The following is a 72,089-nucleotide window of genomic DNA, read 5'->3' as shown; positions in this document are numbered from 1 at the left end:
ATTAGCAACCTGTTCTAAATTACCATCTCCCTCCATCATCCTTTATCCCTTTATTCTGCATTATTGCATCATTGCATTGATTACTACCTAACATTACACTTTGCATTCTTTGTTTCTCATCTGACTCCTGTTGACAAATGTAGATTCCTTAAGACCAAGGACCTTGTCATCTATCTTAATCAATATCCTCAGTGCCTAGAATGATAACTGATATCATTCTAGAATGACAGGGACTAATAAAAATCTTTCAAAGAGTGAGAGAGTAATGGATTGGTCTCTATCAGGTTGCATTCTTCTTTGATCCAAACTTAATTGGCTTAGCCAACCTATCCATAACAGAAGTGATACACTAATTGGAAAATATTCTCTCTCTTGATCTTACTTATTTAAAAAATCAGTCATTATAGTATAAAGGCTTTCTGATATCAACAACTATAATTCTATTGCTCTAGTTTTCTTCTTCTTAATTGATCTTGTGCCACTTTATGCAATGCGGGGGCATCTGATAATGTACTGTGCTAGCATCTCACACAAGAGATATTATGGGCCTGATTTGAATAATACTGTGTAGCTTCCCCTAACTTAAAGGGACAAAAAAGTTATTATTTTGCTCTGGGAGATTATCTACTATTTTTCAAAAAAAATGGTTTCTGGGGGTGCCTGGGTGGCTCAGTCGGTTAAGTGTCTGACTTCAGCTCAGGTCATGATTTCATGGTTCATACCTTTGAGCCCCATGTTGGGCTCTGTGCTGACAGCTCAGAGCCCAGAGTCTGCTTCAGATTCTGTGTGTCTTTCTCTGACCCTCCCCCACTCTCTCTCTCTCTCTCTCTCTCTCTCTCCCTCAGAAATACATAAGCATTAAAAAAATTAAAAATTAAAAAAATGATTTCTGGTCATGCATTTCAAATTCATGCACTGAGCAGTTGAGTTAAATTTAGTCTGGTACCTTGCAACAAAATTCAAACTAACCATAGCGTTGCTATTGGTTTCTATTGTTTTATAACTACTACATGTAAAAGTTGACCCTGTCAGGTAAGTGTGGTGATAGACATTAAAACACCAGAGAGCTTGAAAACACACACACACACACACACACACACACACACACACACACACACACAAATACACAAGCTTTAATTCCAGGGATTTTAATTAGTGTGCAGGTAAACTTAAGAGTGGACCTTTTAGGGGCGCCTGGGTGGCGCAGTCGGTTAAGCGTCCAACTTCAGCCAGGTCACGATCTCGCGGTCCGTGAGTTCGAGCCCCGCGTCGGGCTCTGGGCTGATGGCTCAGAGCCTGGAGCCTGTTTCCGATTCTGTGTCTCCCTCTCTCTCTGCCCCTCCCCCGTTCATGCTCTGTCTCTCTCTGTCCCAAAAATAAATAAACGTTGAAAAAAAAATTTGAAAAAAAAAAAAGAGTGGACCTTTTAAAGCTCCATCTGTTGATTCCAAAGGGTAGCCAATGTTGTGGACCAGTAGTCTAGTTTAGGGAAATGTTAGGACTATGTATAAGCAAGTGAAATTGGGGAAGATATGGGTCAGGACAGACTACAACTCAGAAGATAAGTTGAAATGAAGAGACGAAGGTTTCAGGAAAGACCAGGCAGTCAAACAGTTGTCTACGTGGACCATACTGGCACAATAGTCCATCATAGAACACTTGGAGTCATAATAGTCTAAGACTCTGACAAACTGGCACAGGGCTGACTGTGGGCTTCTAAGCTTCAAGCCCTAAACACACTTACTTTGCATCTCTGATTGCTAAAATGTCCCATACCTCATTACCACCTTAGTTTCTGTGAAGATGTTGGCATCCTCCTCCTGCTTTGAAAGGCTTTCTGTGGCTTTTGACATGGAGTTTCCCAAAATGTTCATGACTTCAGGAACCCTATATTCACCCCCAGGGGTGCTTCATCTTGTATGCCTGCTTGTACTTTAGGTTCCTCCATCTCTACAGTTGGGGTACAAGAGGGATTCAGACTCAAGTTCCTGGAATCTGGGTCTGTTCTAATCTCAGCCCTAAACTGTCTTGACTGTAACGAATTAATTTTAAGCTACCAGTAGAAAACCATCATGCATTTCAAATCTATGAACTTTTTTTGCTCTTGTTTTATTTTAAATCTCATTTAACTATAGTAGCAGCTGTGTTCCCTCTTGCTCCTGTACATGCTCTCTCTCTCTCGCTCTCTCTCTCTCTCTCTCCTTTACTCTCTATGTATATAAAACCCTATATGTGAATTTTATGTAAGGAATATATTGCCTTGGAAAGTAATCTCAAAAACAACAACAAAAAAGGAAGAATATTAAAGTGTATATGGCAGAATAAAATATTAGAAGCTCTATATCAATCATCATACCAGATAAAATGAACACATAATGGGGATTTGTGGTATAATAGAAATACATCTAATCTTAATCCCCAGGTCCTGGGACAACGCTTCAGAAACTCTTGGAATTTTCTAATAATAGGAGTTTCTCTGTTAGGTTAATGAGGTGATTTATGGTTTACGCCTGAGGGTGCCTATCTGTCTTCAGGAGTGAGGCTGATCCTTAGAAGGATCAGCCATGTGATTAGAGAGTTGGAACTTTAGGTCAGCATGACCTCTAGGGAAGGAAGGGGATAGCTGGAGACGGAGTTCAAGCCCCTGACCAATAGTTTAATAATTATGTCTAGGTAGTGAAATCCCAATACAAACTTTAGAGGAAGCTTCAGATGAGCTTCCTGGTTTGTGGACATATCAGTGAACTGGGAAGTGGTCCCAACATCACCATTATAAAGTATTAAAATATTTCTTTCCAAAAATAAAGACTGTATTTGAATATAATAGTGATTGAATCTAAAGTTCTTGGCCATGAACGGAAGACTAAATGTTTGTGCAAATACTTGTATTTACAGGCAAATTTTCTATTGGAATGCTAGTTTCTGACACCAATTTTTTATACTGAATGGGTGTCTTGAAATAGAATTTAATTCATTTGTTTATTCTTTCTCGATTCAAGAGTAAACTAATTTGTTGCCTACATTTAAGGAAATAGCAGAACTAAATTCTTTGAATTTTTATGAATTATTTATCTTTTCTAACACTTGAGACCATTGAAACACTATTTGTTTTAAATGTTTTGAAGTTTTTATGTTTTCTCTTTTAACTAGTCAAAAAGAATGAATTTTGCAATCAGATTTTTCACTTTTATTGTCAAGTTTTAGTGTAACATTTTATAATAGATTATTCTGTACTGTTCTTTTTTAAAAAAAAATTTTAACGTTTATTCATTTCTGAGAGACAGAGCATGAACAGGGGAGGGACAGAGAGAAAGGGAAACACAAAATCAGAAGCAGGCTCTAGGCTCTGAGCTGTCACCACAGAGCCCAACGCAGGGCTCGAACCTGCAAACTGCGAGATCATGACCTGAGCCAAAGTTGGATGCTTAACCGACTGAGCCACCCAGGCACCCCTCTGTACTGTTCTTTAATATAAAATATATAAAATAATGGAAAATTTGAAGAATTGAATACATTGAGGATGAGCCTTCATTCTCCTATTTATTATCTTCCTCTTAAATATTCTTTTTACCCTGGTTCCTGCATAGAAGTTTGCCATAGATGGAAAAATAAGGCAAAGTCAGAGGTTTAAAAAGATAGGTTTTGACTCTGGGAATGAGAAGGCAAAATTAACAATAACCATTTCAAATGAAATGATTATCAGCTAGATATTTTTAAAAAGCAAGAAAACAGCCCATTTTCAAAATTAAGCACACATAAAAACTTAAGATAATGAAGAAAAAACATATACATATATGTATATATTTGTATGCCAGAGTGCATGTGTGTGTGTGTATGAGAGAGACAGAGGAGTAAATGAAAACATTTGTCAATGAGTTTGAGCTAATTATTAGAAATATTTTGAAATAGTCTTTTTTCCAAATTACAGAATTTTTTTTTGAAATAATGAGAGGCAACACACACTGTAGTTTTGAAGTGTGAATTTTGAGGGGCGCCTGTGTGGCTCAGTTGGTTAAGCATCTGACTTCAGCTCAGGTCATGATCTCATGGTTCATGGGTTCAAGCCCTACATCAGGCTCTGTGTGGACAGCTCAGAGCCTGGAGCCTGCTTCAGATTCTGGGCTTCCCTGTCTCTCTGCCTCACCCCCACTCGTTCTCTCTCTTTCTCTCTCTCTCTCTCTCTCAAAAATAAATAAGCACAAAAATTAAAGTGTGAATTTTGAAATCAAACATTTTGAGCATCTCAGCTTTTATAAATCTGGGCAAGTTACATTTCCCACTTAACCCATCTGTAAAAAATGGATATATTTTAGTAACTGGGTGAAGATTTCTGGTAATGTAAAACACCTAGTTCATCAGCACCTGTAAATGATAACTAATTTGGCTTGAAGGCCTTCAGACCTCAAAGTTTGGGCATATAAAGGAGGATGTGAAAGAAATATTTAGGAAAGGAAACTAGATTTTTACAAAGGTTGCTATGGACTATCTATTGAATAGCATGTATTCCCAAGCATGAAAACAAAGGATGGAGCTTGTTTAAAATGACTTTTTAGCCGTTCATCTCTTTTCCCTGAACTCTGAGCCTCTCTGAGCCTACACCACATAGGCCGTGCTTTTCCAGGATAACACAACCAGACGTTAAAAATGTGCTCTGGTACATAATCACCATGAATAAGAGGAAGTTCTTTTCTATTTCTGATTTTGCAGGGGAAATCTTGTCAAAATGAAGCAGGGAAGTAGGAGGAAAACTCCACTGTCTAACCCACCATTTCTTTGTACATTTCAATCATGCAATTAAAAAACACTTGAAACCATTTAATTGGGTCTGTAGTAGAAGCATGAAATAGTCTCTACCTCTTTCTCGGGTTCCAAGAGGTTATCATCTGTTTGCCATTGAATGGAGTCTCAGGGATTTGGGGCTTCTGAAGTAGATGTATCATGCTGAGTTGCATTTGAATGCTAGAAACAGTACCTTCTGATTTTCCTAAACTGTCCAACAGTATAACAAAGTCATTGAAAATATCTTTAAAGATAGTCACTACTCACTCATTGCAGGGCAAATGTATGAAGGAGTATAAAGTATAAAGATGCTACTCATTTATTTATTAAAATAATCAATTATTTCTTGAAATTATTTTTCAAGACAATCAAAATGTTTGGCTGTTATTCACAAAGTCATTTTTTATTGTAGTCTGACTCTTTGTAGAACACCTCAAAATTAAAGTATTTCATAAGTTTTTCCCAGTCCTAGAAAGAGTGTTAGTGTAGAAAAGCTTATGTGATTTAGTTTTCATGGCATTTGCCAAATTAAGTGAATCTAAATGTAAAAGTCAGTTAATATTAACTATTCTAAGAAGCAAGCTGAACAAATCTGAGTTTAGACCTCCTCTTAATTATTTCGCAGTTTATCCTCTTGGCTGTGTTCGATTAGAAACCCAGTAAGCTTTGGCAGCACAAAAAGTAAACCCCCTGCCCTTGACTCAAAACTTCTTAAACTATGCTAACAATACAGTCGGGGTTTATGGACAGTCTTCTCGGAAATATAAAGTTTATCTTCTAGGCTGGGATTAACAACATGGCACCTGCACTTAACTTTCTGAAGGTTCATAGTCACTTTCTGTCTCTAGTGAATGGAAGGTGCTTTCACTTTGCAAAGCAACAGCCTGAAAAATGCTGGTAATCCAAGTTTACCGTGTAGTTTAACTTTCAAAGGGTGTAAGAGCTTTTGATGACAATTTTATTTAACTTCATTTTCCCCAAGAAGTATGTTTGTTTTAAAAATCTGAGCTGGGTCTTCTGATTTCCCTATCTATCTATCTATCTATCTATCTATCTATCTATCTATCTATTTGACACCATAGTCTGTGTTTGCATGAGTCCAGTAAAAATCCTCTATTTTGAAATTAGAACTAATTGAAATTCCTCTGGATTTTTGCCTTTAAGACAGATCTGAGGTCTGGCTGGATGGCAGAATATACTGGAAGTGCTGAGCTAAAACTGACAAAAATATCTTGCTGTAACTGTTACACACCTGACCACCTCACTTCTGGTTTCTTTTTTTTTTTTTTCAATGATACAATTTTCTGACTTTGTGTAAACATATTACTCACAATAAAGTGCAAAGACATAAATCATGAGTACAAAATGAGGCAGGAGAGGCCAGGAGTACATTAATCACTTGTGGGGCACTGTGATCTAGCAAAAAGTGCTTGAGGATTGATTATATCTTGGCTCTGTTGTGTATCAGCCCAAGGCTGTAGGCCAGAGACTTGAATGCTTCTCTGGTCTCTTCTGCCAACCTGTGGATAAGAATACAAAACTCCCTGAGATTAAATGTGATTATAACAACGTTAGCTGTGAAGTATTAAGATGTTATTGTTTGACTAGGCATTGTTTTAAATCTTTTTTTTTTAATGTTTCTTTATTTTTGAAAGAGAGGGACAGAGTTGTGAACCGAGAGCCAGAGCAGAGAGAGTCAGAGACACAGAATCTGAAGCATGCTCTGTGCTGTCAGCCCAGAGCCCAATGCAGGGGCTCGAACTCACAAACCCTGAGATCATGAGTCAGACGCTTAACTGACTGAGCCACCGGGCACCCTGGAACTGTTTTAAACCTTTACATCAATTAAATTTCACAACATCCATGTGAGGTGGGTACTATTATTACCCTCAATCTATAGATAGGGCATTTGAGGCACACAGACCTTAAGACACCACACCAGTGCTCCTCCACAAATAAGGAACATACTGGAAACTCCACTTCTGGAGGAGTTTCCTTATCTCACCAGGTTTCACCCAGAAAACCAGAAATGATAAGATAGAAGCCCAGGCCAGGCCCACTGCCTCCACCACGGTTCATCACGTGATGATAAGAACACTTTTGAATAAAAGTGTCCATACTGTTTCCAGTTTCTGATTCTGAGTAATTTTGGACTGTGCCTCAAACCCAAGCCCAAACTGACACCCGAAACACAGAAACTTCTTCAAAGAAATTATACATGGTTTTAAAGAAGCAAAAATTGTGAAAAAGCACAAAAACCACAAAAATGTATTGTTGAAAGGAGTAAAAGTGGTGAAAAGTTACAAAAATTCCAAAAATGCATTGTTTCTTGCATGTGAAAGATGCAGTACAATAGTTCAACATCATCGTAAATGTAGAAGCTTTCTGTCAGCATTGAAGGTCAACACTGCCGGTCCTGCAAGGAAACTCAGCCTGAACGCATCAGAGAAGAAACTGCAAGTTCTTCAAACCTAAATCATGATATGCCTGGTTCCAAAGGTAAGAACTCAGCACTAACATTCAGAATTCCTATAACTGGATACAACACCCACTTCAAAGAATGTGAGAAAAACAAACAAATGCTTCTCTCAACTAAAAATGTAGCTTAGTCAGAGTGAATCTCAAAAGACTCCAAAGGTATGTTTCAGACACATTTCATCTTCTCTGTAAAGGATAGGCTATGAAAATAAGAAACGTGTAATGTAATTTCTAAAACTAAAGCTAGGGAAACAGTTTTTAGGGGCACCTGGGTGGCTCAGTCGGTTGAGTGTCCGACTTCGGCTCAGGTCATGATCTCACAACTCATGAGTTCGAGCCCCACATCAGGCTCTGTGCTGACAGCTCAAAGCCTGGAGCCTGCTTCAGATTCTGTGTCTCCCTCTTTCCCTGCCCCGCCCCCACTCGTGCTCTGTCTCTCTCTGTCTCTGAAAAATAAACATTAAAAAAGAAGAAAAACAGTTTTTTAAAAAACTTTATTCTTTCAACACACGGAAACTTGATCTAAGAGCAAACTTCCCTTGGCACCTTTCAGTGTTTACAGAGAACGAATAACTAAAAACTGCCTACCTCACAGGGTGCTTGTGAAGATCAAAACTATATGAGATCATTGTAAGCAGTAAAGATATATGTGAACATTGAAAAACAAAACCAAAAACTTAGGCAGTCTATCAGCATCTCACTCCTAGCTGTGGCTAAGGTTGCCTCTCAAAAATGTACATAAATGCACCTGCACCAAAATCAACATGAAATGCTTGTTTTCTTTCTTGTCTTACTCCAGAATGCTTATGTTTGTTGCCATAATTAGTGCTGGGACCTTGGAGAATTGATGGAGGGTCACTGTGGTTCCCGTTGTGCTGAATGCAGCTCAATTCTCACTCAACTCAACTTTCTATCTAAGGGGTCTCTCTGTGGCCCTGGTATAAAGAGTCATGCAAGAAAGGAATTTCATCAACTACTTCCCATTAAATTGCTAAATGAGACCACTTTAGGAAAATTTACATTTTAAGATGACAGAGGAATAGGAAAATGGTAGACCTAAGGGAAATAATTATGAATGCAATTTCAATGTCCCCTTGAATTCTTTGCGAGGAAGTGAAGAGCTTCTAAACACAAGCGTCTTAACTAATCATCCATCCACCAGAGGAGAGCCACGAGATAGCTGGGTAAGGTATGTGAGTGGATCATTTCATCAACTGTGTGGTCATTGGGTCTTCAGGCCATTGTATTTACTTTCTCAACTGAAGAAACAATTTGGTCCTATATGGAAAATGAAGTAAAACACAGGCACAGACCTATATAATTTTTTCAATGACGTGTTGTTTTTCTCCTCCATAATACAAATTTCTCAAGTCACAAGTAGTAGGAAACACTTCCTTCTCTGAAACCTTGACAGTTTTGAAGGCTATGATCCTTTTTATGAAGACCAGAAGCCTGAGAACTTATGTTATGGGTTAGAGTCGTAGCATTTCTGGGATTACTTCTATCACTGAGATAGGTACAGAGGATATGTGATTAAAGACACCATACCCCACTCTGATGATGATTGTAAAGGCTAAGCTATGAACCATCATGAAACTTTATTTTTGTTTTAGCATCTTCTTATTTTTTTCCCCAGCCAAACGTCTTTTTTTCCTCAGGTCCTATTATTTTATTTTAAAAGTTTTTAACAGCTTTATTGAGGTATAATTGATATACAATGAACTGTACGCGTTTCATGTGTACAGTTTGAACTTCTGTAAATACCTATGCTACCATCACCACAATCAGGGGGCAAACCTCCCAACACTCTCAAAGTTTCCCTGTCTTCTTTTATTTTTGTTTTTGTTTTGATAAGGACACTTAGCATGTGTTCTTGAATAAACTATTAACCCTCATAGCTTAACTTTGTCACTTTCTACTGTGCTCAGTATACCCTCCGTGTAGTGTGGCTTTCACACATGCTGTGCCCAGCTGCCACTAGGACCCTTCTGCTGGCAAAGCTGTGCACGTTTTCCAACCTTAAATTGCCATAGTTAAATCCCACTTAGGATTTAACCTACATACTTTGACAGCATTTGGTGCTGATGCTTTCTCTGAGGCGTCTTCCGATATGGCTCTTACGGAGGTTTGACAACCATCATTTTCATGTCTATTATTTATTTATTTATTTATTTATTTATTTATTTATTTATTTTTATTATTATTGTTATCTGCTATTGTTTATTTTAATTCTACATACAGTTTAAACCCCATACAACATTATTATCATTTTATACTGTCATATTGATTTTTTTTTCAATATATGAAATTTATTGTCAAATTGGTTTCCATACAACACCCAGTGCTCATCCCAAAAGGTGCCCTCCTCAGTACCCATCACCCACCCTCCCCTCCCTCCCACCCCCCATCAACCCTCGGTTTGTTCTCAGTTTTTAACAGTCTCTTATGCTTTGGCTCTCTCCCACTCTAACCTCTTTTTTTTTTTTTTTTTCCTTCCCCTCCTCCATGGGTTTCTGTTAAGTTTCTCAAGATCCACATAAGAGTGAAACCATATGGTATCTGTCTTTCTCTGTATGGCTTATTTCACTTAGCATCACACTCTCCAGTTCCATCCACGTTGCTGCAAAAGGCCATATTTCATTCTTTCTCATTGCCACGTAGTATTCCGTTGTGCATATAAACCACAATTTCTTTATCCATTCATCAGTTGATGGACATTTAGGCTCTTTCCACAATTTGGCTATTGTTGAGAGTGCTGCTATAAACATTGGGGTACAAGTGCCCCTATGCATCAGTACTCCTGTATCCCTTGGGTAAATTCCTAGCAGTGCTATTGCTGGGTCATAGGGTAGGTCTATTTTTAATTTTCTGAGGAACCTCCACACTGCTTTCCAGAGCGGCTGCACCAGTTTGCATTCCCACCAACAGTGCAAGAGGGTTCCCGTTTCTCCACATCCTGGCCAGCATCTATAGTCTCCTGATTTGTTCATTTTGGCCACTCTGACAGGCGTGAGGTGATACCTGAGTGTGGTTTTTATTTGTATTTCCCTGATAAGGAGCGACGTTGAACATCTTTTCATGTGCCTGTTGGCCATCCGGATGTCTTCTTTAGAGAAGTGTCTATTCATGTTTTCTGCCCATTTCTTCACTGGGTTATTTGTTTTTTGGGTGTGGAGTTTGGTGAGCTCTTTATAGATTTTGGATATTAGCCCTTTGTCCGATATGTCATTTGCAAATATCTTTTCCCATTCCGTTGGTTGCCTTTTAGTTTTGTTGGTTGTTTCCTTTGCTGTGCAGAAGCTTTTTATCTTCATAAGGTCCCAGTAATTCACTTTTGCTTTTAATTCCCTTGCCTTTGGGGATGTGTCGAGTAAGAGATTGCTACGGCTGAGGTCAGAGAGGTCTTTTCCTGCTTTCTCCTCTAAGGTTTTGATGGTTTCCTGTCTCATATTCAGGTCCTTTATCCATTTTGAATTTATTTTTGTGAATGGTGTGAGAAAGTGGTCTAGTTTCAACCTTCTGCATGTTGCTGTCCAGTTCTCCCAGCACCATTTGTTAAAGAGACTGTCTTTTTTCCATTGGATGTTCTTTCCTGCTTTGTCAAAGATGAGTTGGCCATACGTTTGTGGGTCTAGTTCTGGGGTTTCTATTCTATTCCACTGGTCTATGTGTCTGTTTTTGTGCCAATACCATGCTGTCTTGATGATTACAGCTTTGTAGTAGAGGCAAAAGTCTGGGATTGTGATGCCTCCTGCTTTGGTCTTCTTCTTCAAAATTCCTTTGGCTATTCGGGGCCTTTTGTGGTTCCATATGAATTTTAGGATTGCTTGTTCTAGTTTCGAGAAGAATACTGGTGCAATTTTGATTGGGATTGCATTGAATGTGTAGATAGCTTTGGGTAGTATTGACATTTTGACAATATTTATTCTTCCAATCCATGAGCAGGGAATGTCTTTCCATTTCTTTATATCTTCTTCAACTACCTTCATAAGCTTTCTATAGTTTTCAGCATACAGATCTTTTACATCTTTGTTAGATTTATTGCTAGTCATGTCTATTTTTAAGGCCCCCTGTCCTGTCCTGACACTTAGTATGTCCCATAAATCTGCCTTAGCATAATTTTCTCCTCACTTTTCTTGATCATATGTGGAGGTATGGAATACTTTTTATTTGTTCCTAAACTTTTAATTACTACTAATATTAGTTTTCAATTGATTTGAGGTTTATGGATCCCTTTAAAAATCTGAGGAGGGTTAGCTTTTCCTGCAACAAAAAAGCACATTGACACTCAATTTTGAACTCAAAAACAGAAGGCTCAGAGAGTTTTTGAAATCCAAAACCACAAACATAAAAGCTCTTGATGTATATCCCTTCCTCTATCAGTGGACACTTAAGTCGCTTCCATAACTTGGTTGTTGTAAATAAACATAAGGGTATTATGCTAAGTGAAACAAGTCAGCCAGAGAAAGAAAAATACCATATGATTTCACTTATATGTGGAACCTGAAAAACAAATGAACAAAAATAAATGAACAAAAAACTGAAACCAAATTATAAATATCAAGAACCAACTGGTGGTTGTTAAGGGTGGGGAGGGGGTGCAAAATAGATGAAGGGGATTAAGAAAAAGCTCTAGTAATAAAATAAAGAAGTCACGAAGATGAAAAGTACAGCTTAGGGAATATAGTCAATAATATCATAATAATGTTGTATGGTGACTTAGGGTAACTACACTTAGGGTGAACATTGCATAATGTATAGCATTATCAAATCACTATGTTGTGCATCTGAAACTAATATAGTGTATATCAATTGTACCTCAATAAAATGAGTAAATAAATAGAAATGAATGAATCACTCAATCAATCATCAGTGGTGTATTCTTCAACTTTTTTATAAGCTGCTTTAGGAGTTACAAAACAACTCAAAGGAAAAGTAATAAATAAACAAAACCCCTTGATCTATACATTGATGATAAAAAATATATGTTTATAGCTAGGTTCAGATCTCTTTTCTGAGCTTTAATATAGTCATTTATAGCTAAATTCCCCTATAAGCACTGCTTTAGCTATATATCCCACAAATGTTGATAAATTGTCTACTCATTTTCCATTCATCTCAAAATATATTCTAACATTTTAAAGTTTTCACTGGCATCTCCTCTTTGATTCATTGGTTATTAGGAAGGTATTGTTTCATTTCCACATATTTGTGAATTTCTCAGATTTATTTCTTCTTGATTTCTAATTAAACTGCATTACACTTAGTGAAAAACATACTTTATGTGACTTCAGTGTCTTTAGAATTATTGGACCTTGTTTATGGTCTAACAGATGTTCTCTACTGGGAGAATGTCTCACTTGCACTAGTTTGAGAAAAATCTGTAATCTTCTGTTGTTGGGTGGAGTTTTTTACGGATGTCCGTCAGGTCTAGTGAGTTTATAGTTTTTTCACGTCTTGCATTTTCTTTTGATCTTTTTCCTAATTGTGTTACCCATTACTGAAATTGATTTTAGCATCTCCAACTATTTTGCTTTCCAGTTCTGTAAGTTTTTAATTCATGTATATATTCATAAATACTCACATTTATGTCTTCCTAATGGATTGGTATTTTATCATTATGAAATATCCTTTTTAATCTCTAGCTATACTTTGTGTTTCAATGTTTATATTACCTGATATTAGTACAGCCACTTCAGCTTTATTTTGGTTACTGTTCGCATAGTACATATTTTTCTAGCCTTTTACTTTCAATCTATTTGTGTCTTTGAATCTAAAGTGTGTCTCTTGTAGACAGCATACTGTTGGATTTTTTTGTTTAAATCTGCCAATGTCTGCCTTTGGATTGCAGTTTTTAACCCCTTTACATTAATATAATTACTAATAAAGCATTATTTATGTCTGCCATTTCGCTATTTGTTTTCTACATGTCTATATCATTCCTGAGCTTTAAATCTTATATTTTATGACCCATGTGTCAGATTCACGTATAGATCCCATAGAAAACATAAACATATCCAAAACTGAATGGTTGTTGACTTCCATTAGATTCTTTCTTCTGTGGTTTCTATCTCAAGGAAGGCTGACATTACCCATTGAGTTATATGAAAACCTAATTGCCATTGGCTATATTTCCATCTTCACTCACCTCATCCAATGATTCACAAATACCTAGAAATACTACCTCCTCAATGACTGTCTTGAATTCATGTATTTTATTGATCAGTTCGGGCTTCCATAGAAGCTAAGTGGTGTTCCTGCCTCCTGTCTTCTCTCTCTACAGTCCAGTCTCTGTTCTGTAGCTAGATTGACATTTCTAAAAAGCAAATATGATCATGTTAGCTTACAAACCTCACTGGTTCCCCACTGCTCTGACCTTTACTGTCCCTGGTGTGCTTTTCAAGACTCTGTCTGACTTAGTCCTCTTTTACTTCACAGTTGCCATCACTCACACCCTAAACACCTGGTCCTGACAGGCCAAACTTATTTCCATCAGCTGAACATAGCCTGCTCTCACCTATGGCTTTCTGTTAGAAACACATTTCTTTCCATTTTCTTCTTCATCTAGCTAGTTCCTACCAATGTTTAAGGTCTCTCCGTAATACAATGTCCTGAAAAAAAGAAAATTTCCCTGGTGCCACTATTTGAATTACTCTTCTAATATTTATTTCAAGAGAATCCTGTACTGTTCTCATCATGTCACTAACATCAATATTTTTAAATTCTATTTCTTCTAGTCCCCAAATAATCTCAAGTTCCATGAAGGCAGGGACTTCTGAAATTTTGATGGTTTAAGTTTTTATTTAAATTCCAAATAGTTTGGGGCGCCTGGGTGGCACAGTCGGTTAAGCGTCCAACTTCAGCCAGGTCGCGATCTCGCGGTCCGTGAGTTCGAGCCCCGTGTCAGGCTCTGGGCTGATTGCTCAGAGCCTGGAGCCTGTTTCCGACTCTGTGTCTCCGTCTCTCTCTGCCCCTCCCCCATTCATGCTCTGTCTCTCTCTGTCCCAAAAATAAATAAACGTTGAAAAAAAATTTAAAAAAAAAATTCCAAATAGTTAACATGAATTGTAATATTAGTTTGAGGTGTACAATATAGTGATTCAACACTTTTATCCATCACTGTATGCTCATCACAAGTGCCTCCTTAATCCTCACTACCTATTTAACCCATCCCCCTGCCCATCTCCCCCACCCCAAACCATCAGTTTGTTCTCTATAGTTGAGAATCTGTTTCTTGGTTTGCCTCTCTCTCTATTTACCCCCTTTGCTAATTTGTTTTGTTTGTTAAATTCTACATATGAGTGAAATCATATGGTATTTGCCTTTCTCTGACTGACTGATTTTGCTTAGCCTAATAGTCTCTAGCTCCATCCATGTCTTTACAAAAGGCAAAATTTTTATTCTTTTTTATGGCTGAGTAATATTCCATTGTATATATGTATACCACATCTTCTTTGGTGGGTTGTTTCCATACTGTGGCTACTGTAGATTAAGCTGCTATAAACATCAGGGTGCACATATCCCTTTGAATTAGTATTTTGGTAGTCTTTGGGTGAATACCTAATAGTGCAATTACCAGATCATAAGGTAGTTCTATATTTTTAATTTTGTGAAGAACCTCCGTACTGTTTTCCAGAGTGTCTCTGCCAGTTTGCATTTCTCTCAACAGTGCAAGAGTGTTCCCCTTTCTCCACATCCCCACCAACACTTGTTGTTTCTTATGTTGTGGATTTTAGCCATTCTGAAAGGTGTGAGGTGATATCTCATTGTAGTTTTGACTCATATTTCCCTGATGATGGGTGATGTTGAGCATCTTTTCATGTGTCTGTTAGTCATCTGGATGTCTCCTTTGGAAAAATGTCTATTCATGTCTTCTACCCATTTTTTTTTTTTAATTTTTTTTTTCAACGTTTATTTATTTTTGGGACAGAGAGAGACAGAGCATGAACGGGGGAGGGGCAGAGAGAGACGGAGACACAGAGTCGGAAACAGGCTCCAGGCTCTGAGCAATCAGCCCAGAGCCTGACGCGGGGCTCAAACTCACGGACCGCGAGATCGTGACCTGGCTGAAGTCGGACGCTTAACCGACTGCGCCACCCAGGCGCCCCAACCCATTTTTAATTGGATTATTCATTTGGGGGGTGTTAAGTTTCATGAGTTCTTTATCTATTTTGGATACTAGCCCTTTATATATAGGTATATGTAATTTGCAAGTATCTTCTCCTATTCTGTAGGTTGCCTTTTAGTTTTATTGATTGTTTCCTTTGCTGTGCAGAGGAGTTTTATTTTGAGGAAGTCCCAGTAGTTTATTTTTGCTTTTGTTTCTCTTACTTCAGGAGATTTATCTAGAAAGAAATTACTATGGCCACTGTCAGGGAAGTTACTGCTTGTCTTCTCCAGGATTTATATGGTTTCAGGTCTCACATGAGGTCTTTAATCCATTTTGTGTTTATTTTTGTGTATGGTGTAAGAAACAGGTCCAGTTTCATTATTTTGTGTGTTGCTGTCCTGTTTTCCCTACATGATTTGTTGAAGAGACTCTTTTTCCCATTGGATATTCTTCCCTGATTTGTCAAAGATTAATTGGCCATATAGTTGTGGGTTTGTTTCTGGATTTTCTATTCTGTTCTATTAATCTATGTGCCTATTTTTGTGCCAGTACTATACTGTTTTGACCACTACAGCTTTGCAATATAACTTGAAGTCCAGAACTGTGATGCCTCCAGCTTTGCTTTTCTTCTTCAAGGTTGCTTTGACTACTCAAGGTCTCTTGTGGTTCCATACAAATTTTATGATTATATGTTCTAGCTCTGTGAAAAATGCTGTTGGTATTTTGATAGGGATTGCTTTAATTATGTGGGTTGTTTTGGGTAGCACAAACATTTTAACAATATTTATTACTCCAATCCATGAACATGGAATGTCTTTACATTTCTTTGTGTCATCTTCAATTTCTTACATCAATGCTTTACAGTTTTCGGAATACAGGACTTTCACCTCTTTGGTTATGTTTATTTCTGGGTATCTTATTGTTTTTGGTGCAATTGTAAATGAGATAGACCCCTTACTTTCTCTTTCTGCTTCATTATTTTTTTTTTTTTTTTTATTTATTTTGGGACAGAGAGAGACAGAGCATGAACGGGGGAGGGGCAGAGAGAGAGGGAGACACAGAATCGGAAACAGGCTCCAGGCTCCGAGCCATCAGCCCAGAGCCTGACGCGGGGCTCGAACTCACGGACCGCGAGATCGTGACCTGGCTGAAGTCGGACGCTTAACCGACTGCGCCACCCAGGCGCCCCTCTTTCTGCTTCATTATTGATGCATAGAAATGCAACCGATTTCTGTACATTGATTTTGTATCCTGAGAATTTACTGAATTCGTTTATCAGTTCTAACAGTTTTTTTTGGTGGAGTCTTTTGGGTTTTCTATATAGCATATCATGTCATCTGCAAATATTAAAACTTTTGCTCTTCCCTGGTGCTTTGGATGCCTTTTATTTGCTTTTGTTGTCTGATTGCTGTGGCTAGGGCTTCTGGTATTATGTTAAATAAAAGTGGTGAGACATCTCTGTCTTGTTCCTGACCTTAGGGGAAAATCTTTCAGTTTTTCCCCATTAAGGATAATATTAGCTGTGAGTTTTTTCTAGATGGTCTTTATTATGATGAGGTATGTTTCTTTTAAACCTACTTTTTTGGGGTTTCTCTCATGAATGGATGTTTGTTGAAAGCTTTTCCTGCATCTATTGAAATGATCATATGGTTCTTATCCTTTCTTTTATTGATGTGGTTTATCACATTTTTTGATTTGCAGATATTGAACCACACTTGCAACCCAGCAATAAATCCCATGTGATCATGGGGAATGGTTTTTTTTTAATGTATTCTTGGATTTGGGTTGCTAGTATTTTACTGAGAATTTTTGCATCCATATTCATCAGGGATATCAGCCTGTAGTGTTTTTGTTTTTTGTTTTTTTGTTTTGTTTTGTTGTTTTTTTCAGTGGAGTCTTTATCTGCTTTTGGTATCAGGATAATACTGGCCTCATAGAATGAATTTTGAAATTTTCTTTCCTTTTCAATTTTTTGGGATAGTTTGAGAAGAATAGCTATTAGCTCTTCTTAAACGTTTGATAGAATTCACCTGTGAAGCCGTCTGGCTCTGGAGTTTTGTTTGTTGGAGTTTTTTAATTACTGATTCAATTTCTTTCCCAGTTATCAGTCTGTTCAAGTTTTCTATTTCTTCCTGTTTCAGTTTTAGTAGTTTATTTATTTATTTCTAATGTTTATTTTTGAGAGAGAGAGAGAGCACAAGCAGGGGAGGGGCAGAGAGAGAGGGGGGCAGAGGATCTGAAGAGGGCTCTGCGCTGCCAGTAGAGAGCCCCAAGCAGGGTTCAAATTCACGAACCGTGAGATCATGACCTGAGCCAAACTCTGATGCTTAACCGACTGGGCCACCCAGGTGCCCCTGTATCATTTCTAAATATAATCACAGTATTCCAAAAAATCACGTCAGACACCTAGAGCACCATAAAAGGCACTAGGGGAAACTTCACAGAGATCATTTTTGTATGAGGTACATATCACAATACATATATCCTGTAATTGTTGTTCTAGTGACATAAAATTACAATATACATATAAGCAGTATAAAGTTTCCAATATACGGTGTGATATAAAGCCTATCAAGCACCTTTCCTCTGAGGTGGGAGACCATTATTCATATCTAATATGGATCATTCTCCTTAAATGCATTATACTGCACTTGTCCACAGTGAAATACATGTAACCCTCAGAAACAAAGCCTCCACAGACCTGACCTCACATGTTCACTTTTGGATATATTTTAAATTATTTGTAGTTAGAATTTGAAGAATAAAATTTCAGTCCTCTAAATCGATCTTTCTGAAAGTGTTTTCTGAGGACTACCTGAAAAATCACTTGGGAGATTTGTTTAAAATTCATGCTAATAGAAAAAAATTAAATTGATGGGCCATGTATAAAAACTATAGCAGCATGGGCTACCAGTGATCATTGTTCTGTAATATTAGCTGAGAGGATAAACTTTTGACAGTATATGTCTAATATGAAACTACTCCTTAAATATAGCTCTGTGAGATGTAGTAGGCTTTATCTTTGAAATAGTTTCACCTATAATAATTTACTACAATTATTTTTCATTAATTTCATATATGTCACCTTTTTTGAAACAACATAGCAAAATGCACTGTGACATAAAAAAGTTAAAAACGAAAGAATATAGACATACTTTGTTTCAGCAAATACTTAATATTTGGCCAAAAATAATCATTTGAGACACATCATTGTCTTCTGAGATTTGTTTATTAGAAGCGTATATTTTTCATTTAGAATATAATTTGTGAAATTCAGTTAAGCAACATAACATGTAAAAGTGCATTGTCACCTATAAATTGAAGTTAAAAGCCTTTTTGTCTTATTTTCCAGAGAAAAACACATCATACTAATTTGTTTATTTATTTGTAATTTTATTATTATTTTTTAAATTCCATTATAGTTGACATTCAGATTTATATTCATTTCAGGTGTACAATATAGTGAATCAACAATACTAATTTGGTTTAATAAAAATAAATAGCATATTTAACATACTGTATATTTTATGTATGTGCCTCTATTAGTGATATATGTGAATATGTTTACATACAGGCATGTTATAGCATTAAATGATGCAAACCAATTTTTAAATGGTATAATGATGTACATTTATAGTTCTGTCTGTTTAGTTTTCAAGGTTTTAGACTTTTTTTTTAGCTCACTGAATTTGAAATTTTACTGTTTCTGCTATAGCTTAGAAGGATATAAAATACCTTGGGGAGAAACTGCAAAAGAAAATATTACTCCCTGTAAAATGTGAATACCTGTGTGGCTTCTTAGGTATAGGAAATACATTTATTGTGGGTTAGTCTTTTCCCAAAGGGAGGTGGACTATGGAAATAACTGGCAGTAACAATGGATGACTATTTAATTGTTTTACGGTAGTTCTGAAAAGTGGCTGCCTTCTCCTTTTAAAATCGGAGGACACACTATAAAAAGGCTAGTTCCCTTGGCAAAGGTCCTCTCATTTCATTTACTCCTTTCCTCTGTTGAATACTTAAAATGAATAAAATAGCAAGTCTGGGAATAGACTTTCTATATGTCTGCTTCCTCTTTTGGAACAATGCAGAGACTAGATTTTCCATAGTGTAAGAGCTAGGACATTCAAGTCTGTCAGGAAGACTATGACTTTCTTATTGTTGCAGAAAATTATAATAATAAAAGTTATTTATCAAATACTCACAATGTGTCACACCCTGTTTCCTGTACATTACATGTAAAATGCTGCTTAATTTTCATAATGAACCTGAAGGATAGGTTCCTATTATTAACCTCAAATGAGGAAAATAAGACTCAGAGAGATTGTATCACTGACATCAAGCCTTTGAGCTAATAAATCATAGTTCAAGTACTCAACTTACATTTGTCTGACTCTAATACCTGTTATGTAAAATTATTACCAAATATCTTCTTTCAAAATTTTGCAGCATTAAATTCTACATCAGTGATTTTATGTCTGTCAAGGTAGAATAGTGGCTCTTAGATAATTCCCGATATTTTGAAGGTTACAATATATTCTAAATATACCAGACTGAAAATAGATTATCCAGCTGTTGTGTAAAGAGTTGTGGTCTGTGGAACTGAGTAATTTAGATTCTAACCCTGTCACAACCGTGTGTGTGTGTGTGTGTGTGTGTGTGTGTGTGTGCTTGAAAAGTGCAAAGGAGGGGCGCCTGGGTGGCGCAGTCGGTTAAGCGTCCGACTTCAGCCAGGTCACGATCTTGCGGTCCGTGAGTTCGAGCCCCGCGTCAGGCTCTGGGCTGATGGCTCAGAGCCTGGAGCCTGTTTCCGATTCTGTGTGTGTGTCTCTCTCTCTGCCCCTCCCCCATTCATGCTCTGTCTCTCTCTGTCCCAAAAAATAAATAAACGTTGAAAAAAAAAAAAAATTTAAAGAAAAGTGCAAAGGAGGAGTTTATGAACCTTAATATTCTCTTTAGAAGCATCTTAGAATTTTAGATTATACAATATAAAGCAGAATCTTGCTGAAAACATTACCTCTTTTTATATGGCTTTTTTAATTTTGTTATTATTTTACTGAATTTTAACTATTTCACATGTATATTGATTTATACTACTTATTCTTTGGAATACTTAGATGCCTGGGTACCAGCTTAGCCATCATTCTCTATGCAAATGAAGTTATATCACCTGACAGAACTTTTCTCCTTTTATCAAACCTCAGTCAAGTTCCTCTTTGTTCTCTGCTCCACTAAGCCCAACCTCAGGCTTCAGTCTCAGTCCTTGTAAAGTCAGCAAAAATCCTATAAAGTCAGTTTAGGGAGAATCCCTATCCTCCAGTATGTGGCCACCCTGGATATCTGACCAAACTTCTGATTCCTCACTATCCCCAGGTGATGTCTGATCATCTAGGCATTCCTTCAGTAAGCATCCTGTTAGGTCAGATGAGCAAGAATTAGCCTACGCTCTTCATAATTTTCCATCCACTCCCCTCCCCCGCAACTCTGCTCCTTGTCTAACAATCCCCATTTTTTCTTGTTGTATTTGGAGTTGAGGCCAATCTTTCTCCCTTAGCGGAAAACTCTATTGTAATAATATTTTGGAGTGAAGGCTTCCTCCCTATCTTTAACAAGAGTCGGATTGTTTTTTCTTTAACAACATCACATTAGCTTTATCACAAACTGATTAAAGAGAAATCAATATAGTCCATGAAAATCCTCTCAGGATTCAGATAAGTCACTAATTAATCCTTTATCACTCTAAGTTTTATTAGCAACCTGATTCATAAGATGGATTGGACAGCAAAACATAATTTTATTATGAGACTAAGTGAGAATTGGATGGGAAAACTATGTCTTCCAATTGAAATAACAACAACAAAGAACTTTCTTTTATTAGCAAGCTAATTGATAAAATGGTCTCTTGAAAATCTGTAACAGGCGAAGAATGGCATTAATTACTTGAAAAAAAAACCTCTTTTAAGTTAATCAAATGTAATATATAGATAAGAAAATCAAAGCTAGTGGGAGGCGTATAATAAAATCTTTTGTGATCTGAACAAGTCTGCCTCTTACACAGTGTAATCAGTCTCTAAGGGAGAAGACGGCAAATTTGTTTGGGAAAAGGACATTAAACTAAGAAACTGTCACCTTTACTTTGTTTTCTTTTTGAGATTCAGTGAGCTTCTCATTGAAGTCATGTCTAGGGTTTACCAAAATCTCTAATTCCACTTTACATCTTTAGCCAGACGTTGCCCAGGTAGAAAACAAGTATCAGACTATGTAGATCTAGTCTTCATTAGTAACACCATGTAGCTGTTTCTGATATATCACCAATAGTAGAGTGATATGACACTAATGTTTGGAGACATGCAGGCCTAACTTGTTTGGGTTAAGTAAACCCCAAAGATGTGGTAGCAGATTTTTAAGGAATGGAGATAATTGGTCTATATCTCTATCTTGATTTATATCCAAAATTTGTACACAATATATTTCATAAAGGGCTCAAGTGATTAATTAGAAAAATAAAATTAAAGTATTATCATTTGATGGTGAGATTACAAGTAATACTTTTGTTTCATTTTAACTTCTATTTTCTACAGACAAGGTATATGGCTTTTGTTTTTCATATATGATTGGCCAAGCAAAAGAACAAAGATGATAAAAGATTTGCACAATAACATTTAGCTAGCTTGATCAAATAGGTAGCACACCCAATGTTTGTACCACAGACATTCTTTTTAATCACTCATGGGTCACTTTAGAAACCTGACAAAAGATGGTCTATAAACAAATTTTGCCAAAAGTCAATTGATTTCTATCTTTAACAGCCAGTGAAATTGGATTAAATTCTATAATAAAAAGATAATAACATACCTCTAGATAATACACAAATTAGATAATACACAAATTTAAATAGTCATAATAAAAGTAGAAAATATTTAGAACTAGATAATATATACATTTAAATGTAAAACACATTTAAATATATAACACTAAATATAAAAACTCATGATATACAGCTAAAACAGTACTGAGAGAGAAGTTTATGGCATCACCTGCATATTATCAAAGAAGAGATGCTTATAATTAACGAACTAAGCATACAATTTAAGAAATGTGAAAATGTAAAATGGAACATAACAAATATAACAAAGGTCAATAAGGACATAAAAATGGTTCTGTGAATAGATTAACATATTAACAAATGTTTGTTGAAAGCACAACTAATTAATATTAGAAAAAAAGAAATAATTACATATATGAGATCGTTATAATCAACCAACATCACCATGGACATTAACTAATAAATATGAAATTTTGATGAAATATATACATTTTAATTTCTAGAACTGATGACTTAAGATCTCTTGACACTTGTGAGGTATGTCAAACGTTTGAGGAATAAAATACAGTCTTTTTTGAATATTTATTTTTGAGAGAGAGAGAGAAAGACAGGGTGCAAGCAGGGGAGGGGCAGGGAGAGAGGGAGACCCAGAGTCTGAAACAGGCTCCAGGCTCTGAGTTGTCAGCACAGAGCCCAACGCGGGGCTTGAACTCATGGACCGCAAGATCATGACCTGAGCCAAAGTCAGATGCTTAATTGACTGAGCCACCCAGGTTCCACAGGAATAATATATAGTCCTTACCCACTAAGTAAAGTATAAAAGATTGGAAAGAAGAATCAATCTTTAAGTATGATATAATTGTGTAGCAAATCTAAAGGAATCTATAGGCAAGTTACAAAAGTAATAATATTTAGAACAACTAGTGAAAAGAAATCATTATAAAATGTATTTTTGTAAGGCAACAATGTAAGTTTCCATTAATGACATTAAAAATATAGTGCATATTTTAAAATTTGATATGTAATACTTATAAAATACATTAGACTTTTGGGGTGCCTGGGGGCTCATACGGTTAAGCACCCAACTTCAGCTCAGGTCATGATCTCACAGTTCCTAAGTTAGGGCCCCACCTTGGGCTCTGTCCTGACAGCTCAGAGCCTGGAGCCTGTTTTGGATTCTGTCTCTCAACCTCTTTCTGCCCTCTCCCACTCACGTCTGTCTCTCTGTCTCTCTCTTTCAAAAATAAATAAACATTTAAAAAAATATTTAAAAAGCTTGTTTTGTAGAAGTTAGTAAGAAGACCTATTCTAAATGAATGAGAAGATATACCTGGTTCTTGGTTTAAAAGATCAAATGAATAAATTTCAAATTTCCTGAAGTGTTTCTCTATATAACAGAATCAAAATTCAGTAAATATTCCCTATAACTTCATAAGCTGAATACTCAAAGTATATAAAAATGTAAGTATCCAGGAATAGTCACAATCCTCTTGGAGAGTAAGAACAAGGTGAGAGAGTTTGCTTACCACCTATCAATGTATTATAAAGCAGTGATACTTATGACAATACAGTAATGAAAATTTAATAGAAGAATAATGCAAAAAGAATAAAAAGCCAAGAAATTAATTAATATGGACATTTAATTTAAGACTGATATGGTTTTTGTGGATCTTTAGACAAGTGATGGACTTTTTAGCAAATGATCATGGGATAATTAGTGAGGCAGATGACGAAAGAAAGGAAGGAAGGACAATAGAGGGAGAGAAGGTGGGAGATGATGAGGGAGAGGGAGAATGAAGCTGTGAGCAAGAAAGGAGAAAAAGGGAGGAAGAGAGGAAAGGAGAAAGAGAGGGGGAGAGCAAGAGGAAAAAGGAAATTCAATTCCTGCTTCATGTTACACATAGAAATTAATTGTAAGGAGACTAAAGGCATAAAGGTGAAAGTATCTTTTGATCTTGAAGTGGGAAATGTTTTTAAGCATAATGCAAATAAAGCACAAACCATGAAGTAAAACATTAAGTTGACTGTGGTATATTAAGTGTATCTGTTTATCAAAGAGATATTAACATTTATGGTTGAAAAGTCTAATATATGTGTAGTGAGAGAAAGAGAATGGAAGTGAAGGAGAAGAAAGATAATGGCAATATTTATAGATATAAAGGCCTTAAAACATGAAATATATGAGTTTGTGAAGTTCAGCAACTCTGAAGCAAAATAAATACAAATTCAACCACACATGGGCACATCATAGTCAAACTACTTTAATTCAAAAATAAATAGAAATATCTTTTTTTAATGTCTATTTATTTTTGAGAAGAGAGAGACAGAGCATGAGTGGGGAAGGGGAAGAGAGAGTGGGAGACACAGAATCTGAATCAGGCTCCAGGCTCTGAGCTGTCAGGAAAGAGCCTGATGTGGGGCTCGAACTCATCAACCACAAGATCGTGACCTGAGCTGAAGTCTGATGGTCAAATGACTGAGCCACCCAGCCACTCCAATAAGGAGAAATATCTTAAAGACATTCACAGGAAAAAAGGAGCATCATCTTTAAAGAAATAATAGTATGATTGACAGCTGACTTCCAATAGATTAGATAACCCAGGAGCGATGAAATTATATCTCTAATGTGCTGAAAAAATGTATATGTAGTCAAACTAGAAGTCTATATTCTTCCAAAATAACCATCAAAAATGAAGGTTAAATAATGACATCTTTCAGAAATTAATTATTGAGAGATTTTTACCATCAGATCTAAATTTCCAAGAAATGCTACACAATATTTCATGCTGAAGGAAAATGATCTCAGATAGAGAGACAGAACTACAGAAATGAATGAAAAGCACAAAAAAGGATAAATATGTAAAACTTTGAAAGAATATTGGCTGTAAATGGAGTTGAAATGTTGCACGTTTCTTACATTCTTTGAGAATTAGTCAAAGTACTAATTTTAAGGTAAACTACACTAAGTCAAAGATGCATATTGAAAAGAGCAACCACTAAAATGATAATGTGAAAACAATGTAACTAAAAAGTAGAGGAGGTAAAATGTACTTCTGTACAATGGAATACAGTGATAAAAAAGAATAAACAATGGCTGCATGCAACAACATGAATAAATCTGACATACATAATATTAAGTGGAAAAAGTCAAGCAAAAGTCCTATGCTTTATATATAATATTATTTACAGTTGACCCCTAAACAATATGGCTTTGAACTGTACATGTCCACTTATATGTGGATTTTTTTCAATCAGTACTGTACAATATTGACTACTGTAAATGTATGTTCTCTTCCTTACGATTTTTTTTTAATTTTTTTTCAACGTTTTTATTTATTTTTGGGACAGAGAGAGACAGAGCATGAACGGGGGAGGGGCAGAGAGAGAGGGAGACACAGAATTGGGCATGCTCCAGGCTCTGAGCCATCAGCCCAGAGCCCGACGCGGGACTCGAACTCGCGGACCGCGAGATCGTGACCTGGCTGAAGTCGGACGCTTAACCGACTGCGCCACCCAGGCGCCCCCTTACGATTTTTTTTTAATGTTTATTTACTTTTGAAAGAGAGAGAGCATGAGCCTGCAAGAGAGAGCCTGCATGAGAGAGCAGGAGAGGGGCAGAGAGAAAGGGAGACAGAGGATCCCAAGAGGGCTCTGTACTGACAGCAGAGAGCCTGATAGGGGCTCGAACTCATGAACTCAGATGGGATTGAACTCAGATCATGACCTGAGGTGAAGTCAGATGCTCAACGGACTGAGCCACCCACGAGCTCCCCCTTATGATTTTCTTAATAATGTTTTACTTTCTCTCGACTATTGTACATAGAGTATGTAATACATATAACTTAGAAATTATGTGTTAATCAGTTGTTTATGTTGTCCCTAAGGCTTCTGGTCAACAGGTGGCTATTAGTAATTAAGTTTTAGGGGAATCAAAAGTTCTATTCAAATTTTAATGGTGTGGAGGTTAGTGCCCCCAACCCCTGCATTGCTCAAGATCAACTGTATATGAAGTTCAAGAGCAGGCAAAAGTGACTTATGGTGTATTAGAAAAGTTCTGTAACTTCATCTGAGTGCTAGGCCATATCAGTGCATCTGTGTGTATATAAAAAGTTATTGTAGTACCTTTAAAATATGCTCACACATTCTCTGAAACTTCTTCAAGAGTTACAGCCTCAGGGGCGCCTGGGTGGCGCAGTCGGTTAAGCGTCCAACTTCAGCCAGGTCACGATCTCGCGGTCCGGGAGGTCGAGCCCCGCGTCGGGCTCTGGGCTGATGGCTCTGAGCCTGGAGCCTGTTTCCGATTCTGTGTCTCCCTCTCTCTCTGCCCCTCCCCGTTCATGCTCTGTCTCTCTCTGTCCCAAAATAAATGAAAAACGTTGAAAAAAAAAAAAAGAGTTACAGCCTCATATACGTATTGAACGTGGGCTAGACTTAGTGATTTGCTTCTAATGAAGAGAATAAAGTGGAAGTCACAGTGTGTGACAATCAGGATGAAGTCATAAAAGGCTTCCTCCTCACTTGTCCTCTCCCTGGGTCTCCCAGTCAGGGGGAGTCTAGATTCTATGTGGTAAGGACATTCAGGCAGCCTTGTGCCCTGGTCATAGGGTAAAGCAACACCCGGGAACTGAGCTCTTCGTTTTCCAGCCATGTTAGTGTCTTCTTGGAAGTGGTCGCTCCAGCCTCAGTCAAGCCATCAGGTAACTGCAGCCTGTGCCACATCCTGATTGCAGCCACGAGAGACCTGAGAGACCCAGAGTCATAAGCACCCAGCTGAGCTGCTCTGACCTACATCAACTGAGGTCATCAGTGTTGCTTATTTCAAGCCATTGAGTTTGGAAGTAACTCTTTACACAGAATAAATAACTAATACAGTCATTGTGCTGTGCACTTAATATTGTGCACCATTATACATCATGTATCTTATATGTTACATATCAGTAAATAATAAAAATCAGCTGAAAACATAATTGGGAAATTGACAGAAGAGGCAAGGAAAACGGGGAATAAATACATGGAAAAACAGCCATCATTAGGAATTGTTTGAAAAACATTTCAAATATGTTATATACTATTTTGACCTGTAGTCTTGGCAAATCATTAGAAAGGATAATGACATTCAGTGTTGTTATGGGTTTAGAAAATGTTTATTTATAAAACTATTCTGTAAGAAGGTGCTTTGTATAAAACTTTAAATAAATATGTTCTTTAATAATTCCCCTTCTAGGGGCACCTTGGTAGCTGAGTCAGTTAAACGTCCAACTCTTGATTTCGGCTCACATCATGATCTCACGGTTTGTGAGTTTGAGCCCCGTATCGGGCTTTGCACTAACAGTGTAGAGCCTTCTTGGGATTCTCTCTCCCTCTCCTTCTCTCTGCTGCTCGCCTGCTTGCACTCTCTCTCTCTCGAAAATAAATAAATAAACTTAAAAAAAAATTCTACTTCTAGGAATGCAAATAATCTAAGGAAAAATTTTACAAAGATATATACAAAAGGAAACATCCTCACAGTGTTATTTATAATAGTAAAAACATAAAGCAATTTACATGTCTATAAGTAACGTATGGGTAAAACAAATTGTGATTTTATCCATAATATTGAGTCTTACATAGCTATGTAAGGAAGTGTAACTAACCGAGAAAAAAAATGTATTTTTTTTAAGAATATCCCTATTCTTTTGTGTATCTTCCAGTTGATTTATAGACAGAAAGATGGTAGGAGACTGAAGCCTGAAGGTGAAGTTACTGGTCAGCTTGCTGGTGATGGAGGTGCTCCTGGAATAAAATCTTCTGGCCATCGAGTTAGTGTAATAGCCAATAATTCTGGAACTCTTTAGCTGATGGAAATGGCCAGTTCAAGCTGCTGAATTTAAAATTGCCTGTATGCCATATCTTAGGGAAAAAAGGAAATAAATACAATGAACAAGAAGACCTACAGGTTATATTATCAGATAAACCATTGTTCAAATCCTATTTTTACCATTTTACTGCCTTTGTGACCTTGGTCAAATCCTTTAATCTCCCTGAGCCTGTTTCCTTCTTCTGTAAAAATAAACTAATACTAGATTCTCCTCAAGTTTGAGGAAGAAATAAAATTACGCTGTACATGATGTTAATAATGAACAGGCACCCAGCAGATGACTGACCATTACTGATTTCATTAATCTTCATTGTAGACAAATTTTAAACAACTATTAATAATTTTTCAAGTTCAAAGCCTAATGTTTAATCAGTGTTATTGATCGAGAGTTCTATTTAGAGTTCTAATAATTGCTTACTGATAGCTGCTTAATAATAGTTATGGGAGTTTGCCAATTCTATTGAATTTTGAGTGTCTTAAGAGAGAATATGACAGAAACTTTGTGAGTATAAAGTCATTTTAGTTTTTCTGTATATGTATATTAAAAAGGTATTTCAGGGGTGCCTGGGTGGCTCAGTCAGTTGAGTGTCCAACTTCAGCTCGGGTCATGTTCTCATGGTTCGGTTGGTGAGTTTGAGCCCCAAGTCAGACTCTGTGCTGACAGTTCAGAGCCTCGAGCCTGCTTCAGATTCTGTCTCCCTCTCTCTCTCTCTGTCCCTCCCGCTCATGCGCTCTCTCTCTCTCAAAAATAAACACTAAAAAAAAAAAAAAAAAAAAAAAAGAAGGCATTTCAGAGTTTGATATATTATTTGAAAAGCTTGTCATGGTTTTTTGGATACAAATTTATTGGTCATTTTTGAGTGGTAAAACAATCATTTCATTTTCAAAGTGCGTTGCTAGTAACAAATGCAACAGCATAGTTTGTGCTTGAAGGGAATTCTACACATAATATGGCTTCTTCCCCGACCTGGCCCCCCACATTGTCCAGGATGTGGTCTTGCAAGTTACAACAATGCTCTTTAGAACTGAGTTTAGGCAAAGTGTGTCTCCATTTAATTGAAATGATATGGAATTATTTTCAGCTGGTCAAGCCATTTTCAATACACAAAACACCATTTCCAACTGCAAATAAGTAGTAAATGAGCACCTTGCAAATGTTCGTAAACACAATCAGCATTTCATTATGATATCAAGTATCACAAAGTAGGCAGGATCAAAAATAGACCCAGTAGGTAATTACAGCAGTGAGCATCAGCTTGTTAAGACCAAACTTATCTTTCCTGATTCCAATCTCCTTCCTGTTGCTTTTATCAAAAGAAAGTAAAAGATACCATCCTTTCCTTTCTTCCTTTTCCTTATAATTGGATTATCAGTCACAGGATGCTGTCATGTAAAATAGAAAATGTTTGCTTATTTCCCTGTTCACATTCTTTACATGCCTTTTATATTTCGATAAGAACCATAAGGGGCAGAAAATAATTCTAATTCATCAGGTGAATGTAATTCTATATAAAATTTTACTCATTTTATAAATTGAGCATTTCCTGTATTGATTTTGAAGTGCTTGTGTCTATTCTGTGTTTTTCAATTAGTTTTGGTGTTTTCTGTTTGGTTTTTATGAGAGTTGAGAGAAAGGGGAGTTTACATGCATTAGGATATTTAAAGATTCATATTCTTTCTAGGATTCCACTGGACTATAAGGAAGTGAGTCAGATTGTTGGTGTTGTGTTAATTTGGTTTATTTTTTTTCCTATCTTCCTATGAATCCATATATTTGTTACCTGGTGACTTTTGTTGGACTAAGATTTTTCATTGATGATTTGTCTACTTGGGAGACAAATCTATATATGCCTCTGCCTAGGTTGATAATGAGAAACTTAGAAATTTTACCTGCTTACTTAGAAATTTACACAGATAGGGGGACCTTGATGGCTCAGTCAAACATTGGACTCTTGGCTTCCGCTCAGGTCATTATCTAATGGTTCGTGAGTTTGAGCAACATGCTGACAGTGTGAAGCCTGCTTGGGATTCTCTCTCCCTCTCTCTCTCTGCCCCTGCCCTGCTCGTGCTCTAAATAAATAAATAAATAAATAAATAAATAAATAAATAAATAAGAAATTTGCACAGATAAAAAAAATTTGGCTTTTTTTCTTTTTTCTTTTGTTTTTTCTTTTTTTTTTTTTTTTGCTTTTTGTAAGATAGGGTTACTTTTCTTATAAAATTATCAAAATTATTTACATTTACGATAATAATCCCTAATTATTGCATATTTTAATGCTGTTATAAATGGTCTCTAAAATTTTAATTTTAACTATTTTTGCTAGTACATAGTATTATAGCTGATTTTTTAGAAATCGACCTGGCATCACATAACTTGCTAAATTCACTTATTAGTTCCGGGTAGTTTTTTACGATGATGGCGATGATTTTTCTTAAAAAAATTTTTTTAATCTATTTATTTTTGAGAGAGAGAGAGACAGAGTGCAAGCAGAGGAGGAACAGAGAGAGAGGGAGACACAGAATCCGAAGCAGGCTCCAGGCTCTGAGCGGTCAGCACAGAGCCCAACACGGGGCTCAAACCCATGAACCCCGAGTTCATGACCTGAGCGGAAGTGGAAGCTTAACTACCTGATGGAGCCACCCAGGTGCCCATGATGATGATTATTTTAATGTTCTTTGGGTTTTTTTTTTTACACACCTGATCACAATGTCTACATATCAGAATGAGCTTTATCTCTTCCTGTCTTATCTGTAAGTGCTTCATTTTTTTCTTGCTTTCCTACAGTAGCTAAAACGTTTAATACCATGTTGAATAGAAATGGTAAGAACAAACGTCCTTGCCTTGCTTCTGAACCGCAGGAGTTTTATAGGTTCTATTTATCACAGTGAGAAAACTCCCTTGTATTATTAGCTTGCAGAGAATTTTTAACATGAAATGGTATTTAATTTGATCATACCTTTATTTGTTTTCCGTAACTATTAAGATGTTTTTGTTATCTGTTTTCGCTTTAATTTGCGAATGTTTCACAATCTATTGCTGGATAGCAAAATTGGCATAAATGTATCAGCTTAAAACAATATATATGTCTTCCACTTTCTGATTCATCATATAAGGAGCAGAGGAGTCATCACTCCATCCTATAAGTAAAAAACTGAACTGAAAAATCAAATCTTCTTACATCTGTTAGAGAATTGAGGTCACAGGCAAAACCACTGCCCTCAAATTGGAGAAACGGACAGGCAGATATAGATAATACCAATATGAACAGAAACCCATGGACAGAAACTCCTGTGAGAACCAGGACCAAGGTACAGAAACCGAAACTGTAATTAAAGTATTGCCAGAGGCTGAGTGTGGACTCGTCTGAAAATTACAAACTCTTGTGTGGGGAGGTTCAGTCGTAGGGAACCCCTCATTTTTGTGAGTTTTATTGCTACAAGCTGTACCAGGCTCTGACAGTAAAGTTTGCAGAAAAATCCCCTCATGCATCTGGCAGGGGGAAGGGAAAAGTAACCATTTGGAAGTAAGCTAGACCATTATGTTATGTTATTTCTTTTAAAAAATTTTTTTAATGTTTATTTATTTTTGAGAGAGACAGAGAGAGAGAGAGAGAGAGACAGAACATGAGCAGGGGAGGAGCAGAGAGAGGAGACACAGAATCTGAAACAGGCTCCAGGCTCTGAGCTGTCAGCACAGAGCCCGACGCGGGCTTAAACTCACAAACCATGAGATCATGACCTGAGCCGAAGCTGGACACTCAACTGACTGAGCCACCCAGGTGCCCCATGTTATGTTATTTCTAACAAGACCTCCAATCAAGAGAAGCTCTTTTACCGGAGCCTAACTTAGGGTTTCATCAGAGCATAACCAGACCGGGGTAAGAGAAATACGCAGCTCTAGCCTCCTCTTGCCCATCTCACTTAAGGGAGGAAAAAACTGAGAAGTACTCGTGACATTCATTGTCCAGAGGCACAAGGTCACTAAAAGACTGAGACCTAATCATAGTGCTAGTGAACGCTTTTCCTGCTCCCATTCATTACTCCTATTCTATTAAAGTTCCATTTACATCATTTCAACAAAAATTATAAGATCTAATAACAGACAACAAAACAAAACAAAAAACAAAAAACACATAGTTTAAATAGAAAGGGCAAGAAGCATCAGACCCAGACTTAGATATGGCAGGGATGTTGGAATTATCAGACTGGGAATTTAATTAGTACACTAAGGTCTCTAATGGATAAAGTAGAAAGCACGTAAGAACAGGTGGGCAATGTAAGCAGAGAAATGGAAATCCTAAGGAAGAACCAAAAAGAGATACTAGAGACCAAAATGCTGTAACAGAAATACAGAATGTATTTGACGGGCTTATCAGAAAACTGGATACAACTAGAAAAGGATCTCTGAGCTTCTATCTTCATAGAAGCCCACAAAACTGGAAAAGGAACGAAGACTGAAAAAAAAAAAACCCACAGAACAATACCCAAGTACTATGGGATAGCAACAAAAGGTGTAACGTGTGCATAGTGGGAATATCAGAAGGAGAAGAGAAAGAGGAACAGAACAAGTATTTAAAAGCATAATGACAGAATTTCCCCCAAACTAACATCGGACACCAAGCCACCCATCAAGGAAGCTCATAGAACACCAAGCAAAATATATGCAAAAACAAACAAAAAACAACTCCTAGGCATATAACTTTCAAACTACAGAAAATCAAAGATTAAAAAATCCTGAAAGAAGCCAGAAGAAAAACAACAACAAAGAAAACACCTTACCTACAGGGGAGCATATATAATAGTCTTCAGAAACCATGCAAGCAAGAATAAAGTGGATAGAAATATTTAAAATGTTGAAAGAAAAAGAGCCACCAACCTAGAATTCAGGACCCTGTGAAATTACCCTTCCAAAGTGAATGAGAAATAGACACTCTCAGACAATTGAAAACTCGGGGAATTTGTTGCCAGTACATCTACCTTATGAGAAATGTTGAAAGAAGTTCTTCAGAGATGAAGAGCTTAAATGATTCAGAATTTAAATGACATGGGTAAGAAATTCAGATCTACCTAAAGAAAGGAAGAGCATTAGAGAAAGAATAATGGAAGGTGAAATAAAAAGGGCTTTTTTTAAACATTTCTTTTTTTCTTATTTTTTTCATGTTTATTTCTTTTTGAGGGAGAGAGAGAGAGAGAGAGAGAGCGTGTGCAGGAGGTGCAGAGAGAGAGGGAGACACAGAATCCGAAGCAGGCTGCAGGCTCCAACCTGTCAGCACAGAGCCTGATGCGGGGCTCGAACTCATGAACCATGGGTTCATGACCTGAGCTAAAATTGGATACTTTACCAACTGAGCCACCCAGGCACCCCAAGGTTTTTTTAATTAAGAGTTTATATAACAAGTAAAAGACTTATATACAAGTCTTTGCTCAAAAGACTTATAGCAACAACCTATTTGATTATACATATGTATACACTATATATATGCAGATATATACACATACACTTATGTATATGTGAAATAAATGAAAGCAGTGATACAGGGACAAGAAAAGGGAATTAGGAACATTTTGTTATTATAAGACACCTGTACTACTTGTGAAGTGGTATAGTGTTATTTGAAAGCAAATTTGGATTAATTGTAGTATATATTGCAAATCTAGGGCAACCATTAAAAAAAGTATAAATAAGAAGTATAATTTAAATGGAATTAAGAAGGGAGAAAAAAATTGTATAAAATGCTTAATTAAAACCATTAAAGACAGAAGAAGAGTCAAAAACAAAAATAGGAACAAAGAACAGAGCAACAGATAAAAAACAGTAAGAGGATAGATACTAATCCAACCATATCAATAATCACTTTAAATGTCAGTAGTCTAAATAACACCAACTAAAAACCAAAAATTGTGTGGGTAGATATGAAAAAAGGCTTTACTCTATGTTGTCTACAAGAAACCCGCTTTAAAATATAAAAACAGGGGGGCCTGGTTGGCTCAGTGGGTTAGGCATACAATGTTGGTGCAGGTCATGCCCTCGCAGTTTGTGAGTTCAGCTGTGTCTGTCAGTACAGAGCCTGGAGTCTGCTTCGTTTGTCTCCCTCTCTCTCTGCCCCTCCCCTGCTTGTGCTCTCCTTCTCTCTAATACATACATATATATTTAAAAAATTAAATATATTAAATATTAAAAAATTAAAATTATATATTAAAAATATTTAAAAAATAAGGTAAAATAAAATATAAAAACTTAGATTCAAAGTAAAGACATAGAAGAAGAGATACTGTGCCAGCACTAATCCAAAGAAAGCAGAAATGCTTACAGTAATATCTGACAGAGCAGATTTCAGAACAAGGGATGTTATCAGGGATAAAGGAGGCTGTTACACAAACTGAAGGTTGATGGAGGGAAGTGGGTGGGGGATGGGCTAGATGGGTCATGGGCACTAGGGAGGGCACTGGTTGGGATGAGCACTGGGTGTTGTGTGTAAGTGATGAATCACTGGGTTCTATTCCTGAAACCAATATTGCACAGTCTGTTAACTAATTAGAATTTAAACAAAAATTTGAAAAAGAAAGAAAGGAAAAAAAAAAAAAAGGAAGGATGTTACATAATGAAAAAGGGGCCAATTTTCCAAGACCAGCAATCCTTAATATGCATGAACCTAACAAGAAACTGTCAAAATATGTGAGACAAAAACTAATAGAACCATAAGGAGAAACAGGTAAATCTCCTGTGACAGTTGGGAACTTCAACAGCCCTCTATGAGAAATGGACAGACCCAGTAGGCAGAAAATCAGGAAATGCTTCTCAAGCTCACAACCTGGAATATTCGCCAAAATAGACCACATCCTGGGCCAAAAAATACGCCTTCACAAATTTACAAAAATAGAAATCATGCAGTGTGGCTCTCAGACTAGAATGGGATAAAATGTGAAATCAATAACAGGAAGATAGCTGGAAAATCCCCAAATACTTGGAGATTAAACAACATACTTCTAAGTAACATATGGGTCATAGAAGAAGTCCCAGTGAAATTAAAAAAAAAAAAATTAAACTAAATGAAAAAGAAAGCACAACTTCTTAAAGTTTGTAGAAAGCAAGGAAAGCAATTTCATTCCCCGCCGCCCCCCGCCCCCAACCAAGTTTCTAATAATTTGCTCTCAGCATTGCCTGTAGTTGTTAACCCCTTATGGGCAGAAATGGAAGTCTCCACAATATGTTTAGTTAATTCCAATAGAATCTTGTTTAATTTATTTGCCCTGGTATTTTTCTAATGTGTTTCGCTTGTTTTCCTCTATATCTCCGCTTATGTCTTTTCAGAAGGTGGTAGAGTTTAGCATAAAATACAGAGTACAGAATTAGATCCAAAACAGTATTGGAAGCAGCTACCTTATGTGATCACATAAGTTATCTAACTGAACTGTTTCTCACTGTTTTCATCTACAAAATAAGGGTACTTCTGTCTCTTTTATAGGTTTCCTATATGACTTAGACAAAGTATTCTTTTTTTTTTATTATTATTTTTTTTTATGAAATTTATTGACAAATTGGTTTCCATACAACACCCAGTGCTCATCCCAAAAGGTGCCCTCCTCAGTACCCATCACCCACCCTCCCCTCCCTCCCACCCCCCATCAACCCTCAGTTTGTTCTCAGTTTTTAACAGTCTCTTATGCTTTGGCTCTCTCCCACTCTAACCTCTTTTTTTTTTTTTTTCCTTCCCCTCCCCCATGGGTTCCTGTTAAGTTTCTCAGGATCCACATAAGAGTGAAACCATATGGTATCTGTCTTTCTCTGTATGGCTTATTTCACTTAGCATTACACTCTCCAGTTCCATCCACGTTGCTACCAAGGGCCATATTTCATTTTTTCTCATTGCCACATAGTATTCCATTGTGTATATAAACCACAATTTCTTTATCCATTCATCAGTTGATGGACATTTAGGCTCTTTCCATAATTTGGCTATTGTTGAGAGTGCTGCTATGAACATTGGGGTACAAGTGCCCCTATGCATCAGTACTCCTGTATCCCTTGGATAAATTCCTAGCAGTGCTATTGCTGGGTCATAGGGTAGGTCTATTTTTAATTTTCTGAGGAACCTCCACACTGCTTTCCAGAGCGGCTGCACCAATTTGCATTCCCACCAACAGTGCAAGAGGGTTCCCGTTTCTCCACATCCTCTCCAGCATCTATAGTCTCCTGATTGGTTCATTTTGGCCACTCTGACTGGCATGAGGTGATACCTGAGTGTGGTTTTGATTTGTATTTCCCTGATAAGGTGCGACGCTGAACATCTTTTCATGTGCCTGTTGGCCATCTGGATGTCTTCTTTAGAGAAGTGTCTATTCATGTTTTCTGCCCATTTCTTCACTGGGTTATTTGTTTTTCGGGTGTGGAGTTTGGTGAGCTCTTTATAGATTTTAGATACTAGCCCTTTGTCCGATATGTCATTTGCAAATATCTTTTCCCATTCCGTTGGTTGCCTTTTAGTTTTGTTGGTTGTTTCCTTTGCTGTGCAGAAGCTTTTTATCTTCATAAGGTCCCAGTAATTCACTTTTGCTTTTAATTCCCTTGCCTTTGGGGATGTGTCGAGTAAGAGATTGCTACGGCTGAGGTCAGAGAGGTCTTTTCCTGCTTTCTCCTCTAAGGTTTTGATGGTTTCCTGTCTCACATTTAGGTCCTTTATCCATTTTGAGTTTATTTTTGTAAATGGTGTGAGAAAGTGGTCTAGTTTCAACCTTCTGCATGTTGCTGTCCAGTTCTCCCAGCACCATTTGTTAAAGAGGCTGTCTTTTTTCCATTGGATGTTCTTTCCTGCTTTGTCAAAGATGAGTTGGCCATACGTTTGTGGGTCTAGTTCTGGGGTTTCTATTCTATTCCATTGGTCTGTGTGTCTGTTTTTGTGCCAATACCATGCTGTCTTGATGATGACAGCTTTGTAGTAGAGGCTGAAGTCTGGGATTGTGATGCCTCCTGCTTTGGTCTTCTTCTTCAAAATTCCTTTGGCTATTCGGGGCCTTTTGTGGTTCCATATGAATTTTAGGATTGCTTGTTCTAATTTCGAGAAGAATGCTGGTGCAATTTTGATTGGGATTGCATTGAATGTGTAGATAGCTTTGGGTAGTATTGACATTTTGACAATATTTATTTTTCCAATCCATGAGCAGGGAATGTCTTTCCATTTCTTTAAGTCTTCCTCAATTACCTTCATAAGCTTTCTATAGTTTTCAGCATACAGATCCTTTACATCTTTGGTTAGATTTATTCCTAGGTATTTTATGCTTCTTGGTGCAATTGTGAATGGGATCATTTTCTTTATTTGTCTTTCTGTTGCTTCATTGTTAGTGTATAAGAATGCAACTGATTTCTGGACATTGATTTTGTATCCTGCAACTTTGCTGAATTCATGTATCAGTTCTAGCAGACTTTTGGTGGAGTCTATCGGATTTTCCATGTATAATATCATGTCATCTGCAAAAAGCGAAAGCTTGACTTCATCTTTGCCAATTTTGATGCCTTTGATTTCCTTTTGTTGTCTGATTGCTGATGCTAGAACTTCCAGCACTATGTTAAACAACAGCGGTGAGAGTGGGCATCCCTGTCGTGTTCCTGATCTCAGGGAAAAAGCTCTCAGTTTTTCCCCGTTGAGGATGATGTTAGCTGTGGGCTTTTCATAAATGGCTTTTATGATCTTTAAGTATGTTCCTTCTATCCCGACTTTCTCAAGGGTTTTTATTAAGAAAGGGTGCTGGATTTTGTCAAAGGCCTTTTCTGCATCGATTGACAGGATCATATGGTTCTTCTCTTTTTTTTTGTTAATGTGATGTATCACGTTGATTGATTTGCGAATGTTGAACCAGCCCTGCATCCCAGGAATGAATCCCACTTGATCATGGTGAATAATTCTTTTTATATGCTGTTGAATTCGATTTGCTAGTATCTTATTGAGAATTTTTGCATCCATATTCATCAGGGATATTGGCCTGTAGTTCTCTTTTTTTACTGGGTCTCTGTCTGGTTTAGGAATCAAAGTAATACTGGCTTCATAGAATGAGTCTGGAAGTTTTCCTTCCCTTTCTATTTCTTGGAATAGCTTGAGAAGGATAGGTATTATCTCTGCTTTAAACGTCTGGTAGAACTCCCCTGGGAAGCCATCTGGTCCTGGACTCTTATTTGTTGGGAGATTTTTGATAACCGATTCAATTTCTTCGCTGGTTATGGGTCTGTTCAAGCTTTCTATTTCCTCCTGATTGAGTTTTGGAAGAGTGTGGGTGTTCAGGAATTTGTCCATTTCTTCCAGGTTGTCCAATTTGTTGGCATATAATTTTTCATAGTATTCCCTGATAATTGTTTGTATCTCTGAGGGATTGGTTGTCATAATTCCATTTTCATTCATGATTTTATCTATTTGGGTCATCTCCCTTTTCTTTTTGAGAAGCCTGGCTAGAGGTTTGTCAATTTTGTTTATTTTTTCAAAAAACCAACTCTTGGTTTCGTTGATCTGCTCTACAGTTTTTTTAGATTCTATATTGTTTATTTCTGCTCTGATCTTTATTATTTCTCTTCTTCTGCTGGGTTTAGGCTGCCTTTGCTGTTCTGCTTCTATTTCCTTTAGGTGTGCTGTTAGATTTTGTATTTGGGATTTTTCTTGTTTCTTGAGATAGGCCTGGATTGCAATGTATTTTCCTCTCAGGACTGCCTTCGCTGCGTCCCAAAGCGTTTGGATTGTTGTATTTTCATTTTCGTTTGTTTCCATATATTTTTTGATTTCTTCTCTAATTGCCTGGTTGACCCACTCATTCGTTAGTAGGGTGTTCTTTAACCTCCACGCTTTTGGAGGTTTTCCAGACTTTTTCCTGTGGTTGATTTCAAGCTTCATAGCATTGTGGTCTGAAAGTATGCATGGTATAATTTCAATTCTTGTAAACTTATGAAGGGCTGTTTTGTGACCCAGTATATGATCTATCTTGGAGAATGTTCCATGTGCACTCGAGAAGAAAGTATATTCTGTTGCTTTGGGATGCAGAGTTCTAAATATATCTGTCAAGTCCATCTGATCCAATGTCTCATTCAGGGCCCTTGTTTCTTTATTGACTGTGTGTCTAGATGATCTATCCATTTCTGTAAGTGGGGTGTTAAAGTCCCCAGCAATTACCACATTCTTATCAATAAGGTTGCTTCTGTTTATGAGTAATTGTTTTATATACTTGGGGGCTCCGGTATTCGGCGCATAGACATTTATAATTGTTAGCTCTTCCTGATGGATAGACCCTGTAACTATTATATAATGTCCTTCTTCATCTCTTGTTATAGCCTTTAATTTAAAGTCTAGTTTGTCTGATATAAGTATGGCTACTCCAGCTTTCTTTTGGCTTCCAGTAGCATGATAAATAGTTCTCCATCCCCTCACTCTGAATCTAAAGGTGTCCTCAGGTCTAAAATGAGTCTCTTGTAGACAGCAAATAGATGGGTCTTGTTTTTTTATCCATTCTGATACCCTATGTCTTTTGGTTGGCGCATTTAATCCATTTACATTCAGTGTTATTATAGAAAGATACGGGTTTAGAGTCATTGTGATGTCTGTATGTTTTATGCTTGTAGTGATGTCTCTGGTACTTTGTCTCACAGGGTCCCCCTTAGGATCTCTTGTAGGGCTGGTTTAGTGGTGACAAATTCCTTCAGTTTTTGTTTGTTTGGGAAGACCTTTATCTCTCCTTCTATTCTAAATGACAGACTTGCTGGATAAAGGATTCTCGGCTGCATATTTTTGCTGTCTAGCACCCTGAAAATCTCGTGCCAATTCTTTCTGGCCTGCCAAGTTTCAAAAGAGAGATCAGTCACGAGTCTTATAGGTCTCCCTTTATATGTGAGGGCACGTTTACCCCTTGCTGCTTTCAGAATTTTCTCTTTATCCTTGTATTTTGCCAGTTTCACTATGATATGTCGTGCAGAAGATCGATTCAAGTTACGTCTGAAGGGAGTTCTCTGTGCCTCTTGGATTTCAATGCCTTTTTCCTTCCCCAGTTCAGGGAAGTTCTCAGCTATTATTTCTTCAAGTACCCCTTCAGCACCTTTCCCTCTCTCTTCCTCCTCTGGAATACCAATTATGCGTATATTATTTCTTTTTAGTGTATCACTTAGTTCTCTAATTTTCCCCTCATACTCCTGGATTTTTTTATCTCTGTTTTTCTCAGCTTCCTCTTTTTCCATAACTTTATCTTCTAGTTCACCTATTCTCTCCTCTGCCTCTTCCATCCGAGCTGTGGTGGTTTGCATTTTGTTTTGCATTTCCTTTAAAGCGTTTTTCAGCTCCTCGTGACTGTTCCTTAGTCCCTTGATCTCTGTAGCAAGAGATTCTCTGCTGTCCTGTATACTGTTTTCCAGCCCAGCGATTAATTTTATGACTATTATTCTAAATTCACTTTCTGTTATATTATTTAAATCCTTTTTGATCAGCTCATTAGCTGTTGTTATTTCCTGGAGATTCTTCTGAGGGGAATTCTTCCGCTTGGTCATTTTGGATAGTCCCTGGTGTGGTGAGGACCTGCAGGGCACTTCCCCTGTGCTGTGGTGTATAACTGGAGTTGGTGGGCGGGGCCGCAGTCCGTCCTGATGTCTGCCCCCAGCCCACCGCTGGGGCCACAGTCAGACTGGTGTGTGCCTTCTCTTCCCCTCTCCTAGGGGTGGGATTCACTGTGGGGTGGCGTGGCCCGTCTGGGCTACTTGCACACTGCCAGGCTTGTGATGCTGGAGATCTGGCGTATTAGCTGGGGTGGGAAGGCAAGGTGCACGGCGGGAGGGGGGGCAGGCTTAGCTCGCTTCTCCTTAGGTGATCCACTTCAGGAGGGGCCCTGTGGCAGCCGGAGGGAGTCAGATCCGCTGCCGGAGGTTTGGCTCCGCAGAAGCACAGAGTTGGGTGTTTGCGCGGAGCGAGCAATTTCCCTGGCCGGAACCGGTTCCCTTTGGGATTTTGGCTGGGGGATGGGCGGGGGAGATGGCGCTGGCGAGCGCCTTTGTTCCCCGCCAAACTGAGCTCTGTCGTCCGGGGGCTCAGCAGCTCACCTTCCCTTTGTCCTCCAGCCTTCCCGCTTTCCGAGCAGAGCTGTTAACTCATGACCTCCCAGACGCTAAGTCGCGCTTGCTGTCGGAACACAGTCCGTCAGGCCCCTCCGCTTTTGCAAGCCGGACTCGGGGGCTATGCTTGGCCGGCGAGCCGCCCCTCCGCCCCGGCTCCCTCCCGCCAGTCCGTGGAGCGCGCACCGCCTCGCCGCCCTTCCTACCCTCTTCCGTGGGCCTCTCGTCGGCACTTGGGTCCGGTGACTCCGTTCTGCTAATCCTCTGGCGGTTTTCTGGGTTATTTAGGCAGGTGTAGGTGGAATCTAAGTGATCAGCAGGACGCACGGTGAGCCCAGCGTCCTCCTACGCCGCCATCTTCCTGCGCCTCCGACAAAGTATTCTTAAATAGCTGTGGCTTAATAATAGATGGTAGTTTTCATTATCCAGTGTTACATGTTTCCTCAGTGTTAAACATTGCGATGATGATAATGCAGGTTGTACACATATATATACACATCTATATATACACATCTATGTAATTTCATTGGGAACAAATTTAATAAGCTTAATATAGAAAAAAAACCGCTATCATTAGATACTTAGAGCAACATGGTAAGCCTCTAATTATTTTCAGCAGTGTAATAACCACAAAAACCTAATTTATATATAAGTATATATTCTAAGGGGACACATGCTTTAGAATACGGCAGTGTAAATTGACGGGGTATTATGATCTTCTTGCAATTTTATCAATAAAGAAAATTGTTTTAATAAACATGATGAGCAACTTGGCTTCGCCTATAAGAAAATATTTAGAGTTTTTTCTCCCCCTCCTTTCCCTGTTGGTTGAAATGACAAAGTTATTGAACAGCACAATGTGTTAGTGCATTGTAAGTATAAATTGGATATGTTCCAAAACCTGCTTATGCAATGTACTTATTATTATAATTTTATAATTATTACATAAATCAATGATATATGAGTGTGAACAGGGATATTTATATTTAATACTGAATTAAGTGCTTTATACTATAAAGGCAAAATAAATATATTTTTTATTGAATTGCTGTAGGTCAGATTGAGGAATTCATGTGGAGAGAGGTCATAAAAGTGAAGAAATGTTTTCTTCATCCAAACTTCTATAATTTCATTTCTCTTTTAAAAATCTGAACTACTCTGGGGCACCTGGGTGGCTCAGTTGTTAAGCATCCAACTTCAGCTCAGGTCATGATCTCACGGTCTGTGAGTTCGAGTCCCATGTTGGGCTCTGTGCTGACAGCTCAGAGCCTGGAGCCTGCTTCGGATTCTGTGTCTCCTTCTCTCTCTGTCCCTCCCCCTCTTGCACTCTGTTTCTCTCTCTCAAAAATAAATGATAAACATTAAAAAAAATTTTAAATATGGAATATTCTGGGACGCCTGGGTGGCTCAGTTGGTTAAGCATCTGACTCTTGATTTCAGCTCAGGTCATGATCTCACAGTTTAGAGAATTGAGCCCCAGGTCAGGCTCTGTGCTGACAGATCTGAGCTTGCTTGGGATTCTCTCTCTCCCTTCCTCTCTGCCCCTCTCCAACTCACTGGCACATGGATGCTCTCTTTCTCAGAATAAATAATAAAATAAGCTTCAAAAAATCTGAAATACATTGAGTGAGACACCTTGGCTATGATTTATGTAATAAAATCACACAGGACTCTTTTCTTTTTTTTTTTTTTTTAATTTTTTTTTCAACGTTTATTTATTTTTGGGACAGAGAGAGACAGAGCATGAACGGGGGAGGGGCAGAGAGAGAGGGAGACACAGAATCGGAAACAGGCCGCGAGATCGTGGCCTGGCTGAAGTCGGACGCTTAACCGACTGCGCCACCCAGGCGCCCCAGGACTCTTTTCTGCGGAACCATACTCAGAAGAAAACTCTTGGTCTTAAAGTAAAAATTATAGAATAAATTTATAATTGTACATCTTAAATTCAAACCAAATATTTAAGCCCTAAATCTTTTTCTTTTTAATTTTTACTTTAAATGAGTTTTGTTGTTGTTGTTCTTGCTGTTGTTTTGATTTTGTTTTTGTTTTTGTTTTTGCATCCAGCTGCTCATTCTCACCGGATCATGTAGATGTTTTATACAATAATACTAATGAAACATTCAAGATAGTTCTTTGCCCCTCCTTCACTTTTTATCCATTAGCTTGTCTTATGTTTATACATGTCTACCTCCCAAAACTTTAATCCCTTTAAGAGGAGCAACTCTCTTATTCAAATTACAGTCTTCACAGAATTTTACATTTAGAAGATGTTCAGTTAGTACTAAGCAAATAATTCCTTGTAAGGTGTCAGTCCCTTGAGTTAAGAAAAAAATAACTGTGAACACCCCTTGTCTGATCCAAATAAAGTTTTTTGGAATAAGAAGTGTCACAATCAATGAGCACCCTAGGGTTCTTGAGTGATCCTGTAAGCAAATGCTTACAAATGGTCAAATGCTAAAACATACAACAAATGATTCACACTGCAGAAAGGATATGGGCAATAGATCAATAATTATATAGTATAAACTCGGTGATTGAGAAATATATAGGTTGATACACCGCTTCATAGGCAGGATCTTTGGCTCATTCTAGTAAGGATTCAAGGGCGATTTCCCAACAGAATTAACATGCAAACTTATTTGGGGACAAATGATTTAAACATATGGAATATTAGATGTAGACATACAGAAACAAGACGGAAACAACACATGGAAGAAAGAGAGCCAGAGGGAGAAAGAAAGAATGAGTGCTTGCTATATTCAAGTAAAGACAAGTAGTTTAGTAAAATTATTTTGTAGGCTATTTATCAAAATGGCCTTAGAGGCTACATGATGAATCACATGATTTGGAGTTTTTAAATGATCCTAAAGACAAAAATCCTTCTAAAAGTTTCAATGAAAGAATGAAATAATAAGATTTTTGTTTGAGAAAGATCACTTTATTTAGTAATTATAGGCTCTGAGATTATGGGTGTTACAATGATATGTTCTCATACCCATACCAGCTTTGATGGTCCTGGTTAAACACCTCTCATTATGTTTTTTGTGTTTGTGTTTTATGATGAAGTCAAAAAAGATACCCTGAGTCTTAGGCCACCTGAAAAGTTTATCCCCCAAATTTACAGATAATTCAAAGTGGATCCTTTTTTCTGAAAGAAAAAAAAATTTTTTAAAGACAAAAAAAGGAATAAGGAAAAGAAAAACAATGAATAATCTGTTTAATCCATGTATTTTATGCAGCAGATATTATCTAAGTGCCTACTGTGTGTTAGGCACCAAAATAGATACTAGGATTTAGCAATAACCAAAAGACAAGCATTTATATTTTTACCAAGATTACCTCGGAGTCTCACTTTATCTGAATGATGTGTACCTGTTTGAACAATCTATTTTTACCCAGAAAAAAAAAGAAATCAATATACTTTTCACAAAAGGAAAATATGAACCAAAGCTTTAATATACTATGATTCTGTGGTCTTAATTAGGAAATTTTACTTAAACTCACATTTCTGAACATCTTGAGAGACATTAACTATGCCTTGTTCTGGAAAATCTCTACAAGAATGTTTATATAGCAAATAGTGTTGGAAGATCAAGGTAACAACTCTCCCCTGAGAAAAGGACAGGTTTGTTTACAGTCTTTAAAGGAGAGAATGCCTCCTTCCTAAGCAAAGAACAAGAACTCCTTAATACCCTGTGATAAGAGAGTGGAGTTTAGTTTTTTGTTCTAATGCAATCTACTGCATATGCAGGTGTCACCTGGCCATCTTCATAACACCCTTTGGAACTGGAGTTAAGTGTTAAGGCTCTGGCACCTACTGTGAGTAATAAACTGCTCTGTCTCTGACCCAGGAGCCTCATGTTGTTTGGCAGCATTCAGTAAACCAGAGCAGGTTAAATTGTTAGCTTACAAGCAGGGTAAACTCTAGACATGTCACAATTCATGATAATAAGTATGTTTTTTCTATAGTTCATACTGAATTTTCATCTAGGTCACAAGTCCAGATATATCCAGAGATGATAAAACAATGATTTTAAGTTTTTGGAATTCATATCAAGAAAATTATATAACTGTACTGATAGACACAAGATAAGGCCTCAGTAAATGGAAAGTTATATAGTGTCCATAGAGAGAAAGAATCAACATTGTAAAGACGTCTGCTATGCCCAAATTAGCCTTTTAATTAATTGCAGACTGATTAAAATTCTAATAAGCTATTTTATGGAATTCCTATCAGAAGTTGGTAGAATCGGGAAGGCAGGAGTACAATTTAGATGGGCAATGATACATCAATTTGTACATCCACTCTAGTTAATCTTACATGGAAAATGTTTTCATATGTGACATGTATTGCTTTTTCTAACTTTAAAAATAAACTAAGGGGCGCCTGGGTGGTGCAGTCGGTTAAGCATCCGACTTCAGCCAGGTCACGATCTCGTGGTCCGTGAGTTCGAGCCCCGCGTCGGGCTCTGGGCAGATGGCTCAGAGCCTGGAGCCTGTTTCTGATTCTGTGTCTCCCTCTCTCTCTGCCCCTCCCCCGTTCATGCTCTGTCTCTCTCTGTCCCAAAAATAAATAAACGTTGAAAAAAAAAATAAAAATAAAAATAAACTAAATGTTTATTTATTTTAAGTTTATTCATTTTAGGAGAGAGAGAGAACGTGCAAGCAAGCGCGTGAGGAGGGGATGGGCAGAGGGAGAGAATCCCAAATAGGCTCTGCACTGTCAGCGCAGAGTTCGAAGTGGGGCCGGGTCCCACTGAACCGTGAGATCATGACATGAGCCGAAACCAAGAGTCCAATGCTTAACCAACTGAACCACCCAGGCACCCCCCAAAATAAACTGAATGTTTAGAAATGATTTAACACTATTGTAAATAGTAAAGATGATTTAAAATTTAGGTATTCTTTTGTATAAAATTAGAATCTGGGGTGAATTATTTTGAAAATGTTAGTGAAAATACTTAGGCTAAATTTTCTGTAACCATTCACTTTGATAGAACATACATACAGGATTCATATTGAAATGATTGTAACTGGATAAAACATAAAAATGTTAAACTCCGTGGATAAATTACATCTTTTACAATGTCATTAGAAAAATATTCACTATAGGAAGTCGGACAAGAGAAAAGATGACAATTTATTCTGCCTCTTACAGAAAAAAGAAAAAAGGCAATTGTGTGAAAAAGAGACAGAATGTGTGTCAAACTCATCAGTGAACTTTTCGAAGCTTTGCTCTCCATTTATGAGAGTTTGTGACCTGATAAATTTGATCACTTTGAAAGTTAATCCAACAAAAAATAGTGATAAAAGCTTTCAAATACATTAGAATTCTTACTAAATGTTCTGTATTTGAAGACTTCAAAATTATAGGAGGGAAACAATCCATGTGCAAAAAAAAAAAAAAAAGAATATAGACACACACCTACCTCCTTTATAAACATTAGCTCAAAGTAAATGATAGAACCAAATGTAATATGCAAAACTATAAAACTCCTAGAAGGTAATATCACAGAAAACATATGCAATCTTGATATGGTGATGACTTTTAGATACAACTCAAAAGGCATGATCCATGAAAAAAAATTTGATACTTTGGACTTCATTAAAGTTTAAAACTTCTGCTCTGCAACAGAAACTACCACAAAAATTAGAAAACAAGCCAATGAGTTCAGAAATATTTACAAGGCACATTTGGTAGAGGACTATTATCCAAAACGTGTAAAGAACTCTTAAAACTCAACAATAAGAAAACAAACAACCTGATTGAAAATGGGCCAAGGACCTTAGCAAACACCTCACCAAAGAAGATCTACAAATGGTGACAAGTATATGAAAAGATGCTCCACATCATATGTCATCAGGGAAATGCAAATTAAAACAATGAGACACCACTACACCCCTGTTAGAATATCCAAAATTCATAATACTGACACCAAAAAATGCTGGGGAGGATGTGGAGCAACAGGAACTCTTATTCCTTGCTGGAGAGAATGCAAAATAGTACAGCCATTTTGAAAGACAGTTTGGCAGTTTCTTACAAAACTAAGCATACTTTGACCATATGATTTCAGCAATCATTCTTCCTGGTATTTACACAAAGGAGTGGAAAGTTTATTTCCATTAAACACCTACACACAGATGTTTATAACAGCTTTATTCATAATTTCTAAAACTTGGATCATCTGTGATGTCCTTCAGTAGGTAAATGGTTCAACCGTGCTACATTCAGACAATGGAATATTATTCAGGGCTGAAAATAAATGAGCTCTCAAGCCATGAAAAAACATGGCGGAAACTTAAATGCCTATTACTAAATGAGAGAAACCAATCTGAAAAAACTATATGCTGTATGATTCTTGAGATACTCTGGGATAGGTAAAACTATGAAGACAATAAAAGGATCAGTGGTTGGCAGAGGCTGAAGTGAAAGGATGAATACGTAAAATGAAAATTTAGGACATCATGAATACTTACCATTATATGTTCATCCAAAGACGTGCATGTATAACATCAAGAGTGAACCCTAATGTAAATTATGGACTGTGGATGATTATGATGAAAGTTTATAAACTGCAAAAATGTACCCTCTTGTGGGGGAAGTTAGTAATGAGGAAACTACGCATGTGTCAGGCAGGACAGGCTGAATGGGAAATTTCTATACTCTCAATTTGCTGTGAAGCTAAAACTGCTTGGAAAAAAAAAATAAAAGTTCTCTTAAAAAATTTTAAGATACAACAAAGCTCTACTTTAAAAAAAAAATAATGTTTATTTTAGAGAGAGAGAGAGAGAGAGCGCAGGGGAGGAGCAGAGAGAAAGGGAAACGCAGAATCCAGAGCAGGCTCCAGGCTCTGAGTTATCAGCACAGAGCCCAATGAGTGTCTCGAATTCACGAACCGAACCGCAAGATCATAACCTGAGCCGAAGTCGGGCACTTAACCGACTGAGCCACCCAGGTGATCCAATGAAACTACTTTTTAACCTTTCATTCCATTGTTATTTTCAGCCTTAGAAGTCTATAGTTACATATTTATGTTTCATAGACAATTCACTTCTTTTTAATTCACTTAAGGTAATTTTTTCTCTTCATTTTGAGGAAAAAAATTATATATATATATTCTTTAAAAAAGTATTTTGGTAAATTTCACTGAAAATATCAAGGTACAAATTTCTCTTTGATTTTGTATTTACCTTGAGATATTTTCTACTTCATAAACTTTCATTTGCCATTGAAAATATATATACATAAAAACCCCAAATTAGGTATTTAATTTGATTCAATTTAGGTCAAGCATTTGATTTCAGTTCTAGATCAAAAGCTTGAGGAACATGATACAAACAAAGGCAGTCCTTTGTGGAGAGGCTGATTCTCGCCTCATCTTCTCTGTTACAATTTGGACATCATTTTAAGTGCAGAGAAAACAGCCAGCGACTTCAGAAACCTACTTAAACCATAGCTACCTCAAAAATGAGATTTTCACCAGTTAATATGATAGGTTTGGAAGAAATCTTGAAATGGTCTGAATAATAACATGCAAATTCACTAGGATTACCTTTCTTCCATTGTAAAATGGAAGTAGAACATACCTATGGAATATCTCATCTCAAGTCTTCCTTTCTAGCTGCCTCCTAAGGTGAGGCCTTCTCTGATTATCCTTTCTTCCATCCCACCCAAAGCCCAGTATCACCTGTCTTTGTTTCGCTTTATAACTCTGACTTAAGTTGTCCAAAATTGGTTATTTTCTTTAATAATTTATCTTTCTCCTTTTTCTGAACTCTGGTTGACTTCAATCATGCTTAGTTTGTGAATAAAATAATTTAATCAAAACTTTCATTTGGAATATTATATCTTGATTCATACTTAATCAGTTTGCAAATGAAATTATAAATTGCCCTTGGATTCTGTAGTAAATTGTCATGTTTCTATCTTCATTAGCCTATAATGTCTATTTCTCCTAAACCATAATGGTTATTTTGCATGTGAGAATGAATTATAAATCTGGTGGCACTTGGGATTTCCCCACTCTGTGGAATTTGGACTGTTTGTTTTAACCCCAACTGGTATTTCAGCATAAATCTAACCCAGGCAACTTGGCCAAATCATTAAGGCTGTTTACACCTAGTGAAAAGGAACAACAAACATGAAAACCTTAAATAACAATTTTTTCTACAGTCAACATTACTGACCGAATATGTTTTCTGGATGTGCTATTAACTGCTTTAATTGCTTCCTTAGGTGTTTTGTACATAGAAAAAAATATATCTGATATAAGGAATATTGAAACATTAAAAATTCTCTGGAAATGTATTTCCTAGATACAGGCATTTCACAAAAAGTGGCTGTACAGATCAAAGATAAAAGCTGTAGTGACTTACAGAGTTAACTCTTAGTTTGTAAATAAACCTCTGGCTATAGATATGTACTTAGAAGGAAATTTATTTGTGAGTATGTTTTGCTTCCCAAAGAGAAATTAGGATAAATAAGGAAAACAGTATTCAAAATCTTAATATTATATGTGAATAATAGGAATAAACACAGGCCAAAATAACAGAGTATAATAAACATTCTCCATCTGTACTCACCCTTGTTCTTTTTTTAAAAAAAAATTTTTTTAATGTTTATTTATTTTTGAGACAGAGAGAGACAGAGCATGAATGGGGGAGGGGCAGAGAGAGAGGGAGACACAGAATCGGAAACAGGCTCCAGGCTCTGAGCCATCAGCCCAGAGCCTGACGCGGGGCTCGAACTCACGAACCGTGAGATCGTGACCTGAGCCGAAGTCGGACGCTCAACCGACTGAGCCACCCAGGCGCCCCTCACCCTTGTTCTTAATGCAAGGTGTGATGGTATAGAGCCATCATACCACCAGATATGATATCCATCAGGTGGTTGATAAGTTTAATGTTCATGATCCATTGGGACCCACATAAATGCTCCATAGTACAAATGATCAAAGGTACCTACATCTTAATCATTAAGATTCATCAGGACATTATTGTTGTTTATATACTGATTTTATTTTATTTAAATTTATTTTTATTTATATTGATTATATTTAATGTCTCTGAGAATATTTTCATTTTGTTTTTTGGAAGAAATAAGAACAGAATCTGCTTCAATTAAAAAGGAAAAAAAAAACATCTTGGACCTTGACACTGCAGATGACACACATCCCATAAGTTGGTCACGAGCCAAACACCAGTGAATTGTGACAAGCAATAAGATTAAATAGAATAGCAAACAAAAGGAAATACCAAAGTACCTCCAACGTGGTATTATCTTGTGATTCTTTCACTTCAGTTTCTTATGTCTGTATTTGTGTGTCAAGATGCAAAATATAGCTCTTACAGTAGGTTCTGGTCAAAGAATTTGAAAGCCACTGCTTGCGACAGCAGAACAGCTGAGACTAAAATGACAGTGTAATCATAAAAGCATCTGTTGACGGGAGGCAGAGTTGACAAGCTTATGCTCTGGTGAGTGGCTGTTATCATCTATAAACATTCCTAAGTTGGAAGTGCTTAAGCAGAAATATTTGGGCAATCCCAATGAGCCAGACCTCGATGTCTCAGATACATCGCAGTAGACTTCTCACTGCCCTCTAGGAATTTCGACTTCTCAGTTTAAGACACATAGCAACCTGGTTGGGGATTTGGGAAAACATGCGTATGGAATTCTTTTTCTGTCTTTTCTGTAACATAGTTTTCCCCTTTTTCCTTTCACTGACTCAGCAAGAAAATAGTAACTGCCTCACTTTGCGTTCCTTCTTCGTCCAGAGTTTAGGCCTCCATTAAACCACTTTCCCATCATTCCCTTTTTGAATTTTAGGCTCTACTTTTAGAGAGCATCCATCATCCAACAGTATGGTCTCAGAAAATACATATCGGAGAGGCTTGATGGAAATTTGCTATTTGTCCGCTTTCAACCTATTCATTCCTTACATCCAGTAGGGTGACCTATTGCTTATTTAACTACAACTAGAGCCACATCTAGCTGTGGTCTTTCTACATACAACTGACAGCAGTTTGATCATTTCGCTTGTAATCAGTGGTATTTATTACTAGTAAGAATACGCCCAGTGGGAAGTCTAAAGTGGGTCTTAAAGTGTATGACAAAGGACCTCGCTTCTTTTATTCTGAAGGCTGAGAGAATTCGCTAAGTTTGGTCGAGGCACTGCTCTTGGGAAGGGAGGCAGTGAGACATTTCCTCAGCCCACTAGCTGCCTCCATAGGAGCTTCTTGGCAAAGGAAGTGACGACACAGTCTTTACGATCCCAAAGGTCCTACAGGTGGCTCCATCAGTGCCCCATGAAACTGCAATATTGCGTTCATATCCCATTTTGATCCTTAAATAGGATAATAAATGATGAGGAATAACTTGGTCTGGGTGCCCACCTAGTCTGTCCTGTTTTTTCACTCCCTTCCCCTTGCGTTTTGTTCTCTTTGACAGCACTCATTTTCCTGGTGTGATTATCATCGGACCAATAGAGAATTTTAATTACATAGGTCATAATTTTTACTTTTAGCATGGCTTTTCAACCTTTTATAGCTGCATAGGTCATTCAGATCCCTAACACCTTAATTTCTTTTTTGCTTCTTGGGACCTACGGAGTCTGAAATTCAGTCTCCCAGTTTTGGGATACTGAAATTTCTCAGGATAGCATCTTACCATTGGATCCTTTTACTGTTAAACATCCAGGGTTTTCTACTGTTCAAAACTATTAGTAGCTTATTAGATCTAAAGGAAGCTCTGAGTATTTCAAACCTTCCTTTGCATATCCTTTAACACACAAATAGATCTGGCTTTAAACTTTCTCTGTATATCTCCATTTTCTAAATAAGAAAGTATTGAGTATCACACCTACTTATTCTCAGAATTTTTTATCTTCATGCAAGGATTGAGGAAAAATCCACAGAGACTACACACTGTGTCAGATTAAATTGAAAAATAATTTAATTAAAATACACCTGTTCTCTCCAGTCTGCCGGAATCTAATCATTTGAAATGGCATTCTTCCAGACAGGAGTGGCCACTGTCCCTATTTTAGAAATAAGACAAATCTAATATTTCACACATTTCTATCGTGTTGGGAATCTAATAACTCCCCCTTTCACAACCACATCTAGTGGAATGTTATAATAATCTTTTGAAAGTGAGGAAGAATTCAGAAGGAAAAAGAGCATCAAATGACTTCAGAATACTTCTTGAGTTTCCAGGAAATATTCATACCATACACATACACACACACACACACTCACACGACATATACCAGTTACAAAATAATATTAGACTTGAAGTATAAATTACTTTAAAATATGTTGTAAAAATTTTGGGACACCTGGGTGGCTCAGTTGGTTAAGTGTCTGACTTCAGCTCAGGTTATGATCTCACGGTCCATGAGTTTGAATCCTGCATCAGGCTCTGTGTTGACAGCTTACAGCCTGGAGCCTGCTTCAGATTCTGTGTTTTTCTCTCTCTGCCCCTCCCTGCCCCTTAAACTCTGTCTCTCTCTGTCTCTGAAAAATGAATAAACCTTAAAAAATTTTTTTAATTAAAAAATAAAAATAAAATATGTTGTAAAAATTTAAAAATTGCTTTCCTTTTTATTTTAAACCCTAGGTAACCCCATTAGCTTCATAAAATTAATCCAGGCAATTATAAAGACAACAAATATTATTATGTTCAAAAATACCCATCTCTATAGTTTCAAAGACACCAATATTTGCCTCTCTATGTTATGTCTTCTGTGTGGATTTCCCGTCCCTCTTTTATCTGACTAATACTCAATATATTTCATCCTTTATCACCCCCAATACAGATCAATTCAGTGCAGCTCCTTTTTTCTACTTCTGCACCTCTTTACTATTGCTCTCTTAAACGTGCTGTAAACATATTCCTATATTTATATATTTTTATTTGGCACTGTCTGAGATCATTAAATGTGAAGAATGTGTGCTTTGTGCAGAGTAGATGCCCAGTAAATATTGGTTGAGTAGATGAATGATCATTATCATCACCAAATTTCTGTGAAATGGAGAGATTTACAGAGATTTCAGCTGGACTGTAAGATGAAGTTTCAATTGCTCCTTGTTTCAAAATGAATTCCAGTTTCTTCGCATTCCAAGGCCCTGAACATATCAATCCTATTTGACTTTTCAGATCGTGTGTGTGTGTATAATCATTCATCCCTATATTAATACAGTAAAACCTTAGATTGCGACTAACATGTTCTGTGAGTGTTCCATAAGACAAGCAGACATTTCTAATAAATTTTAACTTGTTCAACGAACGATGTCTCTCAATATGAGTAGCACGTGGCCCAAATGTCACGTGATCATAACTGAGCCATGGTTCTTCTGTCTCTCTCTCACTGACTTGCTCTCTCTTCTGTGGGATTATGGATGATCATCTCCCATGCTCAGATGCTCGGTCTCAGGCCTTTACAGAAATCAGCGATTTTTCAAAACGTTGGAAGGTACCCGCAACTGGCACTGGTGTATTTTTTGTCACTTCAAAGCACTTACAGACTGTCCTTTGCTTTTCCATACAAGAGTAAGCTTAGGAATGCTTTGCTTCCTTCTAGGTCAGGCTGCTTGCAGATATGGACCCTTTCCTCTGCTGCCTTATTGCCACTTACATTAAATACAGTATATGATAAGAGTTTATTAATACTGTAGTCAACATCCATGCAAGCATATACAAGGGCCCCCATGCAGAACAAGGTTGAAAAGAAAGGCTGTAAGAAGAAGGAGATGATTGGGGCATAAGTTAAGAAGGAAATCATTGAGAAGCATGAATGAGGTATGCAAGTGGCTGAAATTGCAAGATTTTGTAAGCAGTCTGTGTCGATCATTTGCACAATATTAAAGAAGAAAGAAGAAATTAGGAGCCTAGATGCAATAAAAGGAGTCATGAGAATCTGAAAGCAATGGCCACGTGTTCTGAAAGATGTAGAAAAGTTGCTTCTGGTTTGGATAAGTGAGAAGCATCTAGCAGGTGATACTGTGACTGAGAACTTTATCTGCAAGAAGGCAAAGGCCTTGTACACTGACCTCATAAGTAAACCGCCAGGTACATCAACAGAAAACGAAGAAGGTTTCAAGGTGAACAGGGGTCTCCGTCACACCAGCCATGAAGGTTTTCAAAGGTAAGTGCAGATAAATTTATTTTTTTGTGTTTTCTATTTTCTTTATTATTTTGTATATTACAGCATTGTAATCACTTTTATATGAATATTTTTGGGGATGTGAAACAAATCGTCTGAGTTTCCATTATTTCTTATGGGGAAATTCACTTTGATATACAAATGCTATGGATTACAAGCATGTTTCCAGAACGAATTGTGCCTGAAAACCAAGGTTTTACTGTATCTATAGAATACATACTTTCCATTTATGAATGAAGCCTCTTTACTCTAACTTCAGTAAGTTGATTGATAAGGTCCTTGTTGTTCCCCCAAACACATTGTTTGCATTCCAGCCTCCACAGTTCTGCTTTAGTATTCTCCTATTCTCTTTCTGGAAAGACCTATGTTTTTTTCCTCTATGTAAATCTTATCTATCTTATAAGTACAGCAGAACTTCCCCCTGCTGAGTGGACTATCTTGATGATTCACATCCTAATGAAGTTTGTTATTTATCTTGTGTGTTGGCTTTAACTTTGAATTTTGACATATGAAAAGGCAAAAATTATGTGTTGTAGTTATTTTATACTCCTTACTGTCATCAGAGTGAGTATTTGCTGAAGACTCTGGGACATCTAACACTAGAATGAGCTAAAGAGGTCTCTGGGTTATTTGTATTTGGAGATGGTTCATTAAAGTATAAATAATTATTTTCCCCAAGCCAGTTTGGAATTTACCTCTGTAGAAGAAGAATAATGAGAAAAATGTTTCACTGAAGACAATTCTGGTTTCAAGATTCTAACCAGAACCTTTAAAATAAAAGCACGTAAATGAACACATCTTAATGAGGAGGGAAATCAATGAGAAGAAAATGGTCATGTGGTTTTGTTTTTCTGATCAGGGAAGATAGCTTCATTTCTTTTCTGTTTTTCCATCTGTTCAGCAACTCTAAGGTTTAGCTCTCTTCTAACTAATTGCAATTGCTTAGTATTGATTGATGGTGATACAAACCAAGGGACTATATAGGGATTTAGTCTTGATTTGAAGCTTTTATATGTAATTTTTTTTCCCAACTTTTCTCTGGAAAGTAGAATGTTCTGTGTGCCCTGATGTGCTGTAATTTCCTGGAGAATACCAGAGTCCTTGCATTTACAATGTATAAAGAAAGAATAAAGCAGAGGGGTGTTACAACACATTTTCCCCAAGAGGAAAATTATTATGTACAATAAACATGTAAAGAAAGACCCACTGACCTAGAATCCAGTTAGCTAGTTTGCAACTGCCTGTGTTTGAGAAGCTACTTCCTCTTTTAACTATTATTAGGGGTCTAGTTGTATTAGAAGAAGCTAGGAGGACGACAATGGGACAAATATTTCATACAAAGTGAACATTACTAATATTTACTTCATTTTGTAGTAGGAAAACCTTAGACTCTGTGACACTTTCAGATATAAAATATGTATTTTATATATCTTTGTCATTTCCTAATCTTTGTAGAGAATTGATCTTAATGACTATCAATTAAGGTTAGTTAATTAACCTTGAAGTGACTCTAAGACATCAAATTCTCTGTTTCTTGTGGTTTTAGGAAGATTACAATGAACCCCTCTAAGGAAGCAGCACTATTCGCTCAATCTGATCTGGCGCTGAATGTCACCCATAGGATTAATTTTAGAATTAAGCAGTTACCCACATGTTGTGTTATGGAGCTTGGTCATTTCTCTGCACAATAATGATTGACCTGACACAAATATTGGATGCCTCAAAATTTAAGAAGCTGGTAGGATGGGTCACAGATCAGCATCCAGGCTCTGGTATTAGCACTTGGGCTACACTTGCAATCTTAATTTTTTTTTTTAACTTTTATTTATTTTTGAGACAGAGAGAGACAGAGCATGAATGGGGGGAGGGTCAGAGAGAGAGACACACACAGAATCAGAAGCAGGCTCCAGGTTCTGAGCTGTCAGCACAAAGCCCGACGCGGGGCTCAAACTCACGGACCGCGAGATCACAACCTGAGCTGAAGTCAGACGCTTAACCGACTGAGGCGCCCCTACACTTGCAGTCTTAATCGCTTACTATCTTTTTGCCTCGCTTTTCCCATCTGTAAAGAATAATGGTGATACTTACTCCTTAGGATTAAAGGTCAAATGAAGCAATACATATAACCTACTTATGACTATACATGATTAATACTAAATGTTTTAAAAAATGAGCTATTGTTGCTATCATAAAATATTCATTATTTTGACTTACTCTATCTGTATCCTGTATCTAGTGAGGATAAAGTCTTAAACTAATTCACACCCAAGTGTTAGTGTCTTCCTTAATGAAAGAACATATGGATTAGCTTCATAAACTGCAAAGTGCTCTATAAAAAATAAAGAAATTGTGTAACTAGTATTTTAAAGGGCAATGAGAGAACAGAGATGGTTTCAGTACAAGAGGGATGGCAGATCAAGACTGAAGGGAAATTCAGCCATTTCATACTTTCCCTGGTGCCTTCCTTATTCTGTATTACAGGATATACTACAAATTCATCTCTATGTGGTTATTCAATAAAAAAATGCCATGAGAGATTACTCACTGCACATGTTGAATTGAAAAACCCAGGGACACCTGGGTGGCTCAGTTGGTTAAGCATTGGACTCTTTGTTTCTGCTCAGGTCATGATCTCACGGCTTCATGGGTTGGAACCCCACATCCGGCTCTGTGCTGGCATCACAGAGCCTGGTTGGGATTCTCTCTCTCCCTCTCTCTCTCTGCCCCTTTCCCTCTCATGCTGTCTCTGTCTCTCACAAAATAAATAAATAAACTTCAAAAGAAAAAATCCAGGCCAGTGGGGCAGCCCTGTACCCAGGGGCAGGAGGGGGGGGGGCACAGCCTGTGATAAGTATGCACACATCCGGCCAGTCGGTGTAGGGTGCCTAGGGGAATGTGCAGGTCTGTGCACCAAGGGAGCAGGATCATGGGAAGTTTTAACGCTCTGGGAGTAGATGTTTGCCATTAACAGAGTAAATGTGAGATTGGCACTTGCATTTGATACGCTCCCCAACCCTGCAAAATGGAGGCCAGGCCTGAGGTCCACAATTGCATTTGTAGGTGTCCTGCTTCACTGTAAACATCTCTAGGTAGCTTTAGAGCTACTTGCAGGGGGCAGAACCTGGGGTGAGGGAAGGTTTGAGGTGCTTGGTCTATTGTAATTTTAAGTCTTTTCTTTTTTAAGTTTATTTATTGAAAGAGAGAGAGAAAAGTGAGTGGGGGAGGGGCAGAGAATGAGAATCTCCAGCAGAGCCCAACACAGGGCTTGAACTCATGAACGGTGAGATCATGACCTGAGCCCAAATCAAGAATCTGATGCGTAACTAACTGAGCCACACAGATGCCCCATCTATTGTAATTTTAAGTCTTAATATAAAAACTACATCATTTATATCTCTAGTGTGAAAAAAGCAATTACTTTCAATTTTTTACCTCTGAGCATTACTTTCTGCAGGACACTGAGCTCCTAAAAGACAGTAACCATGTCATAATCATTTCTTTTATTCCTGGTACCTTTTACACAATAAAAACTAAAAAAAAGTCATGTGAAAACTGCTCACTGATTTTTTTAGTACATAAATGAATGAAAGAAATCAGTAAACAGTTGTCTTTTAAACAAGAAGATATTTAGACTTCGCAAATACTATGAATCCAGAGTAAGAGATGATTTTCCTATGAACTATTCAAATATTTTTATAAATGATAAAACATTTAATATGATGCTGTTTTCTAGGGGGTTTCTTTTGTAATTCACCTATGAATGCTATATAGTAAATATTCTAAGCAAACATATTGTCAAACTGTATAATAAAATATATGTAATGAAATTATATTAATCTAAAATCCTCTCATGCCAAGAATGACCACTCTTATCCACAGTAATATATTTAGCTGTATTTTGAGTTCATTAGACAAATCATTTTCACTCTTTCGTATTTATGCACAGCAAACTGCATTGTGTAGAGAATATATGTATATGAATAACTAATCTCTCACTGAAATTGAGTTGTCTCAGGAGGAAAATTCACTATAAAGTTGGTTATCAGTGACGGATGCCTGGGTGGCTCAGTCAGTTGAGCATCCAACTTGGGCTCAGGTCATGATCTCGTGATTCATGAGTTCAAGCCCTACATCGGTCTCTGTGCTGACAGCTCAGAGCCTGGAGCCTGCTTCAGATTCTGTGTCTCCCTCTCTCTCCACCCTTTGCTTGCTCATACTCTATCTTGCTCTCTCTCTCTCTCAAAAAAAAAAAAAAAATTAAAGCAGTGACACCATACAAGTTGTATTATGATGTATTATTCATAAAAAAAAGTTGAAAGAACTTCAACTTTTTGTCTTGTAGAAATGTTATTTAAGTATATTTTGCTGTACCTATAAAGAGGCAAGTGTCTTGTTGATTATTTTATATGGTTTTCATTCTAAGAGCTGGTCAGAAAAGCTATTTATACTTTTGGATTGGGAATCATGTCAATCTTAGAACATATGGTCATCCTTAAAGTCTGTTTAGAATCTCTAAAATAGAAGTTGTTTGAAAATTTAAATTATTTGATTTATAATTTTATCAAAACTAAAATGTTATGATCAGATAGAAGTACACATGTATCTCAGCATACCTTTACTTTAAAAAAAAGAAAGGCTTATATCCACCCAAGACACTGTAAAGATTTGGTATTTGTTTTCCTAGTTTACCTTCTGCTCAAATAGTTCTTGAGTTTTTGAGGAGATTTCTTTTTCTTTTCCCATTACCTAAAGTCTTTCTGACAATGGAGGACCAAAAAAAAAAAAAAAAAAAAAAAAAATTGCCCAGAGACCCAATCTGTATTTTACTATAGATTTTAATCATATTTAATTTCTTCCGTACTCTATCCTACATATCTCTGAATTTAGTGTATGCATTCCCCAAGAATTAAATACCCCTCTTTCATGTGAGTCCAGCTTTTCTTTTTTCTTCCCCCTTATCTCTCCCTCTCCCCCTCTCTCCCTTTCTTTCTTCCTTTCTCTCCTCTTTTCCTTCCTTTCTTTCTTGTTTCCACACTGTCATATGCATTTCATTAACGATTTTCAACACTCAAGCTAGGATCTACAGCTTAACAACTCAAAGACCTCCCACCCTAAAGCAACTACTTTCTCAGAAATAAAAGTTCTGTTAGTAACCATCTAAGGTGGTATTTTCAAGAATGCCAGATTATAAAAATGACCTAGGGATCTAGTTAACATACAGATAATCAGGACCATGGGATGGGGGGAACTATTAATAAACTCCCTAGATGACCTTTTGATAAGAAAACTAATCTCTCAATCAATGCAAATTTCTTCCCATTGCCATTCTGGTATGTGGTCATAATACCAGCCTCAGTAGAGTGATAAATACTTCTTTAAGAGAAAGCCTATTTCACTGTTCAATTTTCTCTAATTATAGAAAGAAAAATATCTTCTTACATTGTTCCTAAACCTATTTCCTATTCTGCAGGTTATAGTTTTATCAGGGGCACATACTGCTCTTATAGAAAAAAAAAAGATGAATTATAGAGAAAATCAAAAGTGCTCTAATACATATGATTTGACATGAGCAGGTTTTTGCCAGCAGGAAAGCAATGAAAATGGGATCAAGTCTTCCTAGCAAAGGAAATTAACCAACAGGAGCTTGACAATTGCAGGCTTATTTTAAGGGAGTAGTGATATGTTTTGAAGGTTATTAAGATGTAACCTCTTATTCATCTAGAAACTTGGATGTTTCTCCTTGAGAAAAATCTTTAGGAAAGTTACAAGTTGTTGTTACCTCTACAGATGAATTGGCAAAGAGTATCACTATTATCGCTTGATTTTAATCAGAAAACTTGACTTAAATTCCAACTAAGACATCCTGAATTTGCCACTAATTCTGTTAAGTAGATGACTTAACTCTATGTGAATTAGTTTTTCATGTGTGATATATAAAACCCTTTTGACTTGATTATAATAAGGCTTAAAAGTGAAAATGATAATAAACTAGTATTTAGTTCTGTAAAAACACTAAATGTTGAGAAATGTCCCTGAGCTGGCTAGTGACATTTTGTCTCTGGTGGAAATTCAATTGTCATTTAGTGAAAAGAAGAAAGAGCTCAACTGATAATTGGCATGCATGTATCTAAAATTACATGTTTTGGGGCGCCTGGGTGGTTCAGTCCGTTGAACGTCCGACTTTGGCTCAGGTCATGATCTCACGGCTCGTGAGTTCAAGCCCCACATCAGGCTCTGTGCTGATAGCTCAGAGCCTGGAGCCTACTTTGAATTCTGTGTCTCCCTCTCTCTCTGCTCCTAACCCACTCGCATTCTGTCTCTGTCTCTCTCAAAAATAAATAAACATTAAAAAAAATAATAATTAAAACAAATAAAATTACATGTTTCTAGAATTCACACCTAGAGTTTTTGTAATATTATTTCACCATTAGAAGAATTCTCTTTTGGTCCTTACTAGGTTTCATATATTTATTGGGGTAGGAGAACAGAGATCAGGAAATCAGAGTGAGAAAAGACTGTATCTTTTAAGTTTTTGAGAGAGAGAGCAAGGAGAGAGGGAGAAAGAAAGAGGAAGGGAAGGAGAGAGAGAGAGAGAGAGAGAGAATCCCAAGCAGGCTCAGCACTGCAGTACAGAGCCCAACGCAGTGCACGAACCCACAAGATCAGGTCTGATCTCATGGTTTGTGAGTTTGAGCCCCACATTGGTTTCTGTACTGACAATGCAGAACCTGCTTGGGATTCTCTCTTTCCTTCTCTCTCTACCCCTCTCTCTGTTCACTCTCTCTGTCTCTCTCTCTCAAAATAAATAAATAAATTTTAAAATAAATAAATAAAGCATTATCTTGAAATGAAAATGCATATGCAAATAATTTTAAGGTTGAAACTAAATGCAGTTTTCAGTGGTTATTGACACTAGTCACTCATTTTAAACTAAAGGATTTTTGAATGTTGTGTCTTTATCACGAATAAACAGTTGGTTAATGTCAGAACCAGTGTTACCTTTTTTCTGTGCTCCATGTTTTTTCTTCCATTAAAAACTTAAACACTGAAGGATGGTCCTGAATATACACATAGATATGTTGTGTATAAAGAGGAAATCAAACACTTAATCTGCTTCCTAAAGACCAAAATCTGTTCAATACCATAAAAATACACTAAGCAGACAAAACAATGAAACAGTTGCCCAGAATGCATTCCCTTCAGTAGGACCTATTTAGGATGACTTCAGGGGCTTTATTAATTCATTCAGTTTCCTATATTGTCTTTTAAATACAAAAAAAAACTTTCATTTTCTCTATAGTTCCTTTGTCTTGCTTGGCCAGTATTAAGAAGTGATGTCTGACTTCTGTTTAAGATATAGTCTTGGGGTGCCTGGGTGGCTCAGTTGGTTAAGCTTGATTTCGGCTCGCATCATAATCTCACGGTTTGTGGGATGGAGCTCCGCGTCAGACTCTGTGCTGACAGTGTGCAGCCTGCTTGGGATTCTCCCTCTCCCTCTGTCTCTGCCCCCCCCCCCGCCCCCGTGTAGATGTGTACTCCCTCTTCCTCTCAAAATAAACATTAAAAAATTATAAAAAGTATTTAATGAGTTCCCTATACATTCCAGTGAAGACTTATCTGTAGCAGAATGTCTACATAAGTGTTCTAAAACAGATATGAATGAAGTACTTCTGTAAGAGAACAAAATCAGATTAATTTCAGCTATAAGTCACTGAAAAGATTTTGGAAGGGAGAGACCTATGAATGCATCAATAAATATCTGGGTAACTCAACAAAACCACACTCAACTGAGCATGTAAATGAAGACAATTAATGAGTTCATAGGGATATGCACGCTTTGGAGATGGATTTCTGTAGTTAATTTCTGAATACGTATGAATAAAGTAATTGACATTTTCCAAATCAACTAGCTTACTAGAGATTCATTTCACAGAAATTTTGTATGTTTCAAAACTATTTCAACTTTGTGGTTAGAATGTGTAAGGTAAATGGGATTTTTGGTAGGCAATTTTTGTGGAGGTGGAGGCAATTTTCTTGCTTATGAAATTAATAAATTTGTGTATTATTGTTTGGTTTGGTTTTCTTTTTTTTCAGTTGTCCACAAATACATTTACAAACAAAAATATCAAATTTTACTGTATTGACCTGAATAAGCAACATGGCATATTGAACATTCAAGCAGTGATTTTATGATTTCATTCCTCATTATGTTAATTGAAGCCATTCTCCCACAAACTGGACTCTGTGTTCTGTGAGAATGATCTAGATTTAAAGATATTGGAAGATTTGTACTTGTAATTAACTTCATCATTCAAAATTTTCATCCCATGATATAGCCTAAGGGTGTCTTTATTCCCACCCACCTTTAGGTCATAATAAAAATTCAGCTACTATCCTATACAGAAGATTGGCAAAGATAAGATTTCATTATTATTTTCTTGTCACTAAACAGAAGCTTTTTCTTTCCGAAATGAACTCTGGTATTGCCAATCTATATTTGGGTAATTTTGTCAGTCCAGTATTTTACCTGTTATAGAAACTAAAAGGGATACTTCTCATTTGTATTTTAATAGGTCACCTTTTAAATTGATCACATCATTTTTTTTTCTTCTGAAGCATTCTCTGGTGATGTTTCACTGCTTATAACACTTAATATCTCCATTTCTTTGTTCTTGCCTTCATGCCTCATATGGCTGGAGTGTGACAACCTTAGATCCGAAAGCTAATTTCTGCAAAAAGTACTTACTTTGTATGTTTGGTAATTTAAAGCTTAATTTCTTCATGAACATTTATTGAGCACTTATTATATGCAGTGTACTTTCAACATCTCTTACCTCATTTTATTTTTCAACATACTTATCCACAAAATGATAGACACGTTTCTTCTTAAATGTTTAAATTCTTACTGTTGCTTAAATGGCAGGTCATAAAGAATTAATAGGAGGTCTGAGATGAAAAGTATAATAAGTACAAAGACAACAGTTATTTTTGATGCTTCCTATTTTGAAATTTCCTAGAGGCTGTCGCTGCATTCAGTAATTTTTTTCTTCTAGAAGTTCTCTCAGATTTACTTCATTCTCAGTTCTTTCCAGGAAGACCAAAGTCCAGACTTCTATCCCTTCATGTTTGGAATACTACAACAGTTCTTTAACTAATTACCCTCCCCCGTGCCTTCCTTCTCTAATCCATCCTTCCACTGCAATCATCTTTCTGAAATGCCGCTATTGTTATGTCACTCTTCTGCTCCGAAAACTCTTATGCTCTATTATTGCCTTCTAGATGAAAATGAAATTCTCCTACCTGGCGGGAGGTCACCCATAATTTTGTGCCATACTGCTAGTGAAGCTTTATTTCCTACTTTTTGCCCATACTTTGCCTCTGTCACTCTGGTCAACTCACTTCCGTCCCAACACACTCTGCTTCCTAAAAAGTCCATGTTTTACAAGTATGATGACCTTTTTTAGAATGGCCCTTTACCCTTGCACCTGTCCAACCACTGACCCTCTGGAAAGCCAAAATTGAACTCCACTAACTCTAACAGTTCTAACACATCCTGATGTTCTTTAATTTTCTGAATTCCAATAACATTTATAATCAGAATCTCATGGTTACTCAATTTGTCATTAAAAGGGTGCTAGAATCAATTCAGATAACCAGGACACTTGTTCCCTGCTGAGTGTTAAAACCATTTCTACCTCCCCTTATTCACTGTATATTCTACTGGTATCATAGTGATCACAGCATCACAGTGATGGATTACGTTTCCATTTTCTGTGCTACTCTGGAAGGCCCGTGGGAAGCAACCTGTTTTTGGTTCCCATCCCCAGTGCATCTGGAATCACATCTGACACGTAGCAGCTTCTCAATGCGTGTTTAAAGATTGAATATCTACCGTTAAAAACTACTCGTCCGGAGATTATCTGTAAAATTGAAATAATAATACCTGCCCTCCATAGATCACGAGGTATTATTGAATAGAGAAAAAGGTGGGAAATTACTCTGTAATTGTAAGCAGTATAGAAATATTATATGGCTATGTGATGCTCTCTCGCTATAGTAATGCTTTCTTAACTATAATCTTTGAACCTAGAAACTATCCTACTATTTTGACACCCATGAGCATATACTCAGCTGCTAACCAACTGATGGCTTATGACATACTTTTAGTAAAATTTATGCAGACAATCACTTATTGAGTGATTGTAAATTTAGTATTAAAAATAATCTGGTTTTATATTATTAGCATATTTAGTATTTGTCTCCTATATCTCATGGGGCCTAAAATGATAAAATAGTTTTAATTCTAATTCTGAATAATGTGTTTTAATAATTACATTTTTATATATTATATCCTCTAGACAGAAAAAGGAAGCAAAATAAAATTTGTAACAGGAGCTCATGAATACTATCACCTTCTAGGATAGCAAATAAAATCAACAAAGAATTCCTGTTTGGTAGGGGGTTCATGGGATATATTACCTTGAAAATAGAAAATGTTGAAAAACTGAGTTTTGATCTCAGTTCTGCTCACTTACCAGATGGGTGGTGGTGGGTATGTCATTTACCTTCTCAGAACTTCCCTTTCTTCTTCTGTAAAATGGAAATTTTGTTTTAATTCCTGTTCCATATCTATCTCACAGATTAATGGGAATAAAATGAGAACATGTATGTTAATGTATTACTCTATTAATAAATTAATATTTATTCTATTATTTTTAAAATTAACTTGCTTATTTATCTAAATGCTTCACACTACATTCTAAGTTATCTGTAATTCTATTCAATGAAATATTTTTATAATGATGATTATATAAAAACCAGTGACTACATGAAACACTTTGGAATCGCAGGTGTTTAAATATGTTTAGGTTTATGTTTCTTGATACTTTTTGTCTTGAAATGCACTAACTTGAGTAAATGACATACAGACAAGTTTTACAAATCACAATGCCTTGGACATGGGATTCTTTATTTTCCTTTTTTTTTCCCCCTCCTAAGTAGATTTAAACAGATGAGCCAATAGCAATTTATTTCCCTCTTCTGTAAATAGGTCTTAGGAATGAACAAGCCAGTGAAACAGATATATCAGTTTTGGATGATGTTATAGACTGAATGCTTGTATCCTTCCAAAATTCATGTGTTTAATCCCTAACCTTCATCGTGATGGGATTTTGGGAAGTATTTAGGATTAGATAAGGTCATGAGAATGGGACCCTCATGATAGGATTAGTGTTTTGTTTTGTTTTGTTTTGTTTTTAAGAAGAGAAAGAGAAAACAGTGTTCAATCTCTGTCTCTGTCTCCCTGTCTCTCTCTCTCTCTCTCTCTGTCTCTCCATCATGTGAAGACACAGCAAGAAGGCAGCCATCTCCAAGCCAGGAAGAGGTCCCTCACCAAGAACTGAGTCTGCCTGCACCTTGATCTTGGACTTCCCAGGCTGTAGAACTATGAGGCTGTTATATAATTATATGCATAATTATATGCATAATAATGTACATAAAATGTTTATTTATTTGAGAGAGCGTGAGTAGGGGAGAGGCAGAGAAAAAGGGAGACAGAGGATCTGAAGCCGGCTCTGTGCTGACAGCAGCAAGCCCAATGTGGTGTTCAGACTCATGAGAACTCACAAACTGTGAGATCATGGCCTGAGCTGAAGTCGGATGCTCAACTGACTGAGCCACCCAGGTGCCCCTGTGAAGCTGTTTTAAGCCACCTAGTTCATAGTATTGTGTTCTAGCAGCCTGAGCAGACTAAGACAGATGCAACAACTTTAACAAAAATAAATGACTCAAAAGCACGTCTGGCTATAAAGAGTTAAGTGTAAGGGAAGTGTGGAAAACACCATACACACACACACACACACACACACACACACACACACACAAACCAGAGCATGTCGAGGTGTAGATATAAAGCAGAAGTGCTGAAATTAGCACACATTTTAATTAGTTCAATTGGGATGGATGGTAGAAAAGCCAGCTGTCCCACAGTCCAATCTCTCTATCTTCATTTTCTCAATGGATACCCTATTAAAGTCTGTATTTCACAGGCTTTCTTGCAGCCAGTTGCGGCCAGGGACTAATTTCAAGCTTGTGATATATTAATGGAAGTGATAGTTGCTACTTCCAAGTTATTTCTCTGTCTCTTTAAAGATGTTTGTCCTGGGCTTTCTCTCCTGCTTAGTGTTCTAGCTTGGTGCTGACCGGAGAAATCTCGGAAGCCATATGTTGAGGATAACAGAACCACCCACAGCCTTGGACTACTCCTCTCTGAACTCTTCTAAGAGGGGGAAACACATTTCCGCTATGTTTATGACTCTTCCTCACTTCAATTTAGCCTCTTCTAACCAAGTTGACTCACAAAAACCAAACCTACTGCTATCTTTCCTTAAAGCAAAAGACTTAGTTTGGGGAGAAAAAAAGACTTTAGTTTGGGGGTAGAGTAGGCAATTTACCCAATTTGTGGGACAGTGGGAATGATTAATATCACATCTTTTGTCACCTCATCCAATGTGAGGAAGTACATTAGTAATCTGAAACACTGAAATAGAGGATGGGTAGTTAATGTCACATCTTTCCTTGTCCAACACAGCTAACAATTATGCCTCTTTTATTTTTTCTTATATGTGCCAAATTGAATTGCACAATACACATAGATTCACATGGATTAAGATAGACTAGCTTTAATTCCTCTGAGAACCAGTCTCTCTTCGGCAGTAACCATCATCATGAAGGCTTTTCTGAATCATTCAAGACAGAGTATATTCAATTGGTAAAGTGTGAGTTATATATATTATTTACATATGTGTAATATTTACAAAAAAATTGACAGCCCACTATATATCCCTTTGTGTATCCAAAATACAATGTAGAAAAATACCATACTAAATAATTGGAGGACAAGGTAAAAGGAGTCCTGAGCTTTGCATTTATCTGACTTTTGCATATCTAGTTCACCTCTCTCCATGGAAAGAAAACCTGTTATGACCAATTTATTATCTTACTGTCTTTTTTTCTCTCTTTTTTTTTCTTTTTTTTTTAATGTTATCCTTCAAGACCTTTCTACCTCTTGGTTTTTCAGCAACCTACTAAGGTACATCTTGCTTTGCATTTATTGATGTGATTTATACACCTGAGTATATAGAAACAATGTACTCTTCCCTCTTTCAACCACATAGCAAAGTGTAACCTATTTGTTTGAGAAGATGGCACTGTGTAAAAAGAGCTTTTACACACATAAGGTCTATGCAACCTACGCAGAAAATTGTATAGATCTAGATACAGATTAAGAACTATCTATCTAATCTATGTATTTAAATATATGTAAATATATGTATGTAAATATATGCATATATACATATATATGTAAATAAAAGTGTAAAGATAGGCATAGAAGTATATATGTACTACTTTATGTTACTTAAACACATCATTAATATTGGCTTGGGACTGGGAATGTCCAACATTTCAGATTTTTCCATGATTGTTGACAATAAAATAATACTTCATCTGGGAAAATCCCATGTAGTTAATTTCTTGTAGAAATATGTGACATGGATATTTCCTATTTACATAATACTGATTCTAAGTCAGCATATTTACTTAATCAGATATCTCACTTCTTAAACATTCTGGATCAATAAGAGCTTACTCTTTTGCTCACTATGGGTTTTAGATCAATATTATTGATTTCGAACGTTAAAATTTCTCCCTCTGACAGAAGTAACTTACCTTCCACACATTCTATGCCTTCACTAGCAACTAACTTGAACTTTGTTCTCACTGTAAGGTCTAATCCCTGGAACTGTTCTTCATATTTCTGGTTCATCAACCTCTGTCTGATTTCACTTTTTTCTTTAGATTGTGAGACCATATTGAGCCTCTTTAATGGTCTTTTCATTAGTACTCTAAAGTCTCTCATCTACTTAACTTTTCCGACCTATTCCCCAATGCTGAGTGGTCCTTATGGTCTTTTTTTCACTGCTTTCAGACTATTTTGGCATTGCTGGAAAAAAGTAGCTAAATGGTGCTAATTCCACCATAGATTTCCATTGTCCAATCTTACTTCTCTCTTGCTACTGCTCGGAAATGGTTATTTGTCTCCTGATTCGATATTGCATTAGTCTGAAAAGGGGTTTCAATCTTATTTTTATTCCTAATGTATTTCATCCTTCTTAGGTTAAACCTCTTCTTGTACTTAACTGTGGATAGCAATGCCATCTTAAATGATTTCTGTAGACTCTCCCCTATATAAAGACTTCACATCTATGACATCATGTTCTTCATTCTTTTCTCAAAGAAAAGAAGAAACCAGGCATAGTTTCTCCACTTTTTTAGTGTTACACAATCTATGTGGACTTTGATGTTAACCTTTTCTTCTTTTCTTGACAACTCATTCCATTAAATCACCATTTTCTATATTTTTCCCTTTCTTCTTACATTTGCTCTGAACTACTTATGTGCTCAAACTTATCCTTCTTGGGTAAAAGCCTTTCTTCACTGACAATCTCTTAAGGTATCAGTTTGTTTTGTCCTCTTGCTAAGAAACCTCTTGGAAGAGTAGCTGGAGTGTTCTCCCCACAATCTCATTATTCTTTCACTTCTTGCAGAGTAACTTTCACAACAAACTCTTGAAAATCAGTCTACAAGCCTTTTCCAGTCTTCATGTTCATTGACTGCTCTTTGACATTACACCATGGTAACCATCCCTTGTTTCTTAAAGTGTGCTCCCTCTTGCTTCTGTGTCATATTTTTAACTCTGACCTTCCTACTACCCATTTCTATAGAGAAAGTGGGACCTATTATTTCTTGATTAAATGGTACTTAATTTACATGTTTAAGCTACTTTGCTTAGATGCCCTAACAACCATTATCCCTACTTAGTTCCCAATAGTAGCCATTCTCCAAGAAGTCTGTGCTTACCTCTTCTGCTCTCTGTGTTATTTGTGGCTGCCACTAGATGAGTAAATTTTATTTCTTCATAATCCCAGAGACCTGTATCTTAGCTGACAAACTCAAACTCATATCCATCTACTTGCTCATTACCTTTACTTAAATATTCTGAAATGAACAACATAGCCCAAACAATTCTTATCATTTCTATGACTCTTGTTTTCAAATTAGTTTCTTCTATGTATAATTTTTTTTAGGTTTTATTTATAGTACAAGCATTCTCTAAGTAATCACAACTTGAAATCTAAGTGTAATCCTTACTGCTGCTCTCTTCCTCCTTTCCATCATTAGGTTTCAAATTCTTTCCTTTTATGGTAACTTCCTTTTAACTTTTCCCCTTTTCCATTCTCATTGTGTTTTGTTAGATTTAGTTCTCATTTTCCTTTACTTGGACTGTGGCCCCACAGTCCAAGTTGGTGTCCCCATATTTAGCCATTCTCTTCCTTAAGTGTAATGTAAAAAGTTCTTTGCATTTTCCACAGAGAACAAGTTATTTTAGAGATATCTTTAATATTTTTTAAATCTGGCTGAAATTCACCTCTCTACCTTATTTCCAATTATTTGTCTAAACATACTTTAAATCATAGCATAACTATAGATTTAAAATAGCCTAATGTCTTTGAACATATCCCACATGTTTTTGTGCCTATGGTTTTGTTTATACTTTTGTCCTTCTGCCTTAAATGTCCTCCTCCAAAACATCTACCTTTCAAACTCCTATGCATCTTTCAAAGTTTTTTTATATGCTGGCCTTCAGTGGTGCTTACTCTCAGTCAAAAGTTCTTTTCCTTCTTTTTTTTTTTTAAATTGAGATATAACTGACATGTAGCATTATGTAAGTTTAAGATGTACCATGTGTTAATTTGATACGCTTATATATTGCAGTATAATTACTGCTGCTGTGTTAGCTAACACCCCTGTCACCTCACATAATTATCATTTCTTTTTGCAGTGAACAATTAAGATCTAGTCTCTTAGCAACTTTGAGGTTTATAATACAATATCACTGACTGTAATCACTATGTTGTACATTAGATCTTCAGGACTTATTTATCTACTAGTTGTCAGTTGATACCCTTAAACAACATCTCCCCATTTTCCCCACCCCCTTGACTCTGACAACCACCATTTTATTCTCTGTTTCTATGAATCTGGCATTTTTAAATATAAGTGAGATCATACAGTATTTGTCTTTCCGTATTTGACTGACCCCATATTAGCATAATGTCCGCAAGGTCTGTGTTGTTGCAAATGACAAATTTCCTTCTTTCTCATGTTCTCATGGTTGAAAGATGTTCCATTTTGTGTGTGTGTGTGTGTGTGTGTGTGTGTGTGTGTGTGTGTGGTCTATATCTCATCTTCTTTATCCACTCATCCACTGATAGATTCTTAGGTCGTTTCCGTATCTTGGTTCCTATGAATAATGCTGCAATAAATATGAGAGTGTGGATACTTCTTTGATACTCATTTTTTATTTCTTTGGATGCAAACCCAGAAGGGAAATACTAGAATTGCTGGATAATGTGAGTGGCAATTCTGTTTTTTAATTTATTGAGACACCTCCATACTGATTTTCGTAGCGTCTGCACCAACTTTCATTCCTACCAACAGCAATCAAGGGTTCCCTTTTCTCCACATCCATGCCAACACTGGCTTGTCTTTTTAATGATAGCTATTCTAACAGGAATGAGGTGATAACTCATTATAGTTTTGATTTGTATTTCCCTGAAGATAAGTGAGACTGAGCATCTTTTCTCTTTTATTAACATTTATATATATATTTTGTTCTCCATCCAACTAGCTTCAGGTGTATATCATAGTGCTTCAATATTTTTATATATTATGAAATAATCCCCACTGAGCATTTTTCATGTATCTTTTGGTGATTTGGGTGTCTTCTTTGGAAAAATGTGTATTTAGTTGCTTTGCTTGTGTTTATCAGACTGTTTGGTGTGTGTGTGTGTGTGTGTGTGTGTGTGTGTCTTTTCTGTTGTTACTGAAAATTTCTCTCAAGGAAAACAAAGCTAGAAGCATCACACTCCCTGACTTCAAACTATATTACAAAACCACTGTAATCAAAACAGTATGGTATTGGCATAAAATCAGACACAAGGGTCAATGGAACAGTATAGAGAGACTAGAAGTAAACCCATGGATATATGGTCAATTAATTTACAACAAAAGAGCCAAGAATACACAATGGAGAAAGGATAGTCTGTTCAGTAAATGGTGTTGGGAAAACTGGATAGCCACATGCAAAAGAATGAAATTAGACCACTGTCTTGCATCATGCATAAAAATTAACTAACTATAATGGGTTAAAGACTTGACTGTAAGGCCTGAAACCATAAAACTGCTAGAAAAAAAGCATAAATGTTAAGTTCTTTGACATTGATTTTGGTGATGATTTTTTGAATCTGACACCAGAAGGAAAGGTAACAAAAGCAAAAAAATCAACAAGTGAGATTACATCAATCTAAAAATTTTCTGCACATCAAAGGAAACAATTAACAAAATGAAAAGGCAAACTACTGAATGGAAGAAACTATTTGCAAATCATTTACATAACAAGGGGTTAATATCCCAAATATATAAAGAACTCTTACTACTCAATTGCAAAAAAAAAAAATGTAATTCAATTTAAAAAAATCGGCAAATGATCTGAATAGACATTTTTCCAAAGAAGACATACAGATGGCCAACAGGTATATGAAAAGTTGTTCAATATCACTAATCATCAAGGAATGCAAATCAAAACCCTAATGAGATATCATCTCATACCTGTTAACTATGCTATTATCAAAAAGACAAAAGTAACAAATACTTGTGAGGATATGAAGAAAAGGGAACCCTCCCGC

The sequence above is a fragment of the Lynx canadensis genome, chromosome B1 (assembly GCF_007474595.2).
Source record: "Lynx canadensis isolate LIC74 chromosome B1, mLynCan4.pri.v2, whole genome shotgun sequence".
NCBI classification, from domain to species: Eukaryota; Metazoa; Chordata; class Mammalia; order Carnivora; family Felidae; genus Lynx; species Lynx canadensis.
This window is presented reverse-complemented; position numbering follows the sequence as displayed.